This window comes from Lutra lutra, chromosome 7 (assembly GCF_902655055.1).
Source record: "Lutra lutra chromosome 7, mLutLut1.2, whole genome shotgun sequence".
Classification (NCBI taxonomy): Eukaryota; Metazoa; Chordata; class Mammalia; order Carnivora; family Mustelidae; genus Lutra; species Lutra lutra.
This window is the reverse complement of record NC_062284.1, coordinates 14,713,879-14,785,967: the sequence shown is the minus strand read 5'-3', so window position 1 is coordinate 14,785,967 and position 72,089 is coordinate 14,713,879.

Sequence of the window (72,089 nt, the reverse complement as noted above, 5' to 3'; positions counted from 1 at the left end):
TAAGGTATTAAGCAGTTATTTATAGAAGGAAGATTTTGCACCCTCCTTCTAGAGGACAGTCTGTTATCTGTGTATGTTCCCAGGAGTCATCAAAAACTTTTACCAATTAACTTTTATAAGTCAAATGATATTGAAACACAGCATAGGCTGCCTATCAAAGGAAATGAGACCCTGAATGCTTTTGCAATGGTAGCAACCAACTTTCTTCCTAAGACAGAATTTTTTTATTATCAGGAATTCTTAAAGGTTTAAAACATTGACATATCTAGGTTGAAAAACAATTCTTTTTGTTATAAATGAGTGTTATTTATACATCCTGCCATGCAAGGCCACTTTCAAATCATGAAACAGTTTTTTTGGAAGATAGACATTATATAACTTATATTTTTATATTTCTTGACTTGGCTAGGCCTGAGGAAGCTGAAGAAAGAATTCACTTATATTTTTATTGACTTTAATAATTCTTTTTAAAAAATGAGCCAAGATGCCCTTCAACAGATGAATGAATAAAGAAGATGTGGTCCATACATACAATGGACTGTTACTCAGCCATCAGAAAGGGTGAGTACCCACCATTTGCATCGACATGGATGGAACTGGAGGGGGTTAGGCCAAGTGAAATAAGTCAAGCAGACAAAGACAATTATCACATGGTTTCACTCATATGTGGAACATAAGGACTAGCACAGAGGACCACAGAGGAAGGGAGGGAAAATTGAATGGGAAAAAATCAGAGAGGGAGACAGACCATGAGAGACTCTGGACTCTGGGAAACAAACTGAGGGTTTCAGAGGGGAGAGGGTTGGGGGGAGAGGGTAACCAGGAGATGAGTATTAAGGAGAGCACACATTATGATGAGCACTGGGTGTTATACGAAACTAATGAATCATTGAACACTAAATCAAAAACTGAAGATGTACTATATATATGGTACCTAACTGAACATAATAAAAAATGATTTCTAAGCCAGATCTGAGTTGTTTAATAAAAAGCAAGATTTTGCTTACAATTAATCAATAGAGAGGAAGACTGACAAAATCTGAAGATGTCCTCAAAACTCACATATCTCTTTTGATACACCAGAGGTGTTAAAACAATTGGTCAAAACAATTCCAATCTTGAAGGTAATAAAAGTTTTAGGCCTAGAACTTTGAGATCCACCATAAGGGACCCACCTGTCCTGCCATGCTTTCCTGAAGCCCCCACCATAAGACTTGTTATTTAGGGTGAAGACAGTATCTTGAAGGCCAATGTTAGGATCCACCACTTTTACCAGAAGGGGAAAACACTCATTAGTGGAAGATTATGAAAACTGACTTGGAAGGTTAGGGCTGACTAACCCTAAGAGAATGGCTCATGGAACACATGAGCATGCAAGAATGGTTAGCGTGACTATTTCAAGAGCAGAAAAATGGTGTTTGGCATGTTAACAGAAGTTTAATCATTTTGAAATTAATAACTTAGCAAAAGCCTATAGATCTAAGTAAAAGCACTGCAATGAGCATTGAACAATTTTAAAAAAATCTGGGTACAGAGGGCAGGGTAGTGGATGAGTCATGGCTAAGTTGTGAAAATGAGGAGATATTGTAATACTGTGGCATAAAGTACAAGTTGATTCTCTTCTCACATAACTCTGGAGGTTGGAAAGTTGGATGGTGGGACCTCCTCAGAATTTACTCATGGCCTCAAGTCCCTTCCAACTTATACCACTGTTCCCTCTGGTGTCATCTTCACCTAGGTGAAGGCAGCTAGGTCACTACTATGAACATTGTCCATGTCTTACCCTGAGAGAAGAGAAGAGCCCATTCCCTCATCTCAAGGTCACAACCCAGAAGTGGCCCACTTCATACTCACTTACATCCTATTGACCACATCTAACCATCAGAAAGGCTGAGAAATCTCATCTCAAGTGGGAGGTCATGTGTCAGCAGAAACTGTTTCTGGGAGAGAAGAGAAGAGTGGTTGGGGGTGGATTTCTAGTAGGCCACTGAGACCAGGAATGGTCTATTGAAGATCATGCAGTGTTTGCTGGAAAGTCAAGTCTAACTCTTCTCTGTCACTTTTCCCAGCACAACTACCAGGTACCAGCTTAGCTGCCACCTCGGCCATGGGTTATGTAGTCCAAGAACTGACAATTTCTGCTGTTCCTGAGAAAATCTCCTGCATGACAGCATCCATTTCATTGAAGTTGCCTACTCTCAAGAAAGAAAGGCATTGTTTAAAACTTCGGCACCATTTCTACATTTTTTTTTTTTTTTTTAGCCCTTGAGGAAACAATCTTGACATTAGAATTCTGAAAATGAAGTAAATGCTCTGGTCAGTTCCTTTCCATTTACTTACATTTGAGAGAGTTGGCTGCCAAGCTAAAAGGCACTAATGTATTCTCCTCACTCCAAATACATCAAAGAAAGAATGAAAAGATATTGCAAGTAAAGTTTTCAAAGCTTTTTCTTTCCTTCTCTTTCCTTTTTTTTAAGTTAGCTATTAAATGGAAATGGCTACTATGCAGTCCACAGATTATTCTTATTAAAAAAAAAATAAGGGGAATCCATTTGATGCTTTGTAAAGAGTAACTTTGCAACTTCTAAGTACTTTTAATCCAGGTGCTTCATAAAGGTGATACTCTAGGTTACTGCTTTTAAGGCAGGAAGTCCATACTTGAATGTGGGAACTGCCTTAATGCCCAGTAATGTAACTGCTGCTGAGGCTCCCTTGGAAAAAAAAAATGTCTTAACCTTCTTAGCAGCCAACATTGGTCACTATTACTATTCATACTTTCATCTTCTTAATGTGTCCCACCTTTAAACTCATCTCTCTAAATTTTGGAAGGAACTCCTCATCACATTGGGAATGCTCTCTACAGAGACAGATTTCTATCCATGAGGATGCTTTCCTACCACTCTTTTCAAAGGACTGGCATTTGCTGTCTACCTAAGTGACACCTTTGCACTTTGGCCAACAGTTAACGAATGTCTGATGTCTTCCTGATACAATACCGAAAGCTGGATGTGGTCCAGCTGATGGTGAGGGGGAAATGAGGAGGTTCCTGTTGGCTTAGGGTCCACCTCAGACTCACTGCTTTCTTCACGCCACACACCCCCACCCAAAGTGTCTGAGAAACCATGTCACCTGGGTTCAAATAGAGGAAGGAGTGCTCAGAACATTTTCCTGTCTCCAAAGGCCTTGTGAGCTTTTAAAGCCCTATCAGAAAGAGGGTCCAAAAGACCCTGGTATTAGTCTTCTACTGTGGCCATAACAAAATGCCACAAATTTCATAGCTGAAAACAGCACCATTTGTTATCTCACAGTTGACATGAAACTGGCTTGTTTCTCTGCTCTAGGTCTTTCGGCCAACATGAAGTTATCCACTGTCAATACCCTTATCAGCAGGCTCTGAAAATTGTCCTCTAGCCCCATCCAGGTTGTTGGAAAACCCCAGCTTCCTACAGCTGTAAGACTGAGGACTCCATCTCTCAGCTGGCTATGGGCTGGGACCTGAAATCTCTTTCTGGTCCCTGCCCCTGGGCCCCTTCTTCTCAGAATCAGCAATGACCTCCCTGGGAATCTCTCTGACTTCTCATTCTGCAGCATCCCTCTGTCTCCAGTTGGAGAATGTTTTCTGTTTTAAAGGGCTCATTTGATGGGGCGGGGGGTGGGGAGGGCTATCCAGATAATCCCAGGCCATCTTGTTTTAAATTCAAAATCTTTATTGCATCAGCAGAGTCTATTTTGTTATAAATATGGTAGTATATTCAGAGGCTTTGGTGATTAAACCATTCTGCCCACCACAGGACCTGACCATAGATAACAGAACACAGAAAGTGTCATACCTAGTCATGCCCAGACTTGGGAGAGAGATGTGTCGATGCAGTCAGACTGTCTACCTGAATCCCAGAGCACAAGGAGACAAGAATAACAGATCATTTACAGCTGGTCAATTATTGTTGGAAACAGACAAGACCCTAGGTGGGTATTGTCAGACCTACTTTGTGATAGGCTGGAACTTAAATTGTTATGTGTGTTTTGTTTTGCTCCTTTATTTATTTAATTAGTTAGTTGACTAGTTAGTCTGCTGATAAGTCACTAGTTGACTATTGCCCTGCTCATTTATTATCCCATATTTTTACAAAGGATTGTGGTAGCCTACAATAAATATACACAATAAAATAGGCATGATAGCAGCAACAATAAATCAAAAGGCAGCTTCCTTAGGGATATGCAACTATCAATGAAACATTATATATCATATGGCTCATAAATTCACTTTCTGATATCTAGTCTTTGGGGGCTAAGCTGAACATGACCTTATGGCTTCCCAGTGCTTAATGCTACTCACAAGAGAGCAAGTGAGCTGAAGTACAACTTCCAGTAGCTCCACTAACAGAGAAGGGCAGAGGAACACAGGGAGATTTTGTTGGACAAAACACAGCACTTTTCTAAAGATTTCCTGGAATGATTCACTCTAGAATCCTACTAAGCCTTCATAGCTGGACAAACTTAACACTTAACTGTGATCTCATCTCATCTCAGACTCTGGGACAGCTCTGGTCCTCCTAGGCCATTTGAAGATAAATCCCGATTGATGTGAGACACAGAGAGACCGAAATCAATGCACAGAAGAAGCAAATCCATCTATCTGAAGTCTTCTTCTAGTGCTTCTTTCCTATTCAGGGACAGTTCCCATTATGCATGGCTGATTGGCAGAAAAGATGCCCAGCTATATTTCAAGAGGTCCAGTGAACATCACTGGCAGGACAGGGGCTCCATAAAGGAGGTAAAGAGTCACAAGTTGGGAATTCAAGAAAAAAGTGGTCTTTTGCCCTTTACAACCACATTAAGTAAAGGAAAATACCTTGGCAAAACCTAGATCCTTTGAAACATGTAAGCTTGATTGTCCTGCTTGCAGAGCCCCTTTGCTCCTCAATGTAGAGTTTCATGAATTACCAAGTGCAGATATTCTTTACACGTCAACAATTTACATCTGACATTGATTGTCATTGATGTGAGTTCTAGATAGATACATAGATACATAGATTCTTGGTTTGACTGTAAATAATCAGATACATTTAGCCTCAAGGAAATACAAATGTGACATGGAAGTGAATATCGGTTTTCTAGCATGAACACCACCGTTTTCCCCCTTACCTCCCCTGCAATCAGAACACTAGATCAATCTCTTAAAAAAAAAATCCCCAATTCTCAGATTTTTCATTTTCAGACTACGTTAAGATGGGAAAATCCTCCCATGTTCCTCACCTTGAAGAAGGTAGAAAGGCAGCTTAAATTGATACTCTTTTTGGCAAGAGTATCCCAATGATGTCCAAAGGTGAGGTTTCTGTGAAGTGTGAGGCTGCACATTTCCCCCATGACCATTGTGTTTTTGTGCATTTGACTCTCCAGTTTAGGGAGACCCTTATTCCATCCTTCATATTTGCAGTCCTTTTGTACAAATTCAGCTTACCTTTAGTTCCTGATTTTACCATCTACTATTTCCCTAGGTTTGTGATTTTCCAATGGCTAATGAGCATCAATAACTTCATCTGAGTTATTGTCAAATATGCTACTAAATGAGATGGAGTTTCTTGTTCAGGTTCTATCACCTTTGGGTAGAGAAATGTTGGAACAGAAGTATGCTCAGTTATGAGTCTGTCTTATTATCCTGGCAAATCACTGAAATAAGAAGGTCGGGAGTGCTACTTCCCCTTAGAACAGGTGAGGGACATTTTTGTGGTGGATACACCAGGTAATGCCTGAAGGGACAGAGTTAAGTCCTGAGGAAATGGAGATGCTGGTTAGTCCTACAGATTGCCCCAGGAGACGAATTCGATTAGAACTGGGAAGATACTTGACTACATTTAACATTAGTTTCCAAAATACCCAACAAGCAAGTCATCAAGGAAGGAAAGTCCCAAAGGAATCTGCCAGCACAACAAAAGTCCCTTACTAACTGAAGACTCTGTCCTTTCAGTCAAGTTACCCTTGACTCTCCCCATTCTTCTCTGAGCCAATTTGCTTGTGTTTGGGCCCAGCATTTATCTTCCAGCCCCATCTCTATCTTAAAAACAAACTGTGCTTTCCCTCACTTGAACTTCAGCTCAGACTAGTATCTATGTGATTCTGTGCTAGACCTCCCAGGTGAAACACCTGCCACCTTTCAAGGCCTCCATCTAAGTTCAATCCAATGTAGCCATTTTTATTAGCTACTACTTCCAATCACAAATAGGAGCCCGTGAAATGCCTCCTGACATTATCATAACTCCTCAACAGAAATCTCCCTTACTTCCTTGTCCAGAGAAAGAGGAGGAGCAACAGAAAGATGTTCCAGTTGCCCATTAAAAAAAAAAAAATCTACAATAAGTTTATAACTCATAGACAGATAACACTGAGAGAGATGGTGTTGGTGACCCAAGGAGCAATGAGTCATCTTGGGTTATGAATTATTGTATTAAAACTACATTATTCTGTCTTCCTCTGAACCTGTACGCTGCAGTAAGGAGAGAGAAAGAGAAAATGGTAGGAGGCAACATCATGCAGGATCTTGCAGGCCATGTGTAAAGTGTTTAGCTCCATCCCAAGAATACAAGGACACCAGCGAAAGCTTTTAAACTAGAGAGTGATATGATGACATTTATATTTTCATCGCTTTAACTGTAATATGAAACACAGATTGGAGGAGGCAAGAATGGATGCCTGGTCCCTTGGACTTAGATAGTGTCAGCAGAGATCAAGACATGTGGGTGGATTCCAGAGATATTTAGGAGATGAAATCAACAAAATTTGGTTATAGTTTGAATATGAGAAAGTGAGAGAGAAAGAGTTATCAAAGAGGACTTCCAGCTATGTGTATTGAGTAACTAACTGGGAGGGTTATGGTGTCATATACTGTAGGAGGACAAGCTTTGTTTAGTTTTATTATGTGTGGGAGATAAACTGTTATGTTTTGAATATGTTGAGTTTTAGACATCTTAGGACACACCCAGGTGAAGATGGAATGCGAGAAGTTAGTCATAACCAGTCTGGAACAATAGACATTGGTGGGGGTAGTATTTCTCATGATAAAATGAGTGACTGATGGCTGTCCCACAATATCCATTCTCCTCTTTTTCTGTTGTGCAGTAGATCACAATAAATAGCCATGAATTCTTCCCTTCCCGTCTAGAAGCAACTTCTCCATCCTCTGAATCAGGGTTAGTCCCTTTGGACAATGAAAATTTAGCCACTCTGACTCAAGTAGAGGCTTGAAATTGCTTTCACATTGGGGCTTGCCCCCCTTTGGCTGTACATGCAACCTTGATACTGCCATGGAATGAGTCCTAGGTCGCCTGCTGGAGATGAGAACCCATGTGGAGGTGAACGAAGCTGACACCCCACCTCTATGTGTGTGAAGCTGTCCTGACAACTAAAGTCTAATCACACTTGGCCAGAGCAAAGGGATCACATGTACTACCCAGAGATTGAGTGCTAAATAAAATGGTTGTTATTGAACCTGCTGAATTTTGGGATGATTTGTTCTGCAGGAGAAGCTAGCTAACTCGGAGTCAAAACAAATCTCAATTTTTCCAGGTCCCTTGCAGCTAGATGTGGCCTTAGGACCACATTTAAAGTGCCATGTCATGCATGTTTTGGAGAATTTTCTTAAACGTTGCCTGGCATGACCATCTGCTTTATATCCTCTCCTTCCTCACTTCCTTTATCTGCTACCAAAACTGCAGGGTTGTTGTTTTTTTAAGATCTTATTTGTTTGTTTATTGAGAGAAAGAGAGAGCAGGGGGACAGGCAGACAGAGAGGGATAGAGAGAATCATAAGCAGACTCTGTGCTGAGCTTGGAGCCCAACGTGGGGCTCCAACTCACACCTGCAAGATCATGACCTGAGCCGAGATTGAGTCAGATGCTTAGCTGACTGAGCCACCCAAGTGCCTTTGAACTGCAGTTTTGATGCCTGAAATTCTAGCCATAATCCTGGATCCCAAGAACAAGGGCTCATTCTAGGCATGTGGGTTCCTAAGTCCCTGAAGGCCGTCTTGGCAGTATAGTGGTGAGCATAGCTGGCTTCCTGAAGACCTCATGGGAAAGAACCCTACACTAGCTCGGGACTGTCTGCCTCCATACACTTATGTAAGGGAGAAATAATTAAGTTCTATCTTGTTTAAGCCACTGTTATTCTGGACCCATTTTACTCACTGACACACCTTAAGCCTAAGAGTTATAGATTATCCAAGTGCTGGTCATACCAAGACCACACTATGGTCTTTGGTCTCCACTTGAGCCTGAATTTTCTAAACCATTTGTTTTTGTTCTCATGCTGCAAGTCACTGCAGTAAACCATTTAGCTACCCTAGTTTGAATTTCCCTGCCTTGTCCAAATCATAGCAACCGTCTGATTATCTGGGATGATCTACAGCTCCTCCAATTTGCTCTTACTTCTGGTTGACCCACCCCTCACTCAGCATGCTGCCATCACCTTGGTCAATCCACATACCCTGTCCTTGGACACTCACTCATGCACCAACAAGTTTTGCTATCAAATCAGTAGTGCTTGCCTCTTCTTAAACACTGCTTACAAAATTAAGGGGGCATTCACCCCATCTTAATATTAATATATCATATTCTATTAAGGTTTAAAGAGTGCTTTACAAGGTCACCTGGGTGACTCAGTCAGTTAACTGGCAGACTTTAGAGCTCAGCTTAGGTCATTATCTCAGGGTCGTGGGATTGAGCCCCATGTGGACCTCTGCACTGAGCATGGAACCTGCTTAAGATTTTCTCTTCTCTCTTTCTCTCTCTTGCTCACCCTCTGCCCCTCCCCTGCTCACTTGCACTCTAAATAAATAAATAGAGAGAGAGAGAGATAAATAAATAATGCTTTATAATTTATGGTGCACTTCTACATGCATTTCCTATGAAGAAGTATTTTTTTAAACTGCGGTTTAAATTTGTGAATTACAAAATCAAATTACTGTAGTAAGCCATATTTTTTAATGAAATAGGAGAAGATTAAATGAAACAGATTAGAATAAACTAGAAAAATATCTGAGTCCATTGTACAACCAACAGTGAGGTTGGTTATCTAGCATGAAACTGTTGTTTCATTTACATATAAATACACATGTGTGCAGAATTGTTGAATCATCATATTATACACTTGAAACTAACACAGCACTGTGTGTGAATTTTACTTGAATTAAAAGAACTTACAGTGATTTTGCTAAATATAGAGAACTTGGGATGTTTTAAGGGAAGAGAGCAAAGTCTATAGTCATCTTACTATAAAAAATAAAAAATACTTATGTGGGATGCCTGGGTGGCTCATTTGGTTAAGCGCCTGCCTTCTGCTCAGGTCATGATCCTGGGGTCCTGGGATCAAGTCCCACATCGAGCTCCTAACTCAGCAGGGAGCCTGCTTCCTCCTCTGCCACTGCTCCCCCTGCTTGTGCTCATTTACTCTTTCTCTCTCTCTGACAAATAAATAAATAAAATCTTAAAAAAAAATACTTACGTGTATACCAGATCTTGATGTAAAATGTGATTTCTAATCTAGGTGATAATTTAAAAGGCTGAAGAGCAGTGCTATAGAGAACATGTTCTCTTCCCCCTTGTTATCCATTCCTCTTCTTCAATTAAAGTTACCCCAGTCTTCAATGGGGAACCACCCTCCCTCATACATACTTCATGGAGAGAGCTGGGTGCCTGGCTTAGGTTTGCCAAGTGGCGTATTATATCCCTTTAGCCACAGAGTGGGTTCAGGAAGTAAGAGTCTCAGCAATTTCTAATCAGTTCAGACCTTGCTAGGTAAAGGGATGTTCTTCTTCCACAGAGCTCTGAGACAGGATAATGAAGTCCCTGCCTGCCCTTTCCCCTCCTCAACCTCTCCCTCCTCCAGGGCTGCTAAGATTTAGCATGTGAACCTGTGGTGGCCTTTGGCACCATCATACCACCACCAGACAGAGCCTGGCGGGGCAAATGCAGAGGAAAGTACAGACAAAGCAACTAGGAGCCAAGACGATATTGCCCGAGCTCCCTTATCCAGTCATACCTGTAGCCTACTTGTCCCTGGAGTTTTGGTTGTCTGCCATGAGATCCCCTTTTGTACTCAATCTGATTTGAATGGGATATCTATCACTTTTAGTTGAAAGTCCTGACTACTATGCCATCTCACTCATTGGACAGTAGAAGGAAATCATGTATAATTTTAAAAGGGGAAACTGAGGCTTAGAGAAATTGACCAGTTCTACCACTTTTACACAAAGAATAGAAGCAGAATCTGAGTTCAGATCCTCCCACTCATATGCTCCCCAACATATGACCCTCATCTAGGCATCTTTGATAGATGAAATAATGGGCTTTTATGACTGAAGAACAGAACAGCATTTCCACAGGCAAAGATTTAGTGTCATCTGGCCTTGGGAAACATCACGAGCCCCCCCAAACCAGGTTTTAGGAGTTTGAAATGTCTTAATGAGATAAGATTTACAAATTTTGTGGGGGGGACTCAGGTGGGGCAGGAAACAAATATGTAATGCCTCACTTTGTTCTTTCATGCTCCTGAACCTCTAACATGGTCACCTTATCTCTTTCCCTGCTGCAAATTTGTACTTTCAAGTGACAAATTACAATGGCCACCACTTTTTAAAATTAAGGTATAATTCTCATTCCATAAAACTCACCATCTCAAAGAGTAACATCGAATGGTCTTAGTGTATTCACAAGATTGTGCAACCGTCACCACGATCTAATTCCAGAATGTTTCGTCAGCCCTGAAGTAATTCCTGTACCCATGAGCAGTCACTCCACACCCATCCCTCCTCCAGCCCCTGGCAACCATTCCATATCTAAGGACATTTCATAAAATGGAATCATATAGTATGTGGCATTTTTTGGTCTGGATTCTTTCACATTGTAGAATATTGTCAAGATTTATCCACCTTGCGGCATATTTCAGTTCTTCCTTCCTTTTCATCACCGAATAATATTCCATTATGCAGATAGCCCACATTTTGTGTCTCCATTCATCAGTTAATGGAGGCTTGAACTGGTCTCACTTTTCAGCTACCATGCATAATTCTTGCCTGACCTTTCATGTACAAGTTTTTGTGTGAACATAAATCTTTGATTTTCTTGGGTGAACATTTTGAGAGACTCTCAGTCTTTTTTCAAAGTGTCTGCACCATTTTACATTTCAACCAGCATTTATTATTATTATTATTATTATTATTTTATTATAGCCATTCTAGTGAATACAAAGTGATGTCTTGTTGTTGTTTTGGTTTGCATTTCCCTAAGGATTAGTGGTAATGAGCATATTTTCATATGCTTTTTGGGCATTTGTATGTCTTCTCTGGAAGAATGTCTATTCAAACACATTGCCCATTTTCCAATTGAGATATTTGTCTTTTCATTATTTTTATCATTATGAGTTCTTTATATAGTTTAGATACTAGATTCTTATCAGATATATGACTTGCAAATATTTCTCCCATTCTCTTGGTTGTCATTTCATTTTCTTGATGGTGGCTTTGAAGCACAAAAGATTTTAATTTTGTTGAAGTCCTACTTAGGGCCTATTTTTAATTTGGTTGCCGATGCTTTGAGTATCATATATAGGAAACTATGTCCTTACCCAGTGTTATAAAAATCACGAGGATTTTTTTTTCCTAAAAGTTATATCATTTTAGTTTTTACATTGAGAATTTTGATCATTTTCAGTTCATTTTTACATGTGGTGTGAAACAGGTGTCCACATTTAATCTTCTGCCTGTGGAGAACCAGCGGTCCCAGGATCATTTGTTGAAAAGACTATTGTTTCCTCCTACCAGCAGCTTTTATTGAGCACCTGTCCCATGCTGAGTGATGTCGTAGGTTTTGGCACTACTGTATCAGACAATGTAGACAATGTTTTCTCTCTCCGGAGCCTTATGTTTCAGTTGTGGGGAACCTGAGGTCAGACAACAGTCCAGCGAAAAATGAAGCAGAAAGAAAAGAGAAGGCATCCTGGGATGAAGATCCTTTTTTTTGTAGCGACTGGTCAGAAAAGGCCTCACTGATAAGATGATATTATTATTGTATAGATGAGGAAACCCAAACACACTTAAGCCACAGAAGCTAAGTAACTCACCTCCCTACTATGCCTCAGAGAGGGATTGATATGCAGGTGTGATTTAGATCAGGTGACTGAGAGGTGAAGGGGCTGCCGTTGGCTCAGATCATGATCCCAGGGTCCTGGTATTCCAGAACACTGCTTCTGGGATAGAGCCCCGTGGAGGGCTCAATGCTCAACGGGGAGTCAGCTTCTCCTTTTCCTTCTGCTCCTACGTCTGCTTCTTTTCTCTCATTCTCTCTCACAAATAAGTAAATAAAACCTTTTTTAAAAATCAGCTGATTGAATGTGTATCTCTTTTAGTTAGGTAAAAATCAGTGTGACTCTTTACTGAAGAGGTCCATGAAGCAGATGATGTGGTGAAGTTTGCAAAGCTTAACAGCACAAAGGCATGTTGCCCTTGACGGTGGTGGTAGTTTGCTGGTGGGAGCTGTTCCCACGTCTCCACAGCACATTGGGCCAGGTTTCTCTTCCATGTTCTCAGCCTCTTCCTGTTGCCTGTCTTCAGGTCACTGCCCTTCTGACCCAATAGCTCACTGGGAAAGTCTTCTATATCCAGAACCCCATATACTAATGACAGTTCTGAATTGCTTTCCAAAACTCAGAATGCAAAAAAAAAAAAAAAAAAAAAAAAAAAAAAAAAAAAACGAAACAAAACAAAAAAACAAACAAACTCTGCATTTCTTTATTCTCTAAATCAAAGTGAAATATAGTTCACAGCCCCACATCCAACATTAACAGGAAACCCACCTTTTGTTCTCCTGGGACCTTACAAGTGTCTTAGGGAACTTGTGTAAAATCCCAGGTGAGCACACATGTTTATGTATTATTGTCTTCATACACATTGTTGCTTTGAGGTCTGTGTTTTTATTCATTGAGTTCAAGTCAATTGTTCATTAATTTAACAGATACATGTCAAGTACTTAAAACTATGTGTCAGGTGCTGTAACTGACTCTGAGATAAATGGGAGTAAGATGTCCAGGTCTTGGCCAGCCACAATCTGTCCACTGCTGTGGTTTAGTGGGAAAGCTGTCAGCTTCAGGCCAAGACAGGTATTTAATGCTTTGCCCTTCAACAGGTCCCATGCCTGTCAAATGCCCTTCTGCCTCTAGGGTACTACAGTCTTCACCGCTCACAGAACCCATAAACCTTCTTTTTGTCTTTAGGGAACCCAAATACCACCCCAGACTACTCCCTGCTCCCCACCCGCTTACCTCAGAAGTCGCCAAGCATCCACAATTCTAGCTCTGGGATATACATTCCATCAGAGTGTCTGGACCAGAGAACCCAGGTTAACAATTTACACACCAAACAGAACCCATAGGTGCATGTTTTGGGTTTGCACACAAAAAAATGAACTTCAATTAACATTTTTATATAAGCCATTTTCACATAAAAATCCAGACTCCTGTTTGCTTTAAACTGAGATGCTATCAGAGGCTCATTCCTATACTAGTTTCTAAGTGTTCTAATCTCACATGTGTGATCTGACTCCAAGATTGTCCCCATTTCTAAAATGGAGATCCAACACTGTACTGAGGCATAAATGGAATCTTAATGAGTTACTTATCAGTTGCTGCATTACAAATTATCCCAAAAGTTGGTGGTCTAAAACAAGAACATTTATTTTCTCATGTTTCTATGGGTTGGAAATCCAGACACATGTATAGTTTCACTGAGCTCTCTAGCTCTGGGTCCCTCACAAGGCTACAGTCAAAGTGTTGAGTGGAGCTGCAGTGGTCTCAAGGCTCCATTGGGAGTGATCGATTTCCTAACTTACTTGCAAGGTTGTTGTCAAGATTCAGTTCCTTGTAGTTTGTTGAACCAAGCCTGTAGCTCCTCAAGAGCTATTTGCTGGGGTTTTCCATCAGAATCTTGTCACATATGCCTCTGTACAGTGCATCTCACAACATAGCACTTGCCTCCAGGAGTATAATAAATCCAAAGAAGATTCAAAGGAACATAGAGATAGTACAAGAAAGACAGAAGTCACAGCCTTCTCACCATCTCAGAAGTGACATCCTGACACTTTTACCATACTCTAGTTGTTAGACGTAAGTCATTAAGTCCAGCCCACACTCAAGAGGAGGAAATTACATAAGAGTATGAAGACCAGTAGGTCAGGATTGCTGTGAGCTGCCTACCACACGCTACAGGAAAACTAGTCCAGTTCATGATTCATTGTATACACTCAGTAAATAGTAATAGCAGTTATTACTATTGTTTTGTTATTGCTATTATCATTGCTATTATTATTGTTATTGATGGTGATGATGATGATGAAAGAAAGGTGACCACAATCCAAGACACACAGATCTTTTAGAACCCAACCAGATTGCTTACGTTCAAATGTGTTCTTGGCCTCTCCTTAACTGTTGATTTAGTATCACCATTATTTTTCCTCTACTACTTGCCAAGGGCTACTCAGGCAACTCTTGCCACAATAATGCTGCATAACAAGCATCCCCAAAATTTGAGTGGTGAAAAACAATAACCACTTATTTCTTAGTCATGAGTTTGGAAGTCAGCAGGGCAGCTCTCTTCCTTGAGTCTCTCATCCCCCTACTGGAGCCAACAGTCAGCCAGGACATGATCTCTTGACAATTGTAGAAGTCCAAGAGGGCAAGTTCACTGTGCAGGTTCACTTTAAGTGCTTACTTGGGTTATATCTGCTAATGTCCCAGAATGAGTCCCATGGCCAAACCCAAAACCAAAGGACAAAAAAAGTACACTCTGTTTGTGTCGGAGAAACTGAACATTTACATGGCTTTAGTAAGTGGAATGCACATGGAAGGGATGTAAAAGTAGGGGCCAGGAACTCAAAATAGTCTATAGCTACCCATCTTATCTTACTTTTCTGAAAAACAATAGTAGAAGTTACAACACAGTGGTGGAAGATAGAGAGATAGACAGAGGGAAACTGACATTTTCAAGTATCTTCTATGCTGAACACCATCTAGATTCATTTCATCATCCCAACTCCTTCATGAGATAAGTATTATTATCTTCATTTTTATGGTTCAAGAAACTATAGGCACAAAGCTTTCCCTGTGGCTTCTTTGAATCTAGATCTCTTGTCACCATACCACCCACTGCTGGATGACGCTTGACCATTATAGCTGACGTCACTGGGGAGGAAGCACAGGGCTGGGACTAGCCTTGAGGAGGCAACTGGCCTTGATTTCTGATACATGCAGAAGGTCTTAATTTCTAGGTGGCCACATTTGTAGAGTTAGAAGGATGATTAGAGTTCCTTACAGGTTACTGCTCTCATTTGGGAAAGAAACTGAAATTCAGAGAAATGACAGCGCCAAATGAATGGGTGGTAAAACCAGGATTGGAAATTTATCTCTAGAGCCCCAGGGTCTTTTGCACCTTCCCTAGCTACCACCTTAGTTTAGGGCTTTGATCCCTGTCTAAATGTAAATTTCCCTGGGAAGAGACTTTTATATTTAATGTGATTGATGGTGGGAAGCAGAACCTGGAAGCATTTTAAGTGCCTGAGGAATGAAGATTGGCCACAGGAAAGAAAGGACGCCTTCTATTTTACACTGAACCTGGTTGCCCTAAATGACTACTCAGGTGCCTTCCTCAGAGTTCAGGTGCAGGTGACCACAGCTTTTGTCTCAGTTAACTCTAGATAGGTAGTCCCAGCGACACTGTAAATCCTCTAATCAGAGATTCAGGTTTAAAAGGCTAGCCTTGAGGTCACACCACTAATTAGGGACAAGGGAGAGATTAGACCCAGTTTCTCTGATCCTGGGAAGAATGTCAGTTCTCTTTATCCATTCAGGCTGTATTTGGACCAACTTTCCCAAGTATCCGAGACAGTCACCGTCTTGCCTATTGAATACGTAGACCATGTTTACTTCCAAATGAGCCTTGAAAAGCAGCCACACATGTTCTTAACAAGGAAAGAGACAAAAAGAATCTATTTAGATGCATAGCCCTGTGATTCATTGATTTTTGTCTTCCAATTTAATTACATCACAGGAAATATTTGGCTAAGACATGACTGCTTATGATATCTACATTAATACCAGGATCAGGGCAGCTTCAGGTCATTCTTCCTTTTGATTCTACTCTTACTTCTAGAATAATATCACTTTTCCTGTCTCATTTGTAATGTGATAGCAAAATAAGTGATAAGGTTTAATTGTCTCTGGAAAGAAGCTTTTAAAAATGTATTCTGTAATATGCAACTTATTTAGAGCTTACGATAAGCAATTTCTCTCAGGAGGAAGTTTTTCGAGGGGAAAAAAAGTGACTCTAAAAGTAATTTCAGCAGCAAAGTAGATTAAATATCCACCATATTAGTCACAGAGCATTAGATGGAATTGAATTGACTGAGCAGAGGTCAAAGAGTGGCTGAAGTTTTTAGCCCACCAGAGGAGCAATAAAATCCAACCATACTTAAAATCATTAACTTTAAACCCTTTGATATGAGATCCAAAACCTCACTGCTCATAGCAGGAACTTCCAAACACCAAGGCTGGTAAAAGGATAAATCCCTTCAAGAGCTCTACATTTCATGAAATACTTTAAATGGAATGGAAGGCAATGGAAAGAAACTGGTGTTTCCAAGTTCCTCCGAAGAAAATAGAATTCTACAGGCTTATTAAAACAAACAAATAGACTTCTGGTCTACCCTCCAAAACATTTGCAGGCAGATCTGTTCCCACAACTGAATGAGATGTGTCAAAAGACTGAAGTTAATTTCAGGAAAGAGAGGCCAACCTCAGGGCTATGAACTTTCTTCCTTCGATTCACTCAGCCTCAAGGACACCATGAACTTTTTGTGCCAGTGCCGGAGGGGGACCTGAGCTCATATCATACCTGAGGGTGTGCTTCAAGTCTGTTCTGTTTTGCTGTATTTTTTTGTTTTCTTTTTAAGGACAAATTGAGTTATGGGTCAGCAAAGGTTAGAACTCAGAGCCAAAGTGCTCTTGCATGTTCAGGAGGGAAGCAGCATGAAGGAAAATCTTGGAACTTAGAAGTTGACTAGGCAGAGATGACTCAAACCCAAAGCAATGGGTGGCAGGCAATTAAATATCCTGGAGACACAGGCTTAAGTTAAATCAGCTCCCAAATAAGAGACAACAAAGGACAAAAGAGAAATGCACCTTTCTAATGGTTAAATAATTTATTCCCTCCTCCACTTTGACTAGTTTTTTCACCATTGTTAAATGCACTGAATTCTGTCCCCACCAGCTCATAAAATCAATTTTTAAAATTTCAAGTAATGCCATGAGCCATGTATCTGTAAATAATGGGAAGTTCTCTTTAACAGTGATAATGAGAAAGAATGAAGTACTGATGTGGGAAAGTGGGGACAAGAACTGGCTTTTAATTAGGATTGTATTTGTGACTAAACAGGATTGTATTTGTTTCTGAGAAAGGGGGTCATCTAAAGGATTTCCTCCATATTCAGACTAATATATATGTGGCATAATATTTTAGAAAAAGCTGGGTTCAATTAAATAAAAAAGCATGCAAATTTGTGAGATGAGAACAGTAATTGGAAGGGACAATGTGGATTATGATGATGCACAGGCAGTAAAAAGTTGAATTCTTGACTAAATGAGGGGACACTGAGTCTCCACGTACGGCAGATTTGGACCAGAGACAGAGGCATCCCTGTGTGGGTTTAACTGTTCTTGGATAAGGGCCACCACTAATCCTTGAAGTTAGGCAGAACCACATACAATATTATTTGACTGAATGCAAAGTTGGAAGGAATGGTCCTACCAGAGTCAGGAGATATATATATAAAATGATATATTGTATCTATATATCTTACATATAAGATATATACATAGCACCTGGGAAGGTGTTCTAAAACCTTAGAGAGCTTTACACAGGGGACCCAGGGCTTATGTGCACCACCTTGTCTATGTGAGCTTGGACAACTGGCTTAACTTTCTCCTGCATCATTTTTCTTATCTGCTAAATGAGGTGAGAGTAATCCTAATCTCATATGGTTTAGTAAAGATTCACTGAATTTATTCAGAGAGCAATGCTTGGTAAGTACCAAACACAGAATATTTGCTTTTATTAGTTCTTTAAAAAAAAAATAACCAGTGGATGCCCATGGTATACATTTTTCAAGATCTAAAGCAATACACAGTAAGATGTCCGCCACCTGTCACCATCCTTGCTCTGTTCCCTGGGGCAATCAGATTACCACAGTTTTAGGTAACCTCTGAGAGATATTATTAACATGTAAAACACATGTGTGCTTAGACTTTCTTAAAAAAAAAATCAGTGGTTAGAATACTCTGCATATTATTTTCTGCACTTTGCTTTTTTCACTTAATGATCCATCTTGAACGCAGTTCCCTAGCCATCCCTACAGAAGCCCCATTCATGTCAGTATCAATACAGCATATTTCATTAAGTACAGGGGTCATGGTTTATTAAACAGCTCCTTATCGGCACCTGTGTAGATTTTTTACAATCTTTTGCTGTCACAAACAATGCTTCCATATCTACAATTAAATAGACATCTTTGTACCACATGTTTATACTGTACGACTACAAGTGGATTTACTGGGTAAAGGAATAGGTACGTGCTTAATCTTGACATGATTGTTGAACTGCCCAAAAGGAGATCTTCAGATGTGAATAGACTTTGTCCAGTTAAAACTATACTACAAATAAAAGGTATTATTTTATGTCAGTCTTCAAAAGGAGGGGGGAGGGATCTCTTCACCATCCAGCATCATCTAATGTAAAACGTCTTATAATTGTTTTCTTTAGTTGTGTGCAATTATTTTTACTAAGTTATCCTCTCCCCCAAAGTTATAGACCTCAATAAATAAGTCTGTTCAACTGGTTACTTATGGTAGTCATGTGTGTACACACTGGATCCCAATCACATTATAAAAATAGAATCTGGGGCTAGAAGTCAACATAGAAATTATTTTTCTGGGGCACCTGGGTGGCTTAGTCAGTTGAACATCCAACTCTTGATTTCTGCTAGGGGTCATGATCTCAGGGTTGTGAGATGGACCCGATCCACACTGATCTCCATGCCCAGCAGGGAATCTGCTTGAGATTCTCTCTCTCCCTCTGCCTCTCCTCCCCACTCTCTAAATAAATAAATAAATAAATAAATAAATAAGAAATTATTTTTCTAACCCTCTCATTCAGCAGATGAGGACACATCATGATATATCCATAGGTGTATGTGACGGGTAGCACCTGGAAACATACAAGGTCCTCATTCAATTTCAAGTGTCTCCCCTCACACCACATTGCCTCTTCCTTAGTCTTGGAACCTCATGAACATAAATCAGGAGACAAGAACCAAAGTTTAAACTTACCTAAGAGTAATTCTAAATGGCCTATAATTGGGGGCTTGGTGGAAAAGACTGCAATTTACACAGCTCACTGGCATATTGAGGAACTAAAGGTTCTGTATAACAGAATAAGGTATAACTAAATAAGGTTCTGTATAACCTTCCTGTTAAGATTCTTAACAGGAAGCATTTACGATATCAAAAGTTATATCAATAATATCTACACTAATGCTTCTCTGTTGAGGCATACAAAAAAATCTTTTTAATCGCTTTTATAGTTTTAGTCATAGAAAATATTTCATTTCCGGAGAGATGGTTCATGTAGTTTTCTGAGGAATAATTCCCTGAAATGAATATAGTAACACTATTACAGAAGCTGATGAGTATTTCACAAATAACAATGCAAAACTGAATTATCTCCCCAAATCTAGACATTTCTCCCTCAAACTATGATTCCCTTCAAGGTAGAATTTCCCAGAAGGTAATCAACAACCAATTGCTTGTATATTGCTCATTTCAAAGTCCTACATAGAAGATAACATCTGGAGTAGTAAACCTACATCAAGAAATTGAATCTGAGCATTACCATCACATAATATACAGAGTATCACTCTATGTATTACAAATAGTTTTTATTAGACTACTTTACAGAACATAAATTCATAGGTGATGAAAGCAAAAACATAAATAATCAAAACACACCACCGCATTCCTTCAGAGAGGCTTAGAAACAATGTTTAATAAAAACTATGTGTGACTACCAAAAGTAGATCATGGCATTGTTTAATATCCCGGGACAGAACTCTCCACAGAACATCATTTCCTTTACCAACCGCATACACAAAACACCAAAGTTAGAAGCTGACATGGCCTCCTATAAAATTAGCTCGGCTACACATCCCAAACCATGTACATGAAGTGACTAATTACTTCCCCGCTTGTTTGGCTGGTATCATTAGAGCACATCTCATTTTACTGTTTTTGTATGTGCTTTTACATGTTTCTCCAATTTGATATTATCTGTTACAAACACTCAACTACTTAGGGGCTGCTTCCAAAGTATTTTATAACAAGCCCAGACGGGTGCTTAATGAGCCTATTACAAGGGCTTCGGGAAGAAGAGGCTTTTGTGAGTCTCTTCCTGCCCCCTTTCGAGTTTAGAAGGTGGGAGAAAGCAGTCGAGAGGAGGGTTTCAATGAGCCTTTGCTGGCTGTTCCACCTGTGAATAGCGCTGGCTCGGAGCAATTAGAAAGAGGGCGTGGCTCAGAGGAAACTGAAGGCACTCCAGGGAGCATGTTTGGGAGCTGACAAAGCAGCCTCCTGAAGCCTCCCAAATGGGGCCAACGGGTCTCAGAGAAGGAGCGGATAGAGTCTTGTCGTCACATCAGCATAAATCTGGACTAATAACTTTTCCAGACTCTGAAGCTAGTATACCATTCTGCATCGCCAAGAACAGACTCTAGCCTTGTAAATATAGTTTGATATGGATAATTAGATTAGAGGCTGAGTGCTTATGAAAATTCCCCCTGAACTGAAGTCAGAACCGCCAACAATCTGCCCTTTACCATCTCTGTGATTTTCAGGGAGTAACTTATGAAACCCATGTGTGCCTCTGTTTCTTCATTTATAAAATGGGCATAATAATCATGCCTCTCTCAGTCATTTTGAAGATTAAGTGTTGCATGTGGATTACTTGTTTGGCACAGATTTTTTTCTTTATTAGCTGTGGCTGTTCCCAGTTCTTAATAAGGGCTCCCTCAGGGTTGGATATATTTGTGTTCTCCTCACTGCCCACCAGAGACCAAGATAAATGGTAAGCACCCAAATGCATATTGAAAAAAATTTCCAAGCACATTAATACACCACTGTTGGTTCCAAAATAATTTTTTTAAGTAACACAAAACTCTAGCTATTATTATTTAATTTATTGAAATATGATTTTGTATATTTCCCCTTGAATTTCCCTAATACTTTGACCCTAGTCGGGGCAGGTAGCCCAGGCCTCTGGTATTTTTAGATTTCCCTACCTTAGGGAATTTTGTAGAATTGAAAGGAGATATTCAAGAGATCATCCTATATTTTGTAAAAGATTAAACAAAATGTTCTAAACTGAGGTATTTGTGTGTGTGTGTGTGTGTGTGTGTGTGAAGTTAAACTTAAGAGGCTTTAAAGATTCAATTATTCTCCACTTCCCTGAATTCCTTACATCTTCTTGTTGTTTCACAGGATCCACTTCATTTATTCTTCTCACTGGCTTGCTTCTGAGGGAATCCGAGTCAGCAACCCTGAAAACTCATGAAGACACTGTGCCATGTGTCCTAGAGAGAAGGAAGAGAGGGGTGTGCTGTTAGGGAAGAAGGAAGCAAAGGTTTCCCTGAGGCTTAATAGACCAAATGTTAAGGGAGGTGTCTCTGATGGGGGAGAGTCTACCAGCCCTGATGGCAGCAGGAGCTCAGAAGGGATGGAATGGCCCAGAGGAGAGACCCTACCAAATGACTCCCAGCCTCACCCATGATCCACTCTTGTCCCAAACCTAATATAAAAGCCACAGAACCCCTGGGCCAAAGTAACCATGAGGAGGCCCACAGGCGTGTCAGAACTCAAGTGTGACCTGACGACCAGTGATGGGCGGCTGACAGGGTATTCCCAAGGCCTCGGTCTTGGGTCATACCGCAGGACCTCAGGCAGCCCCTGGGGAATGGCAAGGATGTTGGAGAGAGAACCCATAATGCCTGAGATTGCCTGACCACCCACCCAGGCAAATGGCTGCTGGGGTCAAACTAAATGAGCAAAACAAATAAAAGGAAAGAGAACAGACTTATGCTGTCCTTCGACTCTAAGTTTTAGCCCACTCCATCACTGTCTTTTTGATGTGATGCATTTTTTGCTGAATGAATCTCCTTTATTTAATACTACATTTTAATGGGAGAATGTTGTAATTAAGCTACTATTTTATGTGTGTGTTAGAGACCACTTTATACATGAAAATCTTCAATATCAGACATTTTAAGGCTTTTCCTTGCTTGTAAGTGCTGTCCCCTGGACCACTTGGCCAGGGGCCTTATTTTACTTGGGTGAAAAAATAATAACAAAACTGTACATAGACTTTAGGAAACACATGCATCCCCCACTTTGCCATGAGCGCAAATGGAAGCTCCATCTTCTTTTCCAACTGGTCAGCCATTAACTCTTTGGGTTTCAGATTGTAGTGTAGAGGCTAATACATCAATACTTTCAGATATCTAACTCCCCATGCATGACTCCATCTTCCCTGCATCTCACTGGGTAAATGGGACAGGGGAGGTGTATTTGAATGAGGAATCATCATTTTTTTTTTTTTTTAAGATTTTATGTGTTTATTTGACAGAGATCACAAGCAGGCAGAGAGGCGGGCAGAGAGAGAGGGGGAAGCAGGCTCCCCGCTGAGCAGAGAGCCTGATTCGAGGCTCAATCCCAGGACCCCAGGATTATGACCTGAGCCGAAGGCAGACTCTTAACCCACTAAGCCACCCAGGTGCCCCAAGGAATCATCTTTTAAAACAAGATAGCTCAAAACCACCATTTGTTTTCTGCTCCTCTGCAGGAGATGTTGGTGACTACATGCTTTCTTCCCTCTCTTTCCTTCCCTGAGGAAAAGAATGCTTCATTCAGATCTTTGGCCCAACTAATGAAAATCTCAAAAAACATATTCTTTCTAATTACCCAAGTGATGATGGCTCCAGGTCAGATTCAGCTGGGATCTGCGTGTGAATTTGCTCGTGTCTGACGACTCCCCATTAGGCTGTATATCATAATTTATTATCGACCAAAAAATCTTTTTCATGATGCTGAAAGAGTGTCATGTCATGGGCCTCATTTTTAAGCTACATCAATACCACTTTTAGAAGAAGTCATGGTCTTGTCACCCTTCCTCTCAGAGGAGATCCAGCCCCACTTATCTGTATGCAAATTCCTTCCAGTAGTGAGGCAAGAAGAGAAATCCATTACAGGCTCATCCAGATCTTTGGCCTGTCTTCCAGCAAGGCCTGCAAGGATGAAAACATTGCTAACTCTATAAGCAACTTAATTTTGATAACGTAATAGTTGATCATTAGCAAACAAATACAAGCCAGATTTGCCCAGCTCTATGATCTATGACATCCAAACTGTTCTCCATTTGGCTGTTTCATACAAACTTTTTTTTTTTTTAAACTAGCTGGAAGTATGTGAAAATAATTTCAAAGATACAAATCATCAGGAGATCCTAAAAGTGGAAAGTAGAGCCTGGTTCTTAGGCTTAGATAAATATACAATCTCAGAAGTCAGAGAATTTGTATCAGGCCTTGAAATGGAATTGATTTAGGGTCTGAAAGACCACTGACTTGATTACTTTCTTCTTACAAACTCATCAAAGAAAATGTCTTCTTCCAGCCACGTGGGGTTTACTCTGGAGGGCCTTGTCGACAGTTGATTTCAACTACTGTGACATAGTTAAAGAGAGAGGACATTTCAAATGTTTGGCACGATTCATTAGAAAAAGTATCCAGTGTTGCCATAGGTTAATCTCACCGTGTGTAGCAATGTTCTCCTGCTGCAGAGATGGGTGTCTTTAAGATACATTGTCCTGCATCAAACTTTATCTTGTTTTTCGTTGCGGAAGCTCATGGAATTGCAGAGCAATCTTTCCTCCCAAATACATAAACTTCCACTAATTCAATTCAAAACACACGAACTTGAAATTTGTCTGCCAGAGTCTCTTCTCCTAGGTTTTGCAGAATGGTGAAAACATTCAAAAGTGGCCAACACGAGCTACCTCGGTTTGACATCACGAACAGAAATCAACAGAGGCGACATCCTCTTCTCTAATTGGGATGCAGAATTCTGTGTGGTTTGATTTTTGGTGGCACCGCTTGCCAAAACACAAGTCTGAAAATGACTCCTACCCATTGTCACACAGGCTTCCTTGTCCCACCTCGATAATTCACTCGTGGGGCAAAATCATGGTCATTTCTAATTGCACCCACAGTTACTTAATTACCGCAGTAATTGGTCACTTGTGTCCTCACAATCAGAGGCAAATGCCTGATTTCCACTGCCAACAGCAGTTGTAATTATTTATTAGCAGAATTCCCACCTGAAATTAGAAATGACCACCAAAATAACAGGTGCGAAAAATAAAGTGCCTAAAATTTGGGCGGAATCAATATCTCATTTCGATAAAAGGGACCTGGCAATAGAGAAAATAAATAATGAGAACCGTCTATATGACCTTAAGAAATCTCTGCAGGAAATAATGAAAGGTAATTGGGAGGAGGGGTGGGGAGGGAGGTAAGGCGTAGAGAAAGGAAGGTGCAGAGAGAGGGAGGGCCAGAGACGGATAAAGAACCTACAGTCTTAGAGAAAAATAATACCGCCTTATCAAAATGTGCACACCGCCTAATCCAAGCTGGCCTGACTCCCCATGATCTAAATCAGAACTGCCAGAATGAGGGTCCAGCGATCAATTTCTTTTCACAGATAGCAGAGGAAGAGAAGGCCTAACACCCAAGTCCATTTTTCATCCTGAAAAACCAGCCCCTCCATGTCTGAAGGCTTTTCTTTCCCCCTAAAGATGTCGTGGGGCCTGGGGAACCACTTAAAAGTTCCTTGCTATGCTGGCCCAAGAAACACAAAGTGTTGGTGAAGTATAAACACAGAGCGCTTTTTCTTTGACCCACTCTGCAGAGTGATGGGGTAGTGTTGTTAGTTTATGTGAGAGAAAATAGCATAGGCTTTCTGAAAACAGGGGAATTGGATTAAGGCCTTTGTGCAACCCTCAATGCTGAGGGGAATTAGCAAGAGTTGTAGGCACTTAAAGGGGCCCTCATGCTGAAGCTTATCCCAGATTTTGCACAATAAACATTTAAATATCAACGGTGTTTTGCAACTTGCAGCACTAATGTATAAACTTCTCTCTTTTGAAACTCTCAAATCCTTCCAAATATCTTCAGCACCCTCCACAGAAACATATAGGAGCTAGAGCAGAAAACACCTAGTCCATGATGTAAGTCTGCTTTTTTAAAAAAAGCTCTTTTCTCCTTTTCTACCTTGAGGATCTAGAATGTTTTTATAACGGCTAGCTAGTTTAAGGACTTCAGATGCTCTATGTAATTTTAATCATTCGACTTTCTTTCAGGCTTTGCATTTGGATCTGGGGGGGGGGGGGTCCCAGGAACGGAGGAGGATGCCTAGTTGAGTTTAGAACTGTTTTGACTGAGAATTTTGTTGTTGTTTTTTCAAACATCAGAATCCAAAAAGGTATTTTGTTTTAGAAGGACTCCCTAGAAAGTTTTAAAAAAAAAAAAAAAAAAAAAAGGAAAAAGAAAAGAAAAGAAAAAAAGAAACTCAACATTGGAAGAAAATAACTATTTTGTCTAAAAGCCTGCTGCCTGCCTCATTGAGAATCCACATATGCAGGCCAGTTCCCACCCCGAACACTAATCTGATACCCAGCCATCCTGACTGAAGACAGTAGACTGATTTTTGTAGCAAGAGTGTCCAACATCAAACAGTTATTTGATGTCCCTGACATTAAGCAAGTTCTATTTTTCTCTTTAAGAATTCCAAACTCCCCAAAGTGAAATCAAAGTGTTGTAAAGCCTAAGGGGGGGCGGGGGGGGAGGAGAAAAAAGAAAAAAAAAAAAAAAGCTTTAATTCCTCCCGCTCCCAAAAATCGATCAGAAGACAGACATAATATTTTGTTTTCTGAGAACAGGATATTTGCTTTTGGTTGCTGGTATTTTTCCTTCCCGTGCTTTGTGTCATCTGTGCCCCGGTATCTCTTTTTAACATTCGCTGCTCTTAATTTTAGACTAAAGCAAGCACTTGGGTTGCACGCACATTTTTCATCAAAATCTACATCAGCACTTTATGGAACTTAATGAATAAACAGATTCCCTTCTTCCTTTCCAGCCTATATTGTCTCGAGATGATTCTAAGCAACTCAGCCCAGGCGGTAATGTATTCCGTCCAATTGAGGAGTTTGCAGGGAAATAAATCTACAGTGACCCAACAGAGTAATAAAACACTTGTTTGAAATTATTTTTTTGTAACTGTGCTCATTTCATGCCTGAAAAGGCTGTGGTAAAAATCTCATGGCACGGGGGTGGGGTGGGGGGTGGATGGTTGGGGCTGGAGTCGGGGTGGGAGGTGGGGGATGGGAAGGATGGGGGTTTGGGAATGAAGACATAACTGTCCTGTCCAGCTCTGAGGCATGTTGGAGCAGTTTGCCTATTGAATTTGATACAATGATGTGTAGATGAATAAAGTTATCTCCGGTTCTGAATAGGATGGTGTCAGTGGGAGGGTAAGAGGGGGGAACTTGGAATCTGAAAAGAATTCTTTTTTTTTCTTCTTTTTCTTAAAAAAAAAAAAAAAGAACTTGAAGGTCAGGGTCCAGCTGCCGGGCAAGAGTAGAACACAGCAAAATGCTGGGCAGGCCCAAATAAAGACAACTATAGACACCCAGACACACATATTGCAAAAGTTGCTTGCTTCAAGTAACTAATGTATTAACATATATTTCTATAGGCAAAGAGCTATTTCTTTCCTTTAGGCTGTCTTAGACACTGATGAAAACATAAGAACATCAAGAGCATCTGTAAAAATTACAGCTTTAATGAAACAGATGAAACAGGCCATCAAAGGTAGGAGAAAAGAAGAAATTTTAATGATTATGGCTTAATTCTAATAGATTATAATTATTATGATTGGTATGAACCAGTTTCTGACTGACATTCCATTTTCCCCCATTTAAGCTTTCATTTAAAAAAGGAGGGGAGGTGGGGTGGGGAGGGGACCAAAAAACCCAACAGCCACTCATTATTCGCCAGGATTTGCTGCTTAACTCAATACAAGGCCTTTAATCAAATAGAGCAAAGAGATAAAACCTTTAAATGTGAATCATCACAGAGGCACACACTCTTCCTCATCCTGTTCTTTTTGTATTGGTTTAAAAAGTTGTAACATTTTGGTTTTTCACAATCGGAGTTCTGTGATAGGAGGAGATGATCTGAAGAATTTGCGGGTGATCAGACGGATTAAAGCTAAACGGTGGGGAAGTTTATGACCGATCAACTTGATCTAATGTTTGTTACCTCTTCTCAGTCCTGCGGATCGCTTTTAGACTTTTATTCAAATGCGACAGTCTTTGAGGTTTATTTTGGTTAGATGATGCTTGCCCGTACCCTGAGAAGTTTTTAGGAGGCAAACAGGGCGATTTCTCTGGAGATGAAAGTGGAATAAGGGTCTTGCCCAAAGGGTCCGAAAATCATGTTCCTCCCTGCCCTGTAACCGCAGTCTCCTTGGTATCTACAAAAAGTGTTCTGGAAAAATCAAAACTGTAGATTATTTATACGCGTATGTGTTCATTTTTATGTCCACTTGGAGGCATTTTTGGAAAAATCACTTCTCATAGCAGGTTGGTACCCAGGTTGAAAATATGTCACCTGAGAGTTCTGTTTCTCTGTGCCTTAAAGCAAATGGTAAGTCAACTACGATGATACCAGATTATAAAAATTCAAAATGCATAGCGTAGCATAGAGAGCCGTTGAATTGCTATGTCGTCGTACAACTGAAACTAATGTAAACTTTGTGTGTCCACTATACTTTAGTTTAAAAAAAAAGAAAGAAAGAAAGAAAGAAAAAGAAAAGAAAACACTCAAAGCAAATGAAAAAATTTTTGTTTTCTTGCATTTGAGCCCCAGACTTTCCTGAGTCCAGAGTAGAAATCTGGACTTGAATCATCAATAGTAACATAGGTTTTGAAAAGCTATTTTCACAGAGATTGCCTTGCATTCGATATCTGCAATCCAGCCAAAAGTACTTATAAATTGAAAAGTACTGGATTTCAATGAAAAACTGAAAACACTAACCATACTTTCAAACTTAAATTATCTCACTGGCTGACAAACAGCCCTGGGTGCTTACACATTTTATCAACGTCCCCTATAACTAGAGCCCTTTTCCCCATTCTGCAGTGGACGAGCCCAGGACTGATCTCTACATTTCCCTGCATTACCCTCTAGGATGGCATAGCGTTTTAATCCTGGCAGTGGTCTCGTACTTCCACGGGGGGCAAAAAGGGGAGGGAATGAGTTTCCTCACATGCACACTGCCATTAGGCTATTGACACCCTATTGTGTGGTTGAGAGAGGTAAAGTAACCCAAGAGATTATTCAGAACGTGAAATTGTCAGTTTCTCCAAGCTGTCTCTACAGCAAGCCCAGCTTCTCTCTCGTGTGGTCTTCAGGCTGCGGTGCACGGCTCTGGCGCGGCAGTCCTTAAAGGCAGGATTGGTGGCATGCTGTGCTTAACGCAACTCTTACCAACAACTTGCCGAGATTAGGAGCCTGGCAGAATGATGTCAATGAAAGTTTAAGGGCTCTGCTTTCTGAAGTTGTTCTGAGTTAATAATTAATGGATATCTTTCTTTGATGGTTCTTTTATATTTACATGCAGCTGCCTGAAAATCAGCCACAAAGGAAACTGGAGTTTGTTTGTCATTAATTTTGACTTTGCCTAACAAATGTTTTTGTACGCCTTAGCATCATCGCTTTTTAATTTGGCCTTGGTTTAATGTGGAGATGAAATCCTTGATTAACAAAACTGTTGTTAATTTTCAGGGATGGGGGATGGCATTTTTTTATGGAGTGAGGTCGTTCTAAGTAGTTTACAATCTTTCAGATGGGCTGAATCCAAGTAACAGTTGAGTGATGATGCTAATTTTGATGGAATATGTTCACAGAGGAGTTCCTGTTCTCGTGTAATGTAATAATTCATTCTGAGTTCCTTTAGCATGGGACTACTCCGATACTCTCTCCTGTGCTATATTTTTTAAGACAAGAGGGAGCATTACATAATTGGCCACAATAAGCAAATCCTAAATGTCTTCCCTATGCATGTGTCCTGTCAAATAATAGGCAACAATTTGACCAAATTAATATGGAAGCTACCAATTAAGAAAAAAAATTAAACTTTGAAGTATATCCAGCCTTGAAAATATTAAAATAAACTATTGCCCTAAAATACATGTAACGTACCAGGATTTTTATCTGCACCAAATCCAATCTATCTCAAAGATTTCCGGATGATCTTAGAAATAAAACAGCAAATTTAACATTTGTGTAATGTGCATTGGATATACTTTGGTAGAACCATACTTAAAGTCATTTCAAATGTCTTTTTTATGCCAAAACAATTCCTGTTGACTCATTTCCAATTTCTAATTATATGAATAATTATTTCTGAATCCCACAGTTCTCCTAAATAGCGTCTATTTTAATAACTGCAATTGATACTTCCATCACTTAATACACTGTCTTGCTTCAGCAAATAGCTAAACATCTGCTGGTTGCATTTACTGTCACTGAGTAAATGATTTTATTTAAAAGAAATCATGTAAATTAGAGAGAAGGACAGACTACACAATTTTCTCTTTCTCGTTAGCCAAAGAGTTTCCTTTCCCTTAAGAACTGGTTTTATACCTGAAGAAAATTACTTGCCTTACCAGCTTTCTGTAACCAGGTTAGGGAATAAAATTTGGTTTTAGATAAACAATATAAAAATAAATTCTATTTGATTCAGGATATTCCTTAATACTGCAACTGTTGATATTTAATTAGCTAACTGGGATAGTTGAGATCTTTAATAGTTGGTATAGCTGCTTCATTTGGCTGTGTTATATTATGCTCTGTTATCTGACCATAGCCTTAGATGTTAATGAAAGCTTTCAGTCCCTACATCTCTATTTGCTACAGAAAGGGCAAATAGATGCTTTCAAGACTCCTTTTCTTAGATTTTTTTTCCGCATAAGCATTTAAAAGTCTTTTTCTCAGCCCCTTCTAATAGCTACAGATGGCATGCTTTCAAAAAAAAAAAAAAAAAAATGGAAGCCTTCCTCATCATTCCAACATGCCCGTGCTATCGGTGATCTCCTGTAATTGATAAGAGCATCTCTAACTTGTTTCTATCTGACAGGTGTCAGACTCGAAAGCCACAGATGCACTGGGGTCATAATATACTTGCTCGTGCCCCTACCTGTTTTCACTGAGAAGGTTAGGAAAAGAAGCTGCTGCTGTCTTCCTAGATGTGTGATTACTACTTGGGTTGGACTTGACACTACTTCAGAACGATGTGTCACAAAGATGGGGGGGAAGGCATTTATGAAAACTCCCAGACCAAAATGCTAAAAGGTGACAAGGTAGTGAACACAAAACTACAGAGAAAACATATGTGAAGACTTCTTTTAATCAGTGCAATCGATAATACCGGTTTAAAGAAAAAAACGCCATTGGAAAAAGAGAGACAAAGCAAAAAGTTACAGACGTTTTTATGCAAAATGTTTATTTCACGATTTGGCAATTAAATGAATCTTACATAGTTAATATGGATATGCTTTATAAAGAATAGGGCCACTTGTTGCAAACTTTTTCTTTTGATAGCATTGTATGATCACACATTAAAAGATACATTTTGTCCTCAAGGGGTAATTACAAGATCAATATTGCACAAATGATCATGACCAGTTTTATGACTGGTTGTGTGTTTCCAATACTAAAGATTTGTCAACATTTAGGAAAGGGAAAAAAGAACATCATAATATTTTAGAGTGATGTTTTTATCATCCCTGATTTAATTCTGTTGAAGTTCCTTTTTTAGCTAAAACTGGAAATTGCCTTTCTGGAAATGAATGAATTCATTTCATCCTCAGTTTCCAAATTGTCATGCATTTTCCAAGGCTAGAAAAAAAATTTTTTTTAAATGTTTGACCTTCAGGATTAATGGGAGGGAAAAAAAAAAAGGTATGAATGTAACAATGTGTATGGCTTCTGAAAGAGATTATGCAGAAATTTAAGGAACAAAAAACCAAAAGCACGACCAGGTTTTTAATCTTTTTAATCTTGAGAAAGCTTACCATGACATTGGAAAATTATTCTTGCTATTGGTTCTAATAACTTTACCTAAAATGTATGAACATCTTTAAAATATGTTACTTGTTACTTCTATTAGTAGCCAGATGAAAATTCAAATCTGCACCTCATTATCATTAAGCATAAATACACTTTCAATGGGATAACACCTAAACTGAGAATATATACCTCATGAAAAATGAAAGGCTAACCCACATTCACTGTATTAGCTTTAAGCTAAAACAAGATTAAATATTATTTTCCCTAAATTGATTTTATGTATTCCTGCTGTTTTTACTGAATCCTTTGCTTTGTACTTCAGTTATGTTACCTTTTGCTCAAAAGAAGCCCACCTCCGGAATATCAGAAAATGGGAGGAAAAATGCACCATTGTCCCACTGTAACAGATATTGTCTTAGAATGTTTGTCCTTGAGTTTAAAATAAAAGATATGTTAATAAGTGTCCTATTCAAGACTTTCTTCTCCTACACTAAGAAGCTTGTTTTCATTTGATGAAAACTATTAGTGCTAAAACAAAAATTGTTTTGAATTCATTTATAAGGGATATGCACCTACCTCTTTAGTTAAAATCAGTGATCCATTAAGGCTTTCTAGCTTTTTTCCAAGCTGTGAGCATACTGAGTATTTAAGTATGAATAAGAGTGAAGGTGGGGGGTGGGTTTAGCTAAATAAAAGATTGCTTGATATCTTGGGGTTCTTTGAAGAGTTTTATAGGCTTAGAGTTCACAGTTTGAATGAAGGACTTTTTTTTAACTTTTATATATAGAAATTTGTTAACCTGCATTTCAATTATTGAATAATTAATTAATTACACTAATTACCTTAGTGAAAAAATTTACACAACAAGGAACCTAAGCTTAAGTCATAAATTAAAGTGATAGACTTGATATTGAAATAATTAAAATTGACTCAGGGTGTCAGCGGTTTTTATTTTTTAATACAGAATGTTCACTTTGCGTGAAAAATATTAAGGTATTTGTTCTGGAATATTAGTTCAGTATCTGTCAATGTATTTAAATGTTAAGCTATCCAACTATTTTATGCAGAGACTCCCAGATATTTACATGTTGCAGTGTTTTTGTTTTGGGAATTTGTAAATATTGGCATTCAGAAAAATAAAAGTGTTCACTTTAAATAATTTTTTATGAAGAAAGCTGATTCTTGCATGCCAAGAATTTAAAAATTAAGGAACAGAGAGAGTAAATGGCAGAAAAAAAATATGCAATTTTGCCTTTGGAAATTTTGCCTTTAAAAAAAGATTTTAATATAATCAACATCTACGAAAAATTCTACAAATTGAAGAAAGAAAACATTGTGTCATGTTTTACTGAATGTTACTACCTATTTTTTAAAAGTTATTCCTTATTTACCTGGGAATACTTAAAGAAGTCTTGAAAGGCACAAAGCAAATAAAATGAATTGAATCTTGCAGACTTCTATGAAATACTTTTACAAATGAAAATAAATGGAAGGCAAACAGAGTACACTTGTTCCAATATTGACACAAACCGATGAGAAACAGAAAATTTACTTTCATTCTGCTCAGAAATGTTTCCCCTCATAGCAAAACTCTCTGTCACAGTTATATTTTTTAAGGAGAACCAGGATGCCAGACAATTCACTGGTTTATTTCGTAACCATGATACTAAATTAGAATTTTAATAGAAATGTAATCGAAAACTTCGAAATATCTTTCAATCTTCATTAACTACAACTGGTGTGTAGCCTGTAGAAATGATCTAGAATATAGAAATAAGTCCAGTAGAACGGATCCAGATATACTCGAATTGTTTTGCTCAGTCTTGTTATTTATTAGGTACTACAGAAAGATAGTAACATTTCATGATAATTTTCTATGATAGAACACATTTTAAAACCCTACAGAACCTAGCAGCATCAATTATAAAATCAGATTCAGACTCTTAAGTCATTACTTTCTTTGCAGCTCCTGCCTTTTAAAGGACTGCTACAAAATAGCAAGCATTTCTAAACTTTTATAAGCTACCTCCCCATTCTTATTGCCCTTGGAATAGCTATTGTGATTGAATTTTGTCACATGGAATTATAATTAAGAGGGAATTTTTTTCATGAATTGTATTGGACTGAAAAAAATATTCTCACTAAAAAAAATTTGACAGTCCATGTAAAAATTGTGAAATCTACATAAGTTTAGTTTTGTTCTTATTATATTATAGTCCTCAAATAGAAATATAATCAGGTATATCTAAAATTAATCTCTAAATCTCAAAATACTGACAATATTGATGATGAAAAATAAACTTCTACTACAGTAAAATAAAGAAGCAATGCTATGGTTAAACTCAATTATCATAACTTAATACCATCCAAGCAAATCTTAAATGTCTTATCAATTGCTTTGGTTGAAGATTTCCAAAATAATTATTTAAATGATTCACAAGAACTGAGACTTTAAAAAATATGGTGAGTGCTGTGAAGTGCGTAAGCCTGACAATTCACAGACCTGTGCCCCTGAGGCAAATACGTTATATGTTAATAAAAATAATTAATAAAAATAAATATTAAAAAACATTAAGGACAATATTCTGAATCCTCTTTCATTTAAGATATGCAACTTAAGGAAAAGGCATTTCTTAAAAAACAAATAAATATTAATGTGATAATTTAACTTAGCATTTGATTTGATTGATGAAAAAAATCAGTTGACAAATAGCAATGGTAGAGAACAAAAACAAAAATATTTCTATTTCTCCTTGAAATTTAAATTACGAAAATATTCAATGTTCATATCGAGGTACTATGATACACATTTCAATTTGAAATGGAGAAACTTAAAAAAGAATATAATTTTTTCATAAAATTCGTTGTTATTAAACTAAAAAAATTGCTTCCTTGTGCCATGTGCTCAAATGCCAAAATGAAGTAAAGTGTTTCATATTTTAAAAGACCTAAGGCATAGATAGCATATTACAAAGAAAAATATCCATATACTTTTTTTAGTCTTGTTATTCTTGATATATTTGGATGCAAATTATATTTGTCACGTGAAAACCTCAGTCTTTAAAGAAATTTAACCCAATATTGAAATAACACTCTACTAAAATTTGAAACTATTTTTCTCTATTTTGGTAGTCTGTGGTGCATGGCTACTGATTTATAAACCTTTAGAAATTCTTACAAACTGTCATCAGCACCAATTATAGGTGAAAGTATTGACTAGTATTTTGTTTGTGGTAAAAGAGGGTGTCAAAATTTATGATTTTTAAAGCTATAATTCATGTTGGTTTTATTATAATGTTTTTCCTATGTGAGCATATCTCACTGCAGATTGAAATTACTAAATGGTCCTTTATCCTACAGTCTACATTCTAAGAAATTATCAGATGTGTGAATTATGCCTCATGAACATTTTTAGATCCATCCAGCAGTAACATAATACATTTTAAATATGAATTATTGCCTCACTGTGCAGATTCCTATTAAATAAAATTTCAAAAAACAAACAAAAAAATAAAAACAGTTTGGTAAACTTAGCTTTTTCTCACAATAGGAAGTCTTTATTATAAACTTGCCTGAGTTACTTAATCAGAAACAGATTATATAATCATGAATGAGAAAATTCTAGAGTGAAAACTAGTCTTCCAGAAATAAAAAAAGACAAATGTAGAAGGCCATTTCTGAGATGGTAAAGGATACAAGCTCCGTGGGTTGTAGTATAATCTAAAAAAAAAAAAAAAAAAGATTACTGACATGTTATTTTAAATGCTCAGTAATTTTTTATGTGTGCTTGTGTATACATATGATAGATATGTATATATGGGCATATATGCATTTACAAAGTATGTTATATATTTGATATTATATATTTTTGCCATAGAAACAGTTACAATCTTTAGCGTTTGAAGTGTGGAAATATTTTACATTTAACAGAAGTAAGGCTGAAATAAATCTTTTCAGACATTTTGTCAGGCTGGACTCAAATGACCCCATTGTCAACTGCACCTTCCTTCAGAGCACATGATGAATAGATAGATTTACAAAGCAAAAATTTGAATTGAAAACACATCATTACTTGAGCTGAGGACTTTTCTTATTAATTTAGTTTGCTGACTTGGAGCCTATTAAACAAGAAAAAAAGTTGGCTGTTTTCAAAGTACTGAACTGAGGATTATCATTATTTAGATGAAGCCATCCCACTATGATAGGGCAATGTAATCAGAACGTTGAATTAAGTCAAGCTCTAGTCTGAAAGAAATAAACTGTATTCATCAGTAAATGTTCTTAATGGGAATCCTGAAAATATTTCATTATTCCTAATTTAATTAAGAGGCCTTGAACAGTTAACTACAGGCCCACAATCATATTCAAGAATATATGATTAGGAAAACCATAAGAAATGGTACACAGCATACTGATTTCAACCTGCATTTTTTTTTTCCGAATGAAAAATGGCCTTATTAACTTTACAAACACTCGTTTTGTATATTGCTCTAAAACTTTACAATGTCATTGGTTATATATTACCAATAGAAACCTGCCTAAACCAACACGTTAATTAAACATTAATTTATAAATATTTATAGCAGGTTTATGCTAATATGAAGTTCAATTATATTGGCCTTATCTATATAAATAATGGATGTGCGGACCTATCGATAAGTGTACCTCAGGAGCAGTGGAAAACATTCAGAGAATGTTTATAGACAAGTTCTGTTTTGCATCATTTTCACCTATGGGTGGAATCATGGCCCTGGAAGAGAATAGGACCCACATTCCAGGTGTTTTCAGCATTAGAGAGCATGCCAGTAAACATCTAGCACAATGCCAGGCACCAAGTAAGTGGTACAGGAACAGGAGATGTTATCGGCTGTATTTCTAGAAGGTCGCTCTCCCTGATAGCCCCACAGGAGCATTAGAGCCCAAAGGAACCTCACTCACTCACACATACCAGCCAAGGAACTCCTCCTACCAGACACACGTTTTATCAGTGTAAGAATGCATTACCATCTAGGGTTATACACAGCATCAGGAGGAAATTGAGGGGAATATATTTCAGATGAAATACACAAAACAGGCTCAAGAGATGTATCTCTTCGCAAAGAACACACACAGTGACAAACCAGAGCCCCGGGTCTTCACACAGTCCACAGCTGTATTTGCACATGTTGGCAATATCAAAAAAATCGCATGAATTGAATGCACAACGACACAAAGTCACACTTTACATTTCTCCCTAGTTCGTTTCTTGTTTTGCTTGTCTTCAGCTTGATTTGCTCCTTCTTGCTCTCTCTAATAAAATGGTGAGGGGACTCGGGGAGACCCGCAGGCAAAGGGTACCGGGCCACACAATCCATTTGGTGCCCTTTTGGATACAATTGCTCTGAGTGGCAGTGCGGGGTGAGGGGATGGGGCATGTGTGTGATCTGATGAGCTTGGCTCAACTGGGGGCAGCTTCTCGAGGCAGCTAAATTAAAAACCTCCCTGCAATTTTGATCTTAATCACCCCCTCCGAGGCTGTAATTGGTGATGGTCACTTAACTCTCTCCTTCCAGATTCAAATGTTACAGCACAATTTATTAGATCCCTGTAAGAGCATTTGGACCGCAATGAGCACATGGCCATGGCTTCACCGACACACTATTAAGACAGAGCAGTCCGGGCTACCTCCAATCTTGCCAGCCTCCTACAGTCTTAGAAATTCTTATTTTGGGGGGACCATCTCAAAAATAAAAGTGCCATAGGTCTGGGCTTTTTCAAACATTAAGAATAAAAGCCCCTATTTATAAAATAACAAAAGATTCTACTGCATACATTGGACCTATCACCTGTGGAATTAATGAAGTCCTTTAAAAACTGGAGAGCCCTCAACAAATACCACGTAGAAAGGACGATCAAGCTGGAACAAATCTAATCTTCAAAAAAAAATTCCACATATGGGAACATCTGATGAAACTCTGAAAATCCTCTATAAAAGCAAAGCCTATCTGACCACTAAGAGAGCTTATTGCCTTGTTGTTCCCTTCTTTGTGTTTCTTTTTATTTATTTATTTATTTTAATCAGGGAGGTATGAATGACTAGGAGTTGGAGGCAAACGACGGTGATGATAGAAGGTATCCAAATCCCAGTGCAGACTAGAAGATGATCATGGGGGTGGGATGGAGGGTTAATTCCATTTAAGAAACACTTACAGAGCTGCGGCAGGGCTGGGAGGTGCACACAGAAATGAGGTTTGCTCCCCGCTCCTGAAGAATTCACCGTCCCATAGGGAAGAGTGTGGGGACTCAAAGGGACCTATCGCTCAGACACCGACGGAAGCAAACAATCCCAGAAAGTCTGCCCGGGAAACACGGGAGGGATGCAGAAAGTGGAGAAGAAGCCCGTGAGTTGCAGAGAAAGCCCATATTTCATCCAGGAAAAACACCTCAGAAATAAAAAGTGGCCTCTCTCACATAGCTGTGCTTTAATTGACCCAACAGAGACTTGTAAAGTCACCTCCATGACCTCAAGGATGACCTAAACAAGACTGGGGCCAGAAAGTAGAGTGCGGTGATGTGGGCATGGTGGTGGGAAGCCAAGTGGTTTCCTCTCACTCACATCCGGATACCAGTGTGAGAAAGCACCCGGGGTCAACAGGAGAAGAAACAAGTGTTGTCGGAAGAGAGTCCATCTCTGTGCTGGGGAAGAACTACTCTCTCAGTCACAGCAGGCTGCCTTTCTGTTCAACGAGCAGGTTGTGAATGTCGAACCCCAGCGGACTGTCTCTGGGAGGGACGAATGAGAAGGTTGCTTTCCAAGTCGGTTTGAAGGCAGTCGTCAGCCACACGCAGGTGACAAAGCCAACCCAACTGGAGGGGAAGATCGAAGCCAGCGTCAGCCCCGTGCTGGGAACCGGTGGGGAGGGTGGTCCCCAAGGCTGGAGCTCATGACCATCAGGATCTCTAGCGACCACTGACTTTGTGGAACGAGAATGTGATTCCGTACCGGCCTGTTGGGTCTACTGTGTGAATTTAAATAATCAACACTCTACTTTTCTTTCTCTAGTCCTACAGAACTGAGGGAGCCTGAGCTATTTACAAAGCCACACCAGGACCTGCGGGGAAACAAGGCTCTCGGTCCCTTTATCTGCTGAATATTAAAAGTTGATCAGAACTGGAGGGATCCCTTCTTCCATTTCCTCTGGAGAGGTAGTGCCACCTAAGAAGGGACTTGCCCAAATCAGCAGCTCACAGCTGGTGAATGTGAGAGCAGGACCCTTGTGTGGTTGGGACCCTTGCCTGGTGCCCTTTCCACAAGACAAAAAAGATCTTGTTGCTCTTCGGGTCATTGCTAAGAACCCATTCATTCAGCCCACTCAGAGCTAGACACTCAAGAAATATGACAGTGAACCTGCCGTAGCTCCAGCCCTCAAAGAACTTGCAGCCTGCTGGGGTGACACAGAAACAACTGGAAAGTGCGGTGGAGGATCTAGCCATGTGTGCCACTGGCTGAGCCCCTGAACAGGCACGGATAAAGGTTATGTCAATGGTCATCTCTCCTTTCCTGCCTTTACTCCTTCCCCCACTGGAGATCGCAAAGATCTTCAGCTGTTCCGCATAGGGCGCTAGGAATCCCTTTCGTGACTCGGACGACGGGTTACCTGTGCACTTAGCGACCTACCAGACACACAGAGAAGCAGGCACAGGGCACAAGCTGTCCTTCCATATGGGAAGAGACCCAAGTCCGGAACCCATCGGGACATTGCCGCTGCAGCAAATGGATAAATACGGGTTGTGGCTTCACGTGTGCTGCTCAATCACCGACCGAGCTGGGGAGACGTCTGAGAGCAGAGGGTGCACTTTGCGTCCACAAGGTGCACTGGTTTCCCGCTCGCTATTCCTCCCCCGGGTCTCCCGTTGCACAGAACCGTGGGAAATGCAGGACAACAGCTGCATACCATGCAGAGCACACCATGCTGAGCAAGAGCCCCGAGCAAAACAGCTCTTTGCTCTCCATCCCACCGTGTAGCACACACTTGAAATTATTGATGCCAAGTATTTCCTTCAGGAATTTTAAATGTCCTCCCACTGAGCAGCAAATCATACACCATCCAGAGTTCTGATGTGAGCAGCATGAGTCTCCCGAGGCTTCGCGGGAGACATATGGAAGTGGTGTTGCTTCCTTCACGACTTGCCAGCCCGCATGCATGGACCATTTCTTCCTTACAAGGGTATATGCTTCTTTTCCAAAAAGTTTGCTTTAGCACAGTGATCTTGCTATGCAGGGAGGCATGTCAAGAGATTGGTTACGAGGCTTCCGGTGAGGGGAGAGGGGGGTGGGTTGATTCTGGAGAACTGTCCAGATGGGGCACTGCCCTTCCAGATTGGTAATGAGCTCTGTATAGCCAATTCCCCTCTGCTGGCCTGGGTGATGGGGTAACGGGGCCCTGGTCTATGGTAGAAGATTCTCTGACCCCCGGTGAGACACCCTGCAAGTGAAGTGTAATGAGATGGGGGGGGGGTTAACCTAGGGGAACACCTGAGCCTGGGCCTGCCATCCATGACTGCACTCCCCGTCCTCTATGGCTTGGTACTAGCTCCATTGGGTGGCTAGTAACGGGACTCAACCAGTGGCCATGGGATTTAGAAGAAGCATAGAGGAGTTCTCACAGGAGTCTCCACATGACTCCAGAACCTCTCCATGGAGGCCCGGGAGGGCAGACTACTGCAGTTTTGTTCTTTGTGGCATTCTCAGAAAGAAGAGCAGCCTGGCCCTCACTAAATGTTTGGTGAACATCAATAAACTGACCATTCCCTCTCCTTTCCCATTCAAAAACATCGGGGCAAGATCAGGACATCTTCTGACCTTCAGGTCCAGCTCCTGCATTTCTCTCGTTTGAATGGGAGTCACACAGAAAAGCAACCAGTAGATGGAAAAATAAAGCAATAATTGGGCACAGTTATAAGATGCTCTGTTTTAAGCATCTCCATTTACCTATTTAACTTCACTTCAACACTAAAAGATAGGTAGTTATTATTTCAAGAAGAGGAAACTAAAGCAAGAGAAGATACTAGGTTGCCAAAACCACATAGCTAATAGCTAACGGATGCAGGATTATGAACCCTGTGGTCTGCTACAACACACCAATACTTTCTTTTCTCAAAACCAATGGGCTTCTCTGTATGCAGGAGACCTAGATCTTCTAGAGAAAACTTCTACTGTAAAATTGATAACCATAGTGTTTTCCTCAAATTGAAGAACAGTGAGCAACGATGGCTCACTCAAGCTCTTTCTCTCTACATACCTTCAATTCCCTAGATGATGAGCTATCAGTGGTTGGGGTTGGCCAACTCTCTCACTCTTTCCTTCCCTCTCCCTTCTCTCTCTTATAATGTCTAGGCTCACTAACCAAGGAAAGTGAATAAACATGGCAATGGACTTCAGGGTAAAGATGGTAGACTTATTTGTGCGCATCTATTTTTATTAATGGACAATAAAAGAGTTTTTTCCCTAAGGAAAAAATCTTCAAGAGACAGGAGGAACTGAAGATGTCACAGTAGCATGAAAATTCTCAAAGTTATAAGGCAGATAGGAAAATAGCTAACACAAGAAAACAGAATCATAACCTAGCATGGGAAAAGCAGACCATTGACACAATTCATAACAGGCATTCCCAAAAGGCTCAAAAATCCATGCTATCACATAACTCTGAAAATGGGCATGGCAAAATAGGTGCTAACACAATGATTAAATGGAGAAGGGTCTTTTGGAAACACTCAGATTCTCAAATCTTTCCCCATTTCTACACAGTGGGGTGATGTGGTCCTCCTCCACTGTAGCAAAAGAGGAACTCTCCAATCTTTGAAGTGGGAAGGGGGTGGAAAGAAGTTTTGGACTAGGGAAACATCAAACATATCTGAGGGCAGGTATCATATGCAGTACAGAGAGAATCCCAGTGCTGGGTGCTGTAGCCCTCCATTGGCTACAGTTCCAGAATGCTCAAAGCTTGACCTTCAAGGAAGACATTAAAAGACCTTACAAACAGGTTACTGTCTTCTTCCCAAAGGAAAGACTGAAAGATGCTAACATTGGAGATTCACCAATTAAATGGTCCAGTTAAACCACACTAAAGCTCCCAGATGGTAAATTCCAGTTAGTTAGCATTCAGTGTAATATTAGTTTCAGGTGGGAGTGCCTGGGTGGCTCAGTCTGCTGAATATCTGACTCTTGATTTTGGCTTGGGTCATGGTCTTGGAGTTATAGGATCTAGCCCTATGTGGGGCTCTACACTCTGAACAGAGTCCGCTTGTCCCTCTCCCTCTGCTCCTCCCCCCATTAAACAATAAATAAATAAAATATTTTTTAAAATTAGCTTTGGGTATACAATATGGTGATTCAGCACTTCATATACATCACCCCATGTTCATCAAGACAGGTGCACTTCTTCATCCCCAACATCTATTTCACTTATCCCCTCACCCACCTACCTTCTGGTAGCTGTCATTTTGTTCTCTATAATTAAGAGCCTATTTCTTGGTTTTCTTCTCTCTCTCTCTCTCTCTTTTTCCAACCAGTGCAGCCACTCTGGAAAACAATATGTATGTTCCTCAAAAAGTTAAAATTCTTTTTTTTTTTTTAATACAATAAGACAAAGGGAAATTATGGCACCAGGAAAGCTTCTAACATGAAAGAGAGAGATGAGAACACACAAAAAGAAAAAACATCTTGGAGAGGCAGAAACATACAAATAAATTATCACTCATATGCCCTCACAAACAGTAATGCTACTAGGTGTAAATTTTAAAGAAATAATCATAATTAACAAAATATAATAAAATAACATCCAATAAGGCATTGTTTTTTAGGGAATGTTTAGAAAAACTAATGAAAAAGCTATTAGAAATTTAAAACATAACAGCAAGACTAAAAACATCAGTAGAAGGCCTAGAGGCTAAAATTGAGAACATTTAAAAGAGCAAAGCACAAAGACAAAAAGAAAATATGTGAGGGCTTCTGGACAGCTCAGTCAATTAAGCATCCAATTCTTGATGATCCAAATCATGACTTAGGTCATGATTTCAGGGTCCTGGGACTAAGCCTCAAGTCAGGCTCCATGTTCAGCATGCAGTCTGCTTGTCCATTTAATTCATTCTGCTTTTCCCTCCATTTGTGCTCTCTCTCTCTCTTAAGTGAATGAATAAATTTTTTTAAAAAAATTGTGAATGTTTCACATTTTCACAGTGTGTGAATAAGACCTACCTAGGACCTTCAGTATCTAAGTTACAGAAGTTCCAGAATGAGCAAACAGAGAAATTGGAAGAGAGGAAGTCATCAGCAAAGTAATTTGAGAGAATCTCTCAGAACTAAGGGATATAGATTACCAGATGGAAAGACTCCCATCAAATATCAGACATAATGGATGAAAATAGATCCAAACAGACACTTATCATGGAAGTTCAGAATACCGGTGACAAAGATAGGAGCTTACCCTCTGGATTTGGAAGTTAATGGGTCACGTAGAAAGAATGAGGTATTAGACTGGACTTTCAGCTTCTAAATAGTAGCACTAGAAGCTAGAATAACACTTTTAACAACCATGAAAGAAAAAAAATATGCCAAAATAAAATTCTATTTCTGATAAAACTAACAGCAAATAATAAATATAAACATTATCAGGCTCAAAAATATTTTCCCTTCTGGGGCACCTGGGTGGCTTAGTCAGCTAGGGTCATGATCTCAGTGTCCTGAGATGAAACCTTGCATTGGGCTCCCTGCTCGGTGGGTAGTCTGCTTGAGATTCTCTCTTTCTCCCTCTCCCTCTGCCCCTCCCCCTCAAATAAACAAACAAAATCTTTAAAAAAAAATAATTTCTGTCCTATACCTTATCTCAGAAAGCCACTACAGGATGTGCACTACTAAATCAAAGGGGTAAACCACAAAAGAGAGAGAGAGGAGAGAGGAGAGAAAACAAGATCCAACCAGAAGAGCAGAGAATCTCCAGAATCTAAGGTAAAGGTTGGCTGGTTGGGAACAGAACCCAAGATGGAAACAGCAACCAGCCCTGATGAAGGCAGCTCCAGAAGAAAAGACACAAGTAGTAGAATATAGAGTATATCTGAATGTCTTGAAAAGAGTGTTTGCATAGTCTTGATGACATAAACACTAAATTCTGATCTAACCAAAACTTCAAAATAACTATATGGGATGAACAAAAATATAGGAAAGGTATGAGTTAGCTTAAAACTGAAAAATCAAGAAACAAATATTAGATAGATAATAGATAATATCTATTATCAAGGATAAGCAGAAAAGTCAAGAAAGTGGCTGCTCCTGGGGAGGAGAAATGTGGCGGAGGGTGGAGGGGTCTACTGGTTTTCCTAACAAACCTTGTAGAACAGCTATGGCTCTATTAAATTGTGTACATATATATATCTTGACTTTTTAAAGAAAGTAGAATTGTACTTCTGAATAAATTGCTGAAGACATGACACTAACAAAATAACAGCATGTCTCAAAGAAAAACACAAAAATCCTTGTATTGACAAGGCAGGAAACAAAAGCAGAAAGGGAGCAATCAAAATTTGGTTTAAATGACCTCAATGGGGACACCTGGGTGGCTCAGCCAGTTAAGCATCTGCCTTTGGCTCAGGTCATGATCCCAGGATCCTGGGATCAACTCCCACCCCATGTCGGGCTCCCTGCTCAGTGGGAAGTCTGCTTCTCCCTCTGTCCCTCCCCCACTGCTGCTTTCTCTCTCAAATAAAGAATAAAATCTTTAAAAAATATAAATGAACTCAATATAAATTAAAGGTACCCTAAAGAAAGATTCCTTGGCCATCCAAGTAGAATATAGCTATGCAAAAGGAGAGGAAAGCTTCAGGATAAAGGAAAGAGAATCACCCATCTCTCATGGTGTCCAGAGATTTGACTTTATCTATATATGGATATCACAGGAAAGGTTCTCAATCCATTGTTAGGGACATATGTGGGGGTATTTTTTTTTTTTTTTTTTAGTATTACCTGAACGATAACTTTATTATCTCTTAATTTCTTATTACAATATTCCCTTTTTATTTTTTTAATTTCTTTTCAGTGTAAGAGTATACATTGTTTTTGCACCACACCCAGTGCTCCATGCAATCCGTGCCTCTACAATACCCACCACCTGGTGCCCCCAACCTCCCACCCCCCGCCACTTCAAACCCCTCAGATTGTTTTTTCAGAGTCCATAGTCTCTCATGGTTCACCTCCCCTTCCAATTTCCCCCAACTCCCTTCTCCTCTCTAACTCCCCTTGTCTTCCATGTTATTTGTTATGCTCCACAAATAAGTGAAACCATATGATAATTGACTCTCTCTGCTTGACTTATTTCACTCAGCATAATCTCTTCCAGTCCCGTCCATGTTGCTACAAAAGTTGGGTATTCATCCTTTCTGATGGAGGCATAATACTCCATAGTTGTATATGGACCACATCTTCCTAATCCATTCGTCCGTTGAAGGGCATCTTGGTTCTTTCCACAGTTTGGCAACTGTGGCCATTGCTGCTATAAACATTGGGGTACAGATGGCCCTTCTTTTCACTACATCTGCATCTTTGGGGTAAATACCCAGTAGTGCAATTGCAGGGTCATAGGGAAGCTCTATTTTTAATTTCTTGAGGAATCTCCACACTGTTCTCCAAGTGGCTGCACTAACTTGCATTCCCACCAGCAGTATAAGAGGGTTCCCCTTCTCCACATCCTCTCCAACACACGTTGTTTCCTGACTTGCTAATTTTGGCCATTCTAACTGGTGTAAGGTGGTATCTCAATGTGGTTTTAATTTGAATCTCCCTGATGGCCAGGGATGATGAACAGTTTTCCATGTGTCTGATAGCCATTTGTATGTCTTCACTGGAGAAGTGTCTGTTCATATCTTCTGCCCATTTTTTTTATATGATTGTCTGTTTTGTGTGTGTTGAGTTTGAGGAGTATGTTCTTAATTTGCTATCCAGCCAAATTATCTTGCGTGACTTTTGTTTTTTAATTTAAAATCAATTAATTAACATGTAGTGTATTATTAGTTTCAGAGGTAGAGTTTAGTGATTCATCAGTTGCCTACAACACCCAGTGATCATCAAATAGATTAGGAATCGCTAACTAGCACCATTATGCCTTTTATATAATTGCACTAGTTAGTAATTCTAAGCTATTCCTATAGACAGTTCTTAACCTGTTAGCAGCTTTACTAACTAAAACAAACCCTTGGATCTCAAGAAGCTCAAAAGACCTTAAAAGATAAATGTTCCCAGGAAACTATTTCGATATTGGGGGAAAACTTAAAATATGTTAAATTAAGTGGGGGGGAATACTCCTCTGTTCACAGAGAGTATTGTTACTGAGAGATACAACACAGAGAGTATTGAAGACTTGCAGTGTCTTCAAAGATAATCGAGGCCTTACTCTGGTTTATTTCCCCAGGAGGTAACCTACAATGCCTCCATACTGTACTACATACATCATGGCCCTCAGTAGTTTCCCCACGTGGAGAAGAGATCCATATTCCCTAGCCAGCATTCCACATCACTGATACCTTCTTATGCCCCACCCACTGTCTTGTCACTCACCCCAAGAAATTGGGTAATTATGACATTGATAGGACACTAGTAAAAATCAATTATCATTAAAAAATAAAATGAAATAAACAGATGAAGAAGAAGAAGGAAGAGGAGGGGAGGGGGAAGGAGAAGGAACGGAGGAGAAGAAGAAAAACCTACTGGTTTGAAGTAGTTCCCACCTCACTTGCTATAACCATATCTCATTCTTCTCCTACTCCAGAAAAGCAATGCCAAAAAATAAGGAATGAGGGAGACTTTATCATAGTAAGACCAAGATAATTAATAACCAGTTACTAGGAACATATCCCAACATATGTCCCAACAATGGGATTGAGAACCTTTCTTCTGATATCTATGCAGATAAAGTGAAATACTAACAGCGTAACTTCTATGTGCCACCATTTTAAGTTTTAAGACAGCTTGCCAGTCCCACCCAGAGAGTCATCTTTGCAGAGGAGCTATTTCTTAGAATTTAGCTCATTCCTAGTTTGAGCCTTTATCAAGAATTAAGAATTGTATTTTTATTTTATCTAATATTTGTAATTTTCTTTTTTTCCCCAACACTCCCTTCCATTAATGCCTCCATCTAAGCTTACAATGAAGGCTCTACGTTCTTTCTAATAGTTCAGCTGATTTGACCTCTCCCTCCTGCTTTGCTATATCAGTTGACATTTTTCTTTTATAGGTAAGCTCGCATTCACACATTTTCTTTATAGAATCTGGTCTTGTGAGACTCAGCTCATCATCCCAACCTATTGTGATTAGCTTTTGTCTTGACTTTCTGAGCTTTAGATCATGTTCACATTTGATAAGGTCCATGTATATCCTTAGTGATAAAACTGACATTTTGGTCAAGGTCAGAGCAAGGTGGCCAGCCACTAAAGACTTCTTTTTGGGTGGATCCAGATGTATTAATCAGCCCTTTTGTTCTAGGAACATACTCCACCCCAATTGTAGCTAAGTAAGAAAGTTAATATGGCAGAGGGTCATGTCTCCTAATTACTTCTCAGTGCAAAGTCTTATCCAACTATGGCCCTCTCTTCTTTGAACACCCATGTTGGGTGGTCCCTTTTCCTGTTCTGTTTTTCTAGACTGTTGCATTCCACTGCTGATCTTTTGCCTCTTTTCCCTCTTGTTCTGCTGTCACACTATGTTGAAGCATTCTTTCTCCTGAAATGGAGCTAGAGTTCTATCCTAACAGTTCATCTCTCATGACATAACACTTAAATGCCCCATCTTTGAGATAACCTTTCCTTTCTTGTCTGCACATCTGTCATGGGGAGGCAGCAGTGCACAGTGGTTAAGAATACTGACTCCCAGGGGCACCTGGCTGGCTAAGTCAGTAGAGCATGGGACTTTTGATCTCAAAAGTTGTAAGTTCAAGCCCCATGCTGGGTGTAGAGATTGCTTAAGAAGAAGAAGAAGAGGAAGAAGAAGGAAGAGGACGAGGAGGAGAAGAAAAAGAAGGAGAAAAGAAAAAAAAATACAGCTCCTGAACCAGACAACTTAAATTCAAACTTTGGCTACATCCTTTACTGGCTTTGTGACCACTTACTGGCTTTGTACCCTCTTTGTGCCTCCAGAATGTTGCTCAACATTTATGACTATCTCCTAATGCATCACCACTACCTCTGGACAAGGCCCCAGATCTTTTTCACGTCTGTAGGGTAATGAACTTTAGCTTCCTTCATCCTCTGCCCTATGATTTCAGTTCTTTTCCCAATCTGATATAAGTAAATGCTCATTCTATATGAAATTCAGACACTTACTAAGCAAATGCATCTTTATAAAAAGTTTCCATGTCCTTCTTGCCAGCGGGATTCTGCCCCTAAATTCCTCTTCTACAGAAATTGAGGAGCCACCACTGGTCAGTGGGAAGTGCTTTGAAATCAGAATCTGTGTTTGCATCATGTCTCTGCATTCAGATCTGCACAGTTTGGAGACAACCAGCTTCTTGCAAATGAGGCAGAGAATGACTTGGGTTCACATGCAACTCCAAGTGACATAGCAAAGTACATTTTGTTTTCCAAACAAGAAAAGAGCTGGAAAGCTTTAATGAGCCATATGAAAATCATAAGATATCTCTGCATTAACAGGCAGGGCAAATTAATTCTAGAAAGTTATTTGATTTGGGCCCTGTTAGAGGTTCCAACACTTACAAAGATAGAGACGATGATTCAGAATTTTAAAAATGGAACTGGGAATGAAATGTCCTTCTGGGAGGGCTGAGCCTACAAGGGCTCCAACAATGGTATATATCAAATAAAACAAATTCTTATCCCTGCGATGTCCAACAGCTGTTTACCATTTCCCCCTAAGGCAGCGGGAAATTAGCTTAAACTGCACGGATTTGAGTTAGACATAAGGAAAATATTCCTGACAGTAGGGTTTGTTCAACAATGGAACAAGTTAGCAATAATAATTGTGGAATGGGCTTCCTAGGGCTCTTTGGACATTGTACCCCCATTTCCTGGGAGGTTTTCATATAACCTGGTCTATGGAAGACCTCCTAGGATTCTTTCCAGCTCCCTGGTCCTTAATTAGTTCAGCATGTTTTTACATTAGTAGTATTATAATCCTGGTCACAACTGATTAAAGGCCAAAAATCAATTTCTCGCTCAAATCCCCCAAACAAGAAGGTGTTTTGCTCCCCTGTGTGCAAGAAATGGGATGGTCCGCACATTTTCATTCATATGTTTTTAATTTCTCTGGGGGAAATTTTAAAATGGAGATTTCCATAAAGCAAAGTTTAGCCTAAGAATACATTGAATCACACGCCGGTGGAAAAGCTGAGTAGAGATGTATAATGGAAGCCTTGACAGAGCTTAAGCAGTGATGGCAACAGCATGGCTCTACAATGCAAGGGGATCGTGTTAAAGTAACTGCTTTTGGCGATAAGGGGGTGCCGTTCTTAATAATGGATTTTTCACGCATTACTCCGCTGCTTTTAACATTTTTTCCATCATGAATAGTGACCTTGGAATAATGCGAAGAACCGTATTTTGTATTTAACCTAAATACCAAATTTAAAGACTTAAATAGATAATGCAAAGGGCTTGCTTCCATGCTGCTGAAGATTGTGGAAGGTTGTAAAATGCTTCCACAAACTCCTGTGTAATGGAAGTAAATCTTTTTTTATTGAAAATATGCCATGCATAACTACTTCCTTCCAACAAAGCCAGGAATGGTTCACAGAAAGGGAAAAATTGTAACTGAATTGACAGGTAGATTCCAGGCAGGGGTAAAGAGGAGTGGGAAGAGCTTCAGCCTCCTCCCAAAAATCCCCATACCACAGTGACCCCCAACCCCCACCAGAGCCATCCTAAAATTGGTTAAAGCAAAAATAGTGCACTTGCATCACAGCCTCCAATAACTTCCCCTAATCTTTCTTCCAACCAGACTGCTGTCCTTAGACTCTCCATCTAAATTCTACAACTTCAGAGTGTATCAAGGTAAACAAACAAAATTAACTGGGTACATATTTACCCTGGCCCTAGAGACACTGGAAAGTGTAGATTTAAAGTTTGTTGACCCGTGCCACTTCCATTAAGTCACTTAACCATTCTTCCCCCGCAACGCACCCATCTCTTATGGTCAGCATACTTGTCACCCTTCATTTCTCTGGGTCTGTCCCTGCTCTGATCCTGCTCATTTCACTGCCTGCCCTAGTCTCCTTCTCTCAGGATCAGGAAGCCAACCAGCAGACCTGATAAATTTGCCCATCCCCTTGTCTGGTGGGAAAGGGGCAGGTGAGTGAAGGGCACATGGTCTGAACCAGACTGCCTCGTGTTAAATGCTGCCAGCTCCACCTCCATCCATGAGCGCTTGGAAAGCACACATGACTTCTTTGCCTCCTTATCTCCATCATAATATGGAGATGGTAATAACACCTATTTCTTAGGATTGCTGGAGATTAATGAGTTAATACAGATATACAGACAGTGACTGGGCAAGTAAACACATAATAAATGTGAGCATTTATCTGACATTCAAGAGCTAAGACCTTGGTTTCTCCACTGTTTGGTACCACATTGCCAAAATTTCAGCCCAAGGTAAGAAACAAAGGAAATCCTTGAGATGGTGGGTCCTGGAATATAAGGAACCAATGCTCCACCCACAAGAACTGACTGGAGAAAAGAGTGTAGTGCACAATTCTGTGCCAGTCTGGGTAGAAAAGAAGAATTTTCACCAAAAAAATCCACCATCCAAATGATCCTTTCAGAATAACCTTGTTCGAGCTTTGGTTCCCTTCAACCTGTATGGCTTTGGAGAAGTCTGTTGGCCTCTATGAGCTCCCTTTTTCTTATCTGTAAAATAGAAAGGATACTGATCTCACCAGAGTTTTAGGAAGTACAAAGGAGACAATGTGAATGAAAGGAGTTATATCAAAGTAAATTATAGAGAATGAGATAATTTGGCATGTTGCTACTTTTTTAATGAAATGCAAGCAGGTGAATAAAGCGTCAGATAAAAGGAACCCATAACCATCTTGGAAAGATCAGGTCTCCAGGAGGGCTCTACAAATCCCCATTCCTTCCAGGTTCACCTGACTATGGACCACAAATAGGATCAGACAAGCTATGCCATATATCTTTTAAACTGGGGTGAAATTATCACCTGGACCCCATTTGCAAGTACCCAGATACTCCAGGGAAAGACAGGATGGAAACACAGGGTGGAAAGTAACTGAGTGAGAAGGAAGAGAGAAAGGAAAGGAAAAGAGCATAAAGAATACAATACCTATGTTTATTGAGCACTAACTATGGGCTAAGCATTTTCTCTTTTAATCCTTATGACAATCCAGTAAGCCAAGGATTTTTTTTTTTTAAGTAGGCTCCATGTCCAACATGGGGCTCAAACTCACGACCCTGAAATCAAGAATCAGACACTCTACCAACTGAGTCAGCCAGGGCTAAGGATTTTTATTCTCATTTCTGGTGAGAGACAGAGGCCCACAGAGCTAGTAAGTTATGGTTCCTGGGATCTAGAAACCCAAATCTGTCTTCTTTGGAAGCTGGTACTCTTGACCCTCTTATAACCTCTTACCCAGCTGAGATGCATGCTCAGCCTTTCATATTTCTTAAAAATAATCAAATTAAGCTTGCACACTATTACAATCCAACTTGTCAACTGCTCAAGAAAAGAAAACAGCTAACAGAAGTAGGCTTTTGAGTAAGTGGGCTTAAGAAATTGTTCCTCTGAGTCTCCTCCCTGTGGAGTGAACACTCAACAGTGCACCCTGTGGAATCCCACCCACTCTATTCCTGACCCACCCTACACTGGGTCTCATAACTTGCTTATCTATGTAATATTTTTTCAAACCATCTTCAGGAAAACATCAGGCTAAGTGCTCAATGATACCACTTTGTGCAGAGACCACTCTTTCTTCCATAAGGCACTTCCTTCTGCAAAATCACACTCCACTCAAAAGTCTGGAAACCCAGGAAGACATAAATCAAATCCAGCTCCATCACCAGATGTACAACCTTGAGCAAGTTCTTTTGTAAAAGTGGTTCCTCACTTTTTAAAATGGGTATAACTCATGAGATCTCATGAAGATTAAATGAAACAGGCATATAATGTGCTCTGTTGGTCATGGTGAGGACTGATGACTTGTTCTACAAAGATGACAACTCTTCTGGGATCAGAATGTTCATACTATCCATCTTCCCTGGACAGTACTGAAGAAACCCCACTAACTTCTGGCTTTTTCTATATCTTTTTGATCAGGCCCTACTGGTGGTAGGTAGTGTCCTTTTTGAATATGAAGACTCATTTTTAACACACACAAAACTCACTGATGTCTCATAGCATGACAGTTATTGATTGAGAAAAATGGCTGTCGCCAGACCCCTTTCCTGTACGTGGGGAAACTTTATCTCTGTTTATCAAGCCCCTTCTGTTCAGATATTCTCTCTCCAAACACAATATAAGAAACTAGGTCTTTACTCACCAAATAGCAATCACATTCCTGCTTTTGGCCCTGCCTTCTGTTAAGAATTACAAGGTCACCTGGATCGGACTCTTGGCTATTCTGAAACTCCCCTGTTCAACTTTATAGAAAATGCCTTGGTTTACTCTCACAGATGGTTCATCATGTCCATTGTTCGTGAATTTTTAACAGTTTAATACTCTGAAAACAACTTTATTTCCCTTTATTTTAAGTTCTTGGCAGAGCATGTGGGAAAGAAAAGATCTCCCTTGACCCTTTGTACTTACAACACAGACATCCAATAAACATCTCCTAATTTGGTTCATGATGTTGATTTAAAGGAGATATTTGCATTCTCCATACATGCCCGACACTTTCCCAACTCTCAGTTTCTCCCTAGAGGTGTTTCTCTTCATGGTCAAATTCAGTCAATGCTTCTAGCTGTTGCTAATGCTCAAACACTGGCACCTTCACAAAACACTCTTCCTCTAAACTCCTGAGAGCTTGCCTCCAAGCCTGGCTGAAATATCCTGGCCCTAAGCATATCACACTGGTGCCAGCTTACCACCCAAACCCTGGCACCACACCCCACAATCTTCATTATGCTCTGTATCCCCTACCCCCCAACTCTTACCCCTAATTTCCTCTGCTCTACTTGAATCATTTTCTCATACTCAAAAGTTTGATCCCTGGGTCTAGATATTATTTTTTTTTTTGTTTTTCCAACACCCAAGGGTATATTAGATGTTAAGCCATGGGGTCCTGGAGAATGGTGACTGCTCAGCATCACTGTGTCGCCTTGAAATCTCCAACTGCTTCTCTATATCTCCACTTTCCTTCCTGTGAACAATATCAGCATTTTGCCTATAGCAAACAAACTCAGGGTACTCCAGGCCCTCACCCCCACACAGATTCACATGTAAAACCAAACACAAAGTAAATGGAAAAGAGAAGGGTTTATATTTCCTATTACCTCTGCTATCTGATCATATTTCAATTCTAGACATGTTTTCCGTGGTTATTTCCCTGGCTCAATTAGGTTACTGGAATTACAAGGCAAAGATTATGGATACGAAGTCCAGTGCCCATGAGTTCATATGAGATTAGGATGCTTAACAGTAGGTCCCTAGGATTTCTCCCACCCACAGGACTGAAATGATGAATACAGAGGACCATTAGACAGATAGAGATAGAGATAGGGATCCCGGCCATTTATATTCTTACTTGTTGCCCTAATACATCACACCATTCGGGAGCCACTTTAGTGGTTACTCAATCAACAAAGACCATCAAACGCCGGTATTACTTTTTACCTAATTGCTCCCTCTTTTTCGGAGGCTTGTACTCCACAGCCTTGGAGCGTGCTTTGACTAGAAGGAAGGGGTCAAGGTGCGAAGTGACTGCAGTGTTAATGTAGGTGTCACATAAATGCATTAGCTCGCTGGACCAAATAAGGGAAAATATTTTGATGGGAAAATGGCATTTAGAAGTGTTAGTGCATTTAAAACATTTTCCCAGTGCGGTTACATTAGTAGACCTAAACAATCAAGGGCCAGGAGGCGGTGCTGCAGGGATTGTGAGCTTAAAAAGTTACCCTTGTTCTGACACCTATTAATAACCACCTTTGGAGCATTATAAAGCACAGTGAAAAGAGAATTGTTTGTCTCTATGCCTGCAAATATTCCATAACTGGGGCTTATACAGACCCCCAAAAAATCTATACAGTATAATGTATGTTTATTCTCTGCTAAATAAGAGGCTTTGGGCATTAAGAAACTATTGTGTGTGATTCCAGGCACCAGGGGCAATCGGGACCTTTTGCTGACATTTCCTACTTAAGGAGCGTATGGGTTGCAAGTGTGCAATGTTCATCGGCAAAGAATTCAGAATGTATGCGCTTGTTCCAGCTTTGAAAGCATTTTTGCTCCCTAGGCTAAAGAAAACCTCTACGTATGGGAAAAAGGGAACTTTTCTCCTCTTAAACCTTTTGATTCAACTGCCTCCTACAGCAAGATCTGGGAAAACCCTCAGTCCCAAGGACTGCTTCCATTTTTCATGAGAGGAAGATGATTTTGAGGGAGGGAGGGAAACTTAGGGTCTATTGATGGGTAGGGTTGTGCAATCAAATGTCAATGTCAGCTTCTTCGATGGAGTTAAATCGATAAGATCATGCTGCATGATGAGAAGGAGCTTTAACTAACCCTCCATGTCTACTGACATTGCTAATTTGGGCACCTTGAAATCTCCTGTTACTGATGTTGAACAAAAATGTTACTGGAAAGATATTTGTCCCTGAGGCAAAGAATTCCAAACATGGAAGACTGGCAGAAGGAATTAAAGGTTCTGCGTCTTTTCCTTGAGTTAACTGCTAACAAGTCAAAATCGAGCACCTTCGTCTGGAGTGTCAGCCTTCGAGGTGTACAGCTTCTTTGACAGAGCTCAGATTCTAACCAGGGGCCCTTGTACTTATCTCTGGACAGCTGCTGTAAAGTTTAGGCCAAAAGAGAAATTCCTTCTGGACAACCCAGTAGGGGCTGTGATAAGCTAGCTGGAGTTTTAATTCTTTCACAGAGACTTACAAGGGATTATAGGGAAGACAAAACCTCAGGGTAAGTTCAGCTCTGAGGCCAATGTCAGCCCCGCAGATGCAGACTTGACTGGCAAGGCAAAACCAGCTGGAGAGGGATGCTCATGGGAGAGGGGACATTGGTCAGAGGATGGGGATCCTGTTGTGAGATGTTTGTCTGCAGGACCCAGGCAACAGTTGAGTTGCTTTGGTTTTCAGAACTTGACAAAGCTTTCTTCCCTTATTACAGATAAGCAAACTGAGGTACAGAATCATAAACTCATGAAAGTTCAGGATTAGAAAGGATCTCAGAGGTCGTGCAGTCCAATCCCATGCTTCCGTGGGTGTTCAGAAGTCCGTAGCACCATATCAAGGCCACTGTCAGAACGCTTGGCCCTCCTCAAGCATGATTCCACTGATCTTCCCATTGACTCTCTGACATGGGTATTAGTAACCCATTTTACACATGAAAAAACTAAAAAATTAAACGACTAGTCAAATTAAGAGGAGCCAGGATTTGAATGCTGAATGTTCTATTACTTCCCTACTTGGTCCCCCAGTATCAACTTGAATACTGCTAACAATGGGGAGTTCAGTATTGCCTAAAGCAGACATTTTTATTTTAAGACAGTTCCCTTTGTGCCTCCATGAAATAAGCTGAATTTCTACCGTTTCATTGAAACTCTGCCTAATAAGGCTCTGTAGGACAGGTTTAACCTGTCTTTTATATAAAAACCCTGAAACCATCAGGAGACAGTCTATGCCTCTCCATTCATGTCTTCTTTCCTTCGAGCTAAATTCCCTTTTGTTTTCCTCCTTAGCAGTTTTTGTAACTAATGATGTGAGATCCTAGCCTCAAAACCCAAGCTTTTCTAGAGCAAGAACCATTTCCTACTCATTCCTTATCCTCAAGACTTAACACCATGCCTGGCACAGAGCAAGTTCTCTGTAAATGCTACAGGGTATAGTAGCTGATCAATAAATTTTCAATAGTAGATGTTCAAGAAATGCTAAACATCTTGAATGTTTGTCTACAAAGTTGTAGCAACTTTTCACAGTCCTTTATAGAATGTGGAGCCAAAATCAAACAGAATCTCTATATGTGATCTGGCCTTTAAATTGGATAAGACTAGCACTTCCCTTCTGAGAAATGCCAAGTTACTCTTAAGGTAGCATAGGATGGTGCTGGGGTTTGACTGCGTCGTTGCCCTGCTGACTCATGCCAAAATTAGGGGAAAGGAAGCTCCAGGTCTTTTTGTATGAGCTGTCTATAACCCATGTCATGTTAAAACAGTGGCCTTAAGATCTAGGTACAGGACTTTATCCCCACTGAAGCTTATATTAAGCCCATGGTCCAGCCTGCTAGGACATTTGGGGATCCTGCAATCTATTGTAGGAAAGAATCATTTCCCCTTCTGCTCCTGTTTTATTCTTGAATGAGTGAAGCCAGACATCCATGATCTTACTCCTACCATGGAAGGAAAATCTTTCACAGCTTGGTGTTAAGCTCCTCTTCTCCCACAAAGTGAAACTCTTTTGACTCCCCATTAGTGAATGCTCCTCCTCCCTGCCTCTGGAACCACTCCTGATCCTGGGAAAGTGACTTACAAAAAAGTGATTTAAAAGAATCTCCATCCTCAAGATCTGAGCCTCAGCTCAACCTGTATCATCCAGCTCTGGTCTGCCAGACTCCGGATTAATCCCCTGGTATTCTGGTCCCCCTGTTGGTCATTAGTCTTGTACATGAGTTGCATGTTAGTTTGGTTAAGCTAGGCTATGTGCAGGGACAAATGAAGCCCGAAATCTCAGTCAGTAACACACCAAGTTCATCTCACTCTTACGCAAAGCTGGAGAGTTCAGTTGCAGACAGATTCTGCTTCACAGCGCTACCACTTCAGCATATGGACGTCGCAGTCTCTACGGCAAGAGAGAGAGCACCGGGAGCCCGTATTTGCTCTATTGTGTGACTCCTGGAAGTCACACAAGTCATTGCTCAGGGTACCCGTGGTCGGAACATGGCAAAAGGTCCCCCCCATCCAACAGCAGGGAATGTTCCCTGTGTGTCTTGGAAGAGTAAAATGACCCAGGACTGGATGAGCCCCGAGTGTTGTTGAATACCCTCTTCCTTCTTTTCCTTTGGGACCAAATTCCTTTCCAAAGCAAGCACAGTGATGAGGACTCGACTTTTCTGGTGTTTCCTGCCTGCCATAACTCTTGTCATCACCTCTTCTTGAGTTTCTCACTGAGAAGCTTGAAGAATCCCACATATCAATCAGGACTCCTGCTACAAATAATGGAAAATTCTACACAAAAAGATTTAAACAGAAAACGGAATTTATGACCTCACATAACAGCACATTTAAGATGTAGGTTTAAGTCTGAATTCGCTGCTCTGATGGTATCATCGGGATCTGTCTTCTCCCCAGCTCTTGGGCTATGTTTTTCCTACATTGGTTTCATGCTCAGACTCCACTGAGAGCACCAGACTCACATTATCACCACACCAAAGCATGTTCTGGAACAGACGGAGTAGTGAGTCCAATTCCTACACAGCTCAATCAAAAATGCTGAACACCTCTCTTTTTGTTTCTGATTAACTGGCCCAACCAAGTGAAATCCCTGAGCCAATCACTGTCCCTAGTGAGATCTGCTTCTTTGATTGGCCACACTCGGGTCATGTGATATTTCCTAGACCCAGATGTGAGACTCCAGAAGAACCACTTGCACATAAAATAGGGATTTGGTAGATCCCCAAGTGAAGACTTGAGCTTCTCCCAACATAAATGAGCAGGGGTTGAGACACCACAGATGGTGACTGTCCACTAATCATCGCTTAACTTTGTGTTAATCAGGCTCCACTGGCAGACCTTGATGCTGACTGACCAAGCTTCTGCTGCTATAGCCCTTCCCAGTTGAACTGCTTCTGTTCCAGCTCCTGGGAGATCTGCTTGCCAAGACCTGCCCACACCTCGGTAGTAGGTTTAGTTCTGGATCAAATAGTTACCCCGTGTAGCCATTCTCACCAACAGAAACTAGACTGGCTGATTGGATTGAAAAGAGCCTTAGACCACCCTCAAGGCAAATAGCAATATTTCCTGCTACACTCTAAAAAGCAATCAATCCGCCACCCCAAATTCCACTACCACCCAATTTGCGTTTCTCCATCTTATTTTATAAGGCTCCAGCGAGGGACTGCCTCAGTTGTCTTTCTGAAATCCATATACACGTCATCTCCCTGACTTGTAACTGTATCCGAAAAGGAAATGAAGTTATTAATCTGGCAAGATTCATTCTCAGTGAATCTATCCTGGTTTCTAAGACCACTACTTCCTTTTGTCGAGGGCTCACAAACCATCTTCTTAATAATCCATTCTAGAATTTCACTCAGGATTGACATTAAGCTCACAGGTCTATAGTTTGCAAAATCCCCTTTCCCCCTTTTCAAAAGCCAGGGCTGTATGTGTCAGCCTCCTGTCTCTCAGCACCTCCCCCTCTTTATGAGAGGGAGCTAATGGAGGATTTGCCTAATGTCTCTTAATGAGGCAGTGCAGAGCCAGGATTAGAAGTCAGCAGACCGTGAGGGTCCAGCCTACTGCTTCTCCTTTTCAGCTGTGACAATTTCCCCACCCCGTGTTTCTGAGATGAGCGCTCTCTACCAGCATTGCCAAGCATGAGATCTTATTTCAGAGACTGGCCGTCTTCCTTCTCCCCTTTATGTGCCTCTCCTGGAGCCAAAGAACAGAGCTTCGAATGGAGGGACTGTGGCCTGAGGTCTCTGTATACAGCACAGTCCTGATCTCCCGTGAGGGATGATCTGTGTCACTGTCATCGCTGTGACTGATTAGCATTCCCCCAGGTCATTTTTTAATTGAGTGTTTGAGATGATTTCACCTGGAGAACCTCTGAATCTGAATGTGAAGGGATGGGGGGACTTAGGATCACTTCTCTACCAAGTGGCAGGTTGGAACAGCCTCATAATCTCCACCATCCAATCACCCACATTTTTCTGAAAATCCATACCCTCTGGGTTGATCTCATTGGGCAGAAGTGTCTTCCTTTTCTTTTCTTTTCTCTTCATTTCTTTTCTTGTCTTTCTTTGTTTTGTTTTTCCATCTTCTTATGTGACTACATTCATCTTTAAGTATCAACCCAATTCCCATCTCGCATCTTAACATCTCAACTAACTTAGCATAAGCTAATCAGAAAAGCCACCTTACACCACCTTCTAGAGTTCAACTACACAAAAAATCAAAGTGGTGTTGTGCATATGCCTGGGCCAAGTAGATTTGCAAATTGGTGCAAATGTATCGATAGCTCTGTAATTTCTAGAAGGATTCAGAATCAGAGTGATGTAATTAGGTTTTAGTGGAAGTTTTCCCTTAGATTTAAAAGGGAAGAGAGGGGGGAAAAATCAATAAATTACCTTGCTATGAGGTAAAAGTAAGTGAATCACTTAAATTAGTGAATTTAAATTAAGACAAGTGAATCTGTCTTAATTTATTCCATGAACTGAAGAGAATAATATTCACCTGTCTGGACGATACTGTACACAATGAATAGATACTGTGCTAATTTTTAAAGGCTAAATTCAATATTTCCACAAAACAGAAAGATTGTTTTTCACCCATGATTCACAATATAATTGAGTGCAGAAATGATGCATAAAATTTGTAGGTAACTTTTTCTATCAATCTATATACTTGCCATGTCTTTCACTTTGTGCCATGGTGTGGATCTTATGAGAATAAAGACCTCACAAGAAATGAGAATGCCAACAACAAATGATAAAATCTCTGCCCCTCTTCATGTGGGGGAGAGGAGAGAGCACGTTTTGTTGAATGAAGAGGGCACAAAAATTTGAAAGGCCCAATTTGACCCAAGCCACTTCTTAGTGCTGTAAACTGAGGCAGACCAGTAGTATCTCCAAGACTTGGTTTCATTGTGTATAACATGGAAGTAATAATGCACACTTAGTGTATCAGTCAGCTATTATTGCCACAGTGTCCTGTAACAAACATTTCCCAAATCTCAGTGGTTCACAGCACAATGATTTATTTTACTCTTGTGAGTTTGTATTTTGGCTAAGGTTCAGCTGATTCTAGCTGGATTTGGCTGAGCTCAATAGACTACAGATCTTGGATGAGGTGAAGGCTTGCTCTCTATGTTTTCATTCTGGGATCTGGGGTACATTCTTCTCATGGAAAAGGTCAGAAACTCCAGTGAGATGAAGAGAAACACATGAAGCCACTTACAGCCTTAGTTCCTAAGGGGAACATTGATACTTCTACTCACATACAAATAACCAAAGCAAGTCTCTCAGCCAAGCCCCACATCAATGGCAAAGGAAAGTATTTCCACCCATAGTGAACATAACAAGGGTGTGAAAGAAGGAAAATTTGAGCAAATGTTTTATTCTGTCCCATTTCACATGGTTATTACAAGGATGTTCAAATGAGTTAAGTTATATAAAGCACCAAGCACATAATAGGAACACCAAATGCAGTACGCATTGCTTGATCATCTAATTATGTAATTAAGAGATCTAAAAATCATCAACCCATTTTCTCAACCCTTAGAACTAGCATCATAATCACTTGATACTCAAGTGAGTGATTTCTTGCTGAACAAGTGTTTTACCCATTTGATGTCATATATATCAATACTCTGGATGTGGCCAAGATATAAAGTGAGGAATGTGTCTGGAATTGGTATCACTTGGTTACACTGTCCCACACTTATCTGGACAGATATGGACAGGCAGCTGCCCTTTTCTGGGTCAGCTGGTGAAACTGTTACCAGTAATGTCACTGAATAAAGAAATCAGTGAAAATTGTCACAATTTTTGGAGCGTCTGGCAGAACTGCTACTGGGTGAGATTTCTCAAAATTCAGAACCTGCTTTTTTTTGAGTTGGTGTTTTCCAGTTTGTTTTTGTTTTTGTTCTTATTTTTGGTTTTGTCTTAAATCTCAATGCAGTTATCTGCTTGGGGAAAAATGGATCACTTTAGAGAATACATTTTATGGTTAAAAAAAAAAATCCTCATAGAATATTCTGGGCAGGCAAAAGCAGCCCTGAGATCCTGCTGCTGGAGGATCTCAGCCGCTGCCTTCGGCTCAGGTCATGATCTCGGAGTCCTGGGATCGAGTCCCGCATCGGGCTCTCTGCTCAGCAGGGAGCCTGCTTCCTCCTGTCTCTCTGCCTGCCTCTCTGCCTGCTTGTGATCTCTCTCTGTCAAATAAATAAATAAAATCTTTAAAAAAAAATTCTTACTCATTACTCCTATAAGTACAACTCAATCTTTCTGCGCCAATATCTCCTCAGCTTTAAAGGAAGAAGATTAGCTTAGAAAATCTTCACGATCTTCCCAAGATCAAAAATTCTATAATTCTAACTTAAATTCTTGCTCAAATTGGAAAGTGCCTCAACATAGATTTGGCCCAGATGCAGAGGTGATGTCAGTTGTCAGGGGCACTCACAAGCAAAACCTTGGTTAAGTACTCAATCCAAAGGATTTTGCTGAAGCTGAAATGCTGTGTCACCATTGGATTATTTTCCCCTCCTTTCTACAACCAACATTCAACTTCCAGCACACACCCCAAATCTCTTCATTATTCTCCATCCCCAGTGCAACCATCTTGGTCCAAGCTTCCCCCTTTCACCTGAACATGGTCTTATTACTGTCTCCCCATTTCTACTTTCGCTCCAATCCATTCCATTCTCCACCTGACACTCAGAATGCTGTTCATAAAATCAAAATTAGAACTTCCTTCTTTTGGAAACCAGTGTCTTCTTCTAATCCCTTCCATGGACTTCAAGGTCCTACAGCCTCTGGCCTCTGCTTTCTCCCAACTTCTTCTTCCTCCTCCCACCCCTAGCCATCCAGATCTACTTTTGGTCCTTGATCACATGAAATCACCTCTCAACTCCCTTATTCTCTCTCCCTGGACTTACCCCCACCCCCAGATTGTCAGGTGTCGGCTTCATTGTCACCTCCTCAGACAGCATTCCCAACCATCTCATCTAAAGTCTCCTCTTGCACACCCGAATCTCTATAATATTACATTTTTGAGACTGCTTATTGTTATGTGAAATCATCTCCTTTATTTTCCTGTTTCTTACCCTAGTACACAAACTCTGTCAGGTTCTTGCTGGTTCCTAAGCAGCTAAAGATACTGCATGGAATATAACTGGCGCTCAACAAATGACTATTAAGTCAATGATGAAAGTAATGAGGTGAGCTGGCATATGGTATATACCTCACCAGCTCAGAGACAGGGAGAACTACTCTTCCAGGTGCCCTTTGAGTGACTGGGACTATGTTCTCCCTAGAATCATAAAGTAAAACTTGTAACACCAGGTGTCTTTTCTCCTGAGGTGAGTGAAGATTCCAAAAGTTACTGAGAAAGAGAGGGTATGGTTCAGATAGGCTTCACTGAGGTCAACACACAAACCATTCAATGTCAGGATGGCTGTCTTGGCCTAAGGAAGGGAAAGATCCAGGGACCCAAAGGAAGATGGTAGTGAGTATCAAGAGAAATCATGAGTTAGCCCTAGAGATAATTCCAGCTTAGCCTTCAACTTCTGACCCCTCAGTGTGTGTGTGTATGTGTGTGTGTGTGTGTGTGTGTGTGTGTGTGTGTGTGTGATGGGTCCCTTGTCCATGAAATGGGAATAATAAGAACAATGATTTTCACTTAGTGGGATTATTAAAATAACTAAATCAATGATGAAAAAAGGCTTTAGTATATAATATGCAGTCAGAAAATACTAGTTCCCTTACCTCTTTGTAAGTGATTGCATCAATTAAGGTTGTTCGGGGGTAGCAAGGAAACTCTTGAATTAAAGGGATTTAAACAATAGGAGCTTATTTTTCTTATATGACCTGAGGCTGGAGATGGTCCCAGGGCCCAGTCACCACAGACGGGCTTGCATGAGATTCTGTCTGCCTTCTCCAACCATGACTATGGTTTTAATCAGGGGCACTCTCAGGACAAGGGATGAAGGATGAAGGAAGGTGAAGATATTTCTTTTAGGTCTCATTTCTCAGGCTCTCTGGGTCTCTCCGTTTCTTTCTCTCTCTTTCTCTGTCTCTTTTCAGGCAGTACCTTAAATATGTACTTTTTTCCCCTTCTCTATCCGCCCCCTCTATGCTCTCTATGCCTTGAAGGTTAACCTTCCCAAACCTAGATAACCCTCTCCTGGCCTCCCTTGGCTTCTGCCTTCCAGTTGTGTTTAGTTTCCTCCTCCCCTCCAGTGGGCTGCACACCTTGATTGAAGGCCACAGCTCCTATTAGGTGACCCCCTCCCATGGTAACAAATAGTCCCTCTGGGTTCTGATAACCATTCCCCATGTGCCCTTTCAGTCCCAGGGTGGTGATGCTGATTCTAGCCCCATCACAGATCTCCTTAACCATCCCTTGTAAGCTTCCCTTAACCCCACTCAGAACTTTGTAAACAGTCACTTGATTAAATTCTCTTTAATTACCCTGTCTGAGTGAGCCATCTGTTTCCTGCTGGGACACTGACTGGTACAGGAAGAAAAATCTCTCTCAGAAGCTGTCCAACACTCCCATCCCTCTTCCTGCCTGTCCCAGCCAAAAAAAAAAAAAAAGGCAAAGGAAGAAGAAAGATCTTTCCTTCAAATATCTCTCTAGGATTGGATCATGCAGTCAAGTCTGGGAAAGCAAGCATCTAACATTTCCAAATAACTGCCATCGGATGGTTATCAGTTGGCAACCAATAACGTCTACTACCTTAGAGGTACCCCAACATTTTGACCAAGAGAAGGAACAATGTCCATGGGCAGAGTAGGAAAGAAAAGTCAGACAGGTGGCCCCACTCCTGGTTTTCTGGCAGCTTGCAGGAATTCTCGAGGCTCACAGATGAGCAGCAGTTACTGCACTTATGGTGATGATGAGCCCCAAGAACCTGTTCCATAGTGGGCCCAAGGAGGACAGCAGAGGGCTGCCAGCCCCCTGCCACAGGCTCCTGGAAACTCCCTCACAGCACTAGCAGTGGTGAGAGGAGCCTTTGTCCAGGACAACATAGACTTTTAGACCCTCATGAGCAAGTCTTGTTTTTACACTGAGACCCAAAAGAGAAGTGTGCATTGTGGTTGTGGTTGTTTTGCCCCAAGTCCTTCCCTTTGGGTCCTTACACAGACAAAGCACAAAATTCTTTGGCCAGTGAGGAAATTGCATCTTCTCACACTGGATGTGATCCTAAACGCCTTTTTGCTTTGTGTCACATATCCTTTTTGACTTGCCAGGATACAAAGTCACCCTGTCCTCTGCCTTAGGAAGTAGTTGTGTTCTTTGTGTGTGTGTGTGTGTTATTTGGTTTTTAGGGAAAGAGTCCTGGCTCTTAGCCATATGAAAATAAAGGGGAAAGACCTTAATATAAAATGCGATCAGGCATTGAACCCATGTTATCTATCCATCCACCATGGATGTTGCATACAAACTTGACTTCCATGGTTTCTCCTTTGTTCATAAGCCTTTTAGGACAGCCACCAAGTTACTAAATATACATAGTTTATCATATGTATTCATATTGTTTACTGGGTGTTTGTCTCCTACTGGAATACAAAAGCAGAGATTTTTGAGTGCTGTGTCTCCTGCTGTATGTCCAATACTTAGAATGGTAGTTGGCACGTAGTAGACACTCAACATTCATTGACTGTAGGATTGTATTGGTAGATGAATGGATGACTAAAGGTAAACTCTGATATTACCTGCTGTCTAGAGTTTAGGCAATGACTGGCTTGTGATGTCACTCTATACTTTGCCAGACAATACACTCTGTCCAGCGACTGAGTAAGAGGCCTGGGGCTTTTGGGGTGCCATCTAAAAATGCACTCACATCTGGGGGATCCCTTGGGGCACCAGCAGAGAGATCCGCCAGCAGCTTCTCTATTCTGGCAGCTCTCAGGTGAGTGACAGCTGAGCAGGTGAATGTACCACCATGCCCACAGGGGGTGGTCTCAAAAGTCCTCTGTGGCATTACCTTCAGCTAGCATGGAGGGTAATGTCTGTTACCAACAAGTTTCTGGAGCATCACACCATATTTGACATATCCTCTATTGACAGTTGGTCCGATTTTTGTCCAGAGAAAAAAGAATGTTCCAGAGACCAAGAGAAGGTGTTAAACTTTGCAACTGCTGCCCAATACAAGTGTTAGAGAGGAGACCATGATGAGTAAGAGAGCTGGGACTTCTCTTCCCTCCTCACCTGTGGCACCCTGGAGACCAGACACACCTCCAGCCCCTGGAGACCAGCACACCTCCAGCTTCAGAGCACCTGCTGGGCCCTGCACTTACAGACTCGACACCTTGGTAGACACACCCTGTTGCATCATTCCCAGCTTAGAGGGCGATGATCCAATGTTCTCCTCCTTACAATCATCCTTCTTGTCTATTACCCCCAATGCTGCCTCCGCCTCGGAGGTCTGCACGTTTGTAGAACAACGTTCACTTTGGCGAAACCCAGAGCTAGGCATTTGACAAGAGGATCCCAATCTCTCTCCACCAAAAGCTAGCAGTAAATTTCTGATCTCTTTTTATCAGATCAGAGACTCTTTAATTACTAATCTCACAACCCTTTATTAAAAAAAAAATTAGTAACGAAAGAACTTTTTGATTATGTAGGTTTTGTGTGTCGATATGTTCACTATTAGAAACTGAAATTAAGAAGTGATGGGGCACCTGGGTGGCTCGGTGGGTTAAAGCCTCTGCCTTCGGCTCAGGTCATGATCTCAGGGTCCTGGGATCGAGCCCCGCATCGGGCTCTCTGCTCGGCAGGGAGCCTGCCTCCCCCTCTCTCTCTGCCTGCCTCTCTGCCTACTTGTGATTTCTGTCTGTCAAATGAATAAATAAAATCTTTAAAAAAAAAAAAAGAAGAAGTGTTTAGGGGCACCTGGGTGGCTCAGTGGGTTAAAGCCTCTACTTTCGGCTCAGATCATGATCCCAGGGTCCTGGGATCAAGCCTGGCCTTGGGCTCTCTGCTTGGCTTCTCTTGCTTCCCTTCCTCTCTCTCTGCCTTCCTCTCTGCCTACTTGTGAACTCTGTCTGTCAAATAAATAAATAAAATCTTTAAAAAAAAAAAAGAAGTGTTTAAAATGGGGACATCTGGGGAGCTCAGTCAGTTAAGCATCCGCTTTCAGCTCAGGTCATGGTCCCAGAATCCTGGGATTTAGCCCCACATCCGTCTCCCTGCTCAGCAGGAGATCTGCTTCTCCTTCTCCTACTTCCCCTGCTTGTGTTCCCTTTGTCACTGTCTCACTCTCTGTGTCAAATAAATAAATAAATCTTTTAAAAAAGAATTGTTTAAAATATTAATTTAATTAACTCTAGAATAACAAAAATAAACCATTACATGTTAACATAGATAGTACATTTTAATGAAAATAATATTCGCCCGTTAAAACTGTGAGAAGGGTAGGCGTGTTTTACATTTTCATAAATCTATTTAAAGTTTGGCTTGATAAAAAACAGCTGGCTTCTCATGTCTGCTTCTGCATTTTATCTAATGTGATATCACACAGCTTGCAGCCTCTGGAAAGTTCCACTGTATACTCATGAGAGAATAAAAATGAAAAAGGCAAAAAACATCGTAGTATTATTATGAGAGTCATTTTGACAATTCTCATCTTATTTCCCTTGGGTCTATTTGTTCCCCTCCACACTGAGGCTCTGGCCCAAAGGGATAGGTACTCTGTTCTGGTAGAAGACTAAAGAAATTCATTTTTCAAAGAGATCAGTCTCCTTCTTTTTTCCTTGAAAGAAATGGATTATTTCCTCCTTGCTAGTTACAGTCATTTTGTCAAAATCAACCAAAGTGTTCTACATCACAGGTTTGAGGAGTTTCCTAGGCACTAAGCATAAAAATTCCATAAATGTGCCCTAATAGAATATGCCAATATCCACTTATACTATTATTTGAAACTGGTGGTTTTCAAACTTCCTTTAACTGTTGAACACTTTATTTGAATCAAATCATATAAGAAGCTCATGAAGACAATCTAGGCGAAGAAGCTCTGGTCACAAGAGGTTCTGAGCCCCTGCTCAACCTGCCTCCTCTCTGTGCCCCGGCACTGCCCCCTGCTGCAGGACCCCGTGAGGGTGAATTCCAAGGATTCTCTGGGACCCCAAGAGCATAGCTGGAAAGCCAATGAGTCCGCCCATCGGTCATCTATCCTAGATCAACTTAACTTACATCCCAGCGACTCCTCAAAGGCTTGACCCAATCCCAATGTCCCCTGCTCTAGACCCCAGATCCAAACATTTTCTATGACAAGTCAGATGTATAGAAGAGTAATTCCAAGAGATAAAAATGAAAACAATAATGATGACATTTTGTGCTCATCATGTTGGTAAAAGTTTTATTCTAACAGGTGTATACTACAAAGGATAAGGGAAGCTAAGAATGTACAGTGCATAGAAGAGCAAATTCATACAACCTTGAACAGAAATTTGGCACTATCTAGAGCAACTGAAAATGCACATTCTATGCAATCCAACAGTTCGGTACTGATCCATTCTGTTTAGAGGGACTCTAATACGTGAACAAAAAAGTCATACCCAATGAAATTTTTACAGATTCTTTGTAATGGCAAACACAGAAAGAAAGGGGAAAGATTAATGCACATTGACATGGGAAAAGAAAAATAAGTTGTGCTTTATTTAAACGCTAAGTGCTTGCTTCAGCAGCACATATACTAAAATTGGAACGATATTTAAATGCTGAAAAACTATGTAACAGTTTAAATAAATTAATTCAAATATATTATATACATATCAAATATAACTTATATATACCAACAAGGGTACTTCTCAAAAATATTAATTTAATGAAAGAGAAAACTACTAAATGATGTTTCTAGCAAGGAACATTTATATAAAAGTTCAAATGCTAGGAAATATTACATATTATTTTTGGAGGTACTTATTATTAATACAGAAAAGTATACAAAACAGCTGGAAGAATACGATTGTGTTTTTTTTTCTTTTCTTATTATTTTATTTGTTTATTTGAGAGAGAGAAAGAGAGCATGAGCTGGGGAAAGCCAGAGGGAGAGGCCAAGGGACAAGCAGACTTCCTACTGAGCAGGGAGGCCAACGTCAGGCTCCAACCCAGGACCCTGAGATCACAAAATGAGCCAAAGCCAGGTGCTCAACAGAGGTCAAAGGGGGTTTGGGCCTGGGTAGAATATCAAAAAGGACACCTCCTTTATCTGTGATGTTTTCTTTCTCTGATTGTGTGCCTGTGTGTGTGTGTATATGCAAAAAATAAAAATAAAAGAATAAAATACCTACTAATAAATCTGGATCATTATAACACAGGCATACATTGACTCTTACTCTGTATTTTCCAAACCTTTGGAAATTTTGAAAAATAAAAGTAGCCAAAAGTAAGTGTACTTCACTCTCTTTTGAATGCTTAGTCTGTGTGAAACAGGTTGGGCCACTTAATCCTCAAAACAACCCAGTTGGATGATTAGTATCTGGGGAAATTTCAGGCTCAGAGAAGTGACATATGGCTAGCAGGAGGCAAGATGAGATGGTCCACCTTAAGAACCCATGTTCTCGGCACCTCTGCCATACTGGAGCCCACTTTCACTCAATCTCACCTAATCCAGGAATGAACCCAAGACCCTTGGCTATCTTCTACAACCTGGGCTTCGTGTCTCTAACAATGATGCCTAACAAGAGCACGTGTTGACTTTCTGCAGGATTCGCTCTTACCCATTTACCCAAACATAGATTTACAAAGCAAACTGCACATCTACCAAACCCAAAGCAAATAAAATTTTTTAAAGATTTTATTTATTTATTTGATAGACAGAGATCACAGGGAGGCAGAGAGGCAGACAGAGAGAGGAGGAAGCAGGCTCCCTGCTGAGCAGAGAGCCTGATTCAGGGCTCGATCCCAGGAATCTGGGATCATGACCTAAGCTGAAGGCAGAGGTATTAACCCACTGAGCTACCCAGGTGCCCCGCAAATAAATTATTTGCAAGTAAAATTGCTGGTGCCTGAGCTCTTTACAGTAACATCATCACTCAGGACCCCGAGTTAGAGCCTTCTAACTCGCAACATACTAGACTCAGCTCAGTGTTGGCTGTCAACATATTCCATCCTGGAAATGGGTGGGCTGGGAGGGGAGCAACAGACATGCCCACTCTGAGCAATAACTGACCTCCAGAGAATGCGTGCTGACAGCAGTATGATCAGATTGCCCCATCTCCCAAAGTGTCCACCGACCAAGGGTTAAATAATGATAATTAATAAAATAAGTTCAATAATAATAGGAAATCTTTGGCGGGTGACCTACAGCAGACCTGACGTCATAAAAGCACCTACTTCAACCCCAAAACAAAGTGTGTTTAAGGATGGTGCTCCTCTCAGAAATGATACTGAATCAAACAATAGTGTGGATTCTTGCTTCATTTAAGAATTAATCAGAAGTCTCCCACATGTAGCTGGAATCATGAAAGTACCCATTTCAAGACCATCACGAAGTATTTTTAGGGACTGTGGCTTTAAAAATGATCTTATATAAAGCAACTGTGCTGATACTTGTTTCGCTCAGGAATTAATCAGAATTTGGGTGCCTGGGTGGCTCAGTGGGTTAAGCCTCTGCCTTTGGCTCAGGTCATGATCTCAGGGTCCTGGGATCAAGCCCCACATTGGACTCTCTGATCAATGGGGAGCCTGCTTCCCCTCCCCCTCTGCCTGCCTCTCTGCCTACTTGTGATCTCTCTCTCTCTCTCTCTGTCAAATAAATAAATAAAACCTTTAAAAAAAAGATTTAATCAGAATTCTACAATAAGAAGCAAGTTTTGGGAGAATTATTCCCTGGTTATGGTGGAGGGGGAAGAGGAATCCTGCCCCCTTTCCTCCTCAGTGAGTGTGCTTCATGCTTCCCTTCTCACTCTGACATGGAAACCACAGAATGTCAAGGTAAAAGACCAAGAAGCATGTCCTCAGCCTCCAAATGGCCACAGCCCTGTTTTGCAAAGTCCTCTAGGTCAGTCCTGACTTCCAAAACTATCTGCCTCTCCAAGAAGAAAATTCACCTTTAACGATCAAGTTCTTTTATTAAAGTAAAACCAAATTACAAGGGATATTCTTATGGCTAAATGTTTGTACACATTCACTGTGACATATCATAGTGGCTCTACCCCCAGAAAAGGTGGAAAGAAAATGTCCAGCCAAAGGGAATGCGTGAAGTTCACACTAGCATTAAGCAAGCAAATACGTAGCAAGTGCTTGGTAGAAGCCTGAGACAGAACAGATTCTCAACTAAACAGTATCTGTTATGCGATCAGCCAACCATGATTGAGATTACATACAATATTTTTAAAATATGGGAAAATTTAAAAAAACAATGTTGTTGAAACATGTGCATGGCCTACCATAAAGTAAACATTATCTTTTCAAAAGAGTATGCGACCTGTGATTTCATTTGGTTTTAATATATTAACCTGGTTATTTTGGAGTAGCAACATTATAATTTTTGTTTGACTCATTTTGTTTTTGTGTTTTCTAGAATTGAAGCCTGCTGATTTTTAAAGGTGGGAAAATGTGTTCTCTTTTCTAAACATTTAATTCAGCAGAGTTGCTAAAGTCTTCCTGTCTTCTAGGCTCCCCGCCCTCCCACCCCAGGGAGTGCGATGACCACTGCAAGAGGAGGGACTTGGAGGCTTCTTAGTAGCCCTTTAGGCCCAGTCTGAGGCTCTGCTGAGACACTACCTGGCCCAGGAATGGGGAAGAGAGTTGGTCAGGCTTGACAATCCCACCCACAGGTTTGCCCAGAAGTGGGTCAGAAACCGTCATGTTGATTTTCAGCACAGAAGCCTTTTTCTTTTCCTTCTGGAGTATTAGTCATTACAGGAGAAGCAGAACACATGGCGGGCTCTTAATGGAAAATCAAGAAGTGTAAGAGGAGCTGCCTCCCCCCCTGAGCCCCAACTGCTATGGAGCCTGATGATTTGGGTTAAAGAAAACCAGACTTGGGTCTGCACCCTGCTGATACAGCTATGGAATCAGGGCAAGATTCTGAAGTTCCTTGGGTCGGTTATCTCACTTGCCAAATAGGAATCATACTATTATTACCTTCCTAGGGTTTTTGAGCATTAAATGAAATAATACACCCAGAGTACTTAGCACGATGCCTAATGCAGATGGAGCACTCAGAAAATGTCAGCTACTGTTACAATTATTTGCCAAGGCCATGGAAGAATAATGAGTCATGTTCATACTTAATATTAAGTATTTTATAGCATACCATACTTGGTAATTCTGTAGCACTTCTACTGTTTCTTATTTATTCTAGAACATTCAGACTTTTGTCAAATTTCCTATTTTGGATATTTACTTTCTTTAAGCTTTTCTTTTCGCCTGAAGTTTAGAGAGTTGAAGCTCAAAAGTTCATGTCAGGATGCCTGAGTGGCTCCATTGGTTAGGTGACTGACCCTTGATCCCAGCTCAGGTCTTGATCTCAGGGTTGTGAGCCTAGCATGGAGCCTACTTAAAGAAGAAAAAAAAAGAAAAGAAAAGAAAAGAAAAGAAAAGAAAAGAAAAGAAAAGAAAAGGAAAGGAAAGAAAAGAGAAAAGAAAAGACGAGAAAAGAAAAGAATGTCTTTTTTATCTCTAGTTAGTCTGATACCTTTTTTCTAATAAAAAACTTCTGTGAAAAACTAAACAGGAAGATTATAACATTACTATTCTAAAATGGACTATATGGACTTAATAGACAGCCCAATTTATTTAAGAAAGAGCTGTATTACAGAAATAAAAAGTTATAATAATTATTCTTAATGTTTTTTGAGGAAAAATGTCTATGGAGTCATCATTCCCACTTTTGTTTGTTTTTAACTTAGAATTCCACTAAACTACAGGCATCTTCAAAATATTTTGTGTTTGTGTGTGTTGGCTCTTATAAACAGATGTACTGGGTCGCTTACTAAAGGGAATGATACTGGAAGAAAATTAGATGAAAAGTCACTTTGTATTCCAAGAGACAATAAAAAACATCCCAGAAAGCACCCTACCCTAAAACTAAATAAATAAGTCCAATAAATATCTATGTAGATGCAGTAATAGAACATTCTTGGCAGTTTTCATTAAAATATCCTACTCTGGGGTACCCATGGTGATATTATTATGAGACCATGGTGTACAGAACATGGGAGCATTGGGTACATAATTCATTTCCCTCCAATGGCGCCCCAACATGAGACGCAAGTGGGCCACTTGAATTCCACACAATGTTCATACCTTATCCAGTCAACACATTTTCTCCTCAACCAACTCTATTCTAGGTCTTTCAGTGTAGGAAACAATCTGCTTTGATAGGCACTGCCAACAGAGTCTTTTACTCTTTGCTACATCTTTTAAGTTTCCCCAGTACTTAGCAGGTGACCCACGTTTCTTCTGCAGACTTCCACTGATAAAATGTGGTAGAATGTCAGCACATTGTGTACCAGTTACCCATTCCAATACCATCTAGACTATCTTATGTTTTATTTTAAAAATGAATCATAACCATTTATTAAATGCAATGTCATATTTTAAGGCCTCTTCTCTATTCCACTGCAAACCCTTTTGGGGAAGTGGAGGTACAGCCTGTAGAGAAGACCGGGTTAGAACAAATCATTGCATTCAAGTCAGTTGCAGGAGGAAGCCTCTGATG